The sequence below is a fragment of the Carassius auratus genome, chromosome 27 (assembly GCF_003368295.1).
Source record: "Carassius auratus strain Wakin chromosome 27, ASM336829v1, whole genome shotgun sequence".
Taxonomy (NCBI): Eukaryota; Metazoa; Chordata; class Actinopteri; order Cypriniformes; family Cyprinidae; genus Carassius; species Carassius auratus.
In genome coordinates, this window is record NC_039269.1 from 23,297,742 (window position 1) to 23,369,830 (window position 72,089).

Here is a 72,089-nt window from a genome sequence, read left to right on the forward strand (position 1 = left end):
ATTAATCATATGAGCGCCTTATGTTTACTCTCTGTATTACATCGGTCATCCGAGGCTGTCTTTGAGTTTCATTGTGTTTAACTAAATGAACACAGCTGCTAACTGGTTAAACTCTATCGGTCACGTGACGTGACGTGACGTGCCACAGACCTGGGATCGTTTTATATTCATTTCAGGTTCAAAGATGTAAGTTGTATTTGTAGTAACAATCATGGTTACCATGACACCTACAAAAGTAGGTAAAACCCAGTAAACAAGACATTTACCATGTTTTTTTTTTTTTTTTTTTTTTTTTTTTTTACCACAGTAACTGTTGCTTTACTGTAGTATAGTAATAGCACATTAATCACCAAATTAACTATAGTTGTACCACTGTAATGGTAGTGTTTTAATGTGCTTTTATATGACTTATTTCACAGTAATCACATTTACTGTACCATGCTTGTAATACCTTTTTAATGTAAAAAACAAAAACAAAAAAACATTTTTCCCATATTGCAGTTCAATTCATATTGGTTTATATCTTAAATATTTTGCTCACAGATCACTATTAACATTCTGTATATAATTCTGTTTTATTTTCTTTCCCCTTGTATTAATTTTTTAGCTGAAAAGACGTAAAGTAAGCAGTCACCCCAGTGGTGTTTGTGGAGAGGTATTCCTTCAGAAATGGAGAAGACAGAAAGCTGCAGAGGCAGGTTGGTCTGTGATAGTTTGTCCCTTTTATCAAACATTCCTGTTGTTATCATTTGCACAGCATTTTGTTGTTTCTTAAACTATTGTACAGTCCAAATACCCACACTTGCCATCTTTGCACATTTCCTTTATTTGGCCCAAGTGAGCATGAAGATCACAATGTGTGTCGATCTTAACATGACAAAGTTCGTTTCAACTTTGTATTTTAAAAGAAACTTCTAAATGTCTTTTCAATAGTCCCTATTAAAGATGACAATTTATTTTGTGGTGCTTCTTAATTAAGTGATAAAAAGAAGTTACAAATGATGTACAAAATAAATATACTTTTCTGTGCACCAAGAAAACATGCAACACTTTGTTTTACTACTAAATTAGTCTCAATTTCTAATTATTATAATTAATATTTCACAAACATTGGAAAGTTGCGTGACCTCCTGTGAGATCTCTGCAAAAAGTCTCACATTAATTCCAAAACATGATGCATGATGGGATACACTAAGCGTTGTATAGCGCTCCGGAGCAGTATTGGAGAGGTTTAGTGTGTGTTAAGGACACCGTGCTTTGGCATTATTAAGACCGGGGACAGTCTCATAGTCACGTACACACACTCTCAAGTGAATAAGACCTCAAGTGTGGGTATCTGGAAAGGGGAAAAGTCTTTAAAATGATCCCTAAATACAGTCGCACGTCAAAGTCTTAATAATTCACTAATGCTTTCATGGTCTAAAAAATAATGTATGTAAGTAATGTATAAGTTAAAGTATATAGTAATGTATAAGTTGCATGTAATGAAATAATATTTCCTTTCTTTCTGTCTTACAGGATTGTTTGCAGATAATGCTGTTCTTCTTTTTCAGAAGTTTTTGGGGAGCCAACCCTCACAAACCTTCCTAAAAACTAAAAGAGCTATTACTGAGTCTCAGCGACTCTTGCCACGATCAGCTCTTCCCAGGTACATTTGTTTACTCATCAAATGCTCTGGTCTGAATCTTACTTTAAATTAACTTAATTATATGTTTAATGAGCAATATTGCTCATTGCACACAGAGTAAGATTATCTTGTTTCACAGAAGAGAAGGAAGACCAAGGAAATGATTTGCTCAGGATGAGAAATGAAGATGGTCATCTTGTGCTCAAGCAAACAGAAGTCCTCTGGTATGTGTGTGTTATGTGTTACAGGACTTTATGATGATCTCTCACAGGACTGGTCATGTCAGCCGTAATTATTCTTTCCAATGTTTTTATATTTATTTTATTTTATTTGATACAGCTATAATAATTATAGCATGTTAGCAAAGTTTGACTGGAACATTTTTAATCTAAAGTTTTAAAAAAACACCACCTGTTATTCTTAAAAGCATACAAGTGTCATAAAAGTGGTTTAATTGATATAAACACCAATTGATATTATCTCACTGTTTTGTGAATGTTGTGTTATAAATTGTGAATTGATAGTTGATTGGTTTGAGCAAAGCCTTACACTGCACAGACTAAAACACATTTGTGAGAGAAGTCATTAGCTCTGGAGAAAGATTCTAGAGGAAGAAAACACATTTACTGCAACAATAGATGAATTCTAGAGTCTCTGAGAAGTACACATGCTAATGGAGTCTCATGAGCAAGTCCTTTGCCTCTGTAACTTTTTCTAAATTCTTGCATAATGAAATTGTTTATTGCAGTATTTTAACAATTTTACTTTGTACAGATGATCTCATCAAACCAAACGAGGGGTTTTGACCAAGTGATGCTCTTGAAAGGACTGAAAGAAGAGGATGTGGTAAATTGTCTTCAGAGAAAAAGCTTCTCAAAAGATCTTAAAACAGCTTGAAGAATGGTAAGTGTACAGTACTACAAGGGTCATAGTTACTCACCCTGCTAAAATCACACAGAACATAAGATGAGCTCTATGTCCATTAAACAACTTCATCTGGATTGTTTGTTTCACTTTGACCAGGTCTGGGATCTTAGGACTGGGAGATCTCACTGGCACCCAGTTAACCTCCATAGAGAACATTTATCAGAAGCGCTGTCTGGGCAGGGCAAGAAACATCATCAAGGATGCCTCTCACCCTAACCATGGACCTATCACCCTCCATCCATCCGGCAGGCGTTACAGGAGCCTACGCTCTCTAACTAGTAGACTCAGGAAGAGCTTCTTCCCCGAGGCTGTGACACCCCTGAACACCACACCACCAATCTATCCTGCACCTGCTCTTTTACTGCACTGGTCACAGTACTTTACATACATGTATTGCACTACTCATATTTTGCACAGACTGCACATAGTTAAATCCATTACACTATAAACTGTCTAAAGCTGTTACTGTACAAGCACAGTAAACTATTTCTACAATAAATATAATTGCACTACTATTATTTTGCATATAATAAATTGTTAAACTATACTTTTGCACACTCATTCAACTGTATTTATTACCACTGTTCTCAAGTTCCTGCTATTCATAATGTATATATAATTCTTCTTTGCTCTGTTCATAATGTACATACAATCCCTACATTAAATTCATATTTATATTCTGTATATACTCTGATCAATATTGTATATAGCAACTCCACTGTAAATTCTGTATATCATAGCTTTACTTACTCTGCACTTTTATGTATATAAAACACTATATTCTTGCACTTCTGGTTAGATGCTAACTGCATTTCATTAGCTCTGTACTTGTACTCTGCATAATGACAATAAAGTTGAATCTAATCTAATCTAATCTAATCTAATCTTCTGGCTGAGAACAAGCTACACCACATCAGTGCTGGATATCAACCAAAAGCTGTTTCCAGACACGAGAGAAGATCACGATGAAACCAGTTTTTGATGTGTTGATAAGGAATCATTATTTTCTGAAACAGTATCAAATGTCTTATATGTATCACATGATCTGTATCACAGTTGACTGGATGGGACTGTGACTTTTAAGGACATTTCATCACTCATCTGTGTGAACTGATTAATATATGAGGTTAATGTATTTTTGATTATGAATAATTATTTTCCTTGAATCTTATTTGTCTTGATGCTACTTTATCATCTTTATAGTATATGCTTCAATAAAATGAATATGACGAATATTGTGTTCTGAAGATTCTTGTTAAATACATCATTTTACTAGGTAGGCTCATATGTGTTTATTTTAGACTTGGAAAAACTACATAATCATTATTGGGATTATTTTTTACTTAAGACGTAAAAATATTTGATCAGATTAATGACATCTGGGACATCAGTACACCAGAAAGTTATTATTGTTTATATTTAGTAACCAATGCCAATTGTTTTGTGAAAGAAAGGGAGTTACGAGATTAATTATTTTGCATTACAAGATGGTGCCATGGGCTTTATAGTTACAAACACTTGAGGGATAACTGAGAATGTAGCAGGAATGATCAACGTGGATCTTGTACTCCATTCAAACCAAGAGCACGCACATTACTGATGTCCAGCACATGAGGAGCAAGATACGGGGGTGAGAGGACATTTTTACACTGATTTTTGCTAATTAGTTATTAGTAATATATATATATATATATATATATATATATATATATATATGAATGAATTTGTCCTTGTGTAATAGTGAAGTATCACAATGTGTATACATTGTCCTTGATTACTGCTTAACAGTGGGGAATAGATAATGGCATGTTGTTGCAGGTTCATCCATTATATTTATTGATGTTTACTTCAAAAATCAAATAAATAATCTATTATTTTCATTATTAAATCATTTCTTTCTAATTTTTCAATGTTTCATCAGATGGCCTCACAATGTCCTGTCAAAAGGTATAATAACAATGATGTAAGAATTAGAAAACAGAGGACTGTGAAAACTGTCAGATATAAATGTGACTCAGCTCAGTTTGTTGTCCATGATGAGGAGAATACATATATGTAGGTTTTACTGCCCTTCTACCCCCAGGGGCCCAGTAGCACCCCCCGGAAGAGCCAAAAACTGTACATTTCAAATGGCTGTAAATCAGAGTCCAATTAACATATCAAAGCGAAAATCAGCATGATTACTACTTATGCTATGCTGATAAAATAATGTTGGGCACAGTTTTCAGAAATGAATGGAAAGGTGGCATAAAGGCATTTTACATATTGCATACTCTAAAATACTAAATTTCACCATGCCTCTCAAATATATCATAGTGGTTTACACAGTGAACATATTTATATGTCTAGTTTACCATTCAATATATTATTTATTTCATTTCGTTAATAAAACTTTTTAAACTACATTACCCATAAGCCTCCATCGTTCTATCTATGGAAAGGGAATACTAGGCGCTGTTTTTTGTAGTTCATTGAAGTTATTCTTAGGGTTAGTGTTAGGATCTCGGTAAAAAGGTGATTTTTCTCAACATAGAAACACCCAATGTTGACTTAATATATTTACTAATGTGATAATAGCAGCAAAACATACTTTTGTAACATGATCCGCTGTTTAATATGGATTAAAAGATAATCCAACCACAGACAGTCCTGCGATGACAAGGGACATTCACAGCCAATGACATCAAAGCTGAGCAGCGTCATCACACTTCCTTAACCATTTATTGTCATTCATGAACGCTGTTTTCCGTTTTTCGGCTAAAGGGATAGATTGGTTAACAATAAATTAAATTTGCCACCTATTAGATAGGGTTTTATTAACGTCTACACCTTCTTCCAACAATAATGCAAATACAGAAATTATTGTTATTCAGCTTGACAACAATTTGGCAATATCGATGTGTACATGTGTGTGTACAACACGTGATGTGAACTGCACAGTCACAGTTGTATCTTATCTAACCAATAGATTCATTTCATTCAATTTAAAAGATAAATTTTTTCCTGACCAAAGACAAGAGCATTTACTAATAAAAAGTAAAGAGTTAAATTATTAAGTTATTAAATTATTTAAATTTGTTTCTGTGATTTGCCTTGCTTTACCAATTAATCTCTAGTAATAAAAACTGAAATAAAGCATAATGAACATACATAATTTTGTAAGAGTTTTCCAGTATTTACAGATATGTCAAACTCATTTAAAGACAAAGTGTGCATATTACTGCACTGTCACCAAGCTCGTTTTTAAAGAATAAAACTATGAAGAAAAAAAAGGCAGTTATGTTGTAAACGTTAACAATTTTCAGTGTGCAAATTCTTTTATTAAAAAACAAAACATTATAAATATGGTATATATCTTTCAGAGAACACCGTAAAAATATACATTTTCTTAAAAGATTCTATTGACCAAAAAGTGATACAACACTTAATGTTTCAAACTCACAAAAAAACATCATGAAGACATGCATGTCAAGTGTGCAATATCATCTATAAAACTCAATCAGCAGAGCATCACGTAAACACTGATTGTCCGAACAATGGAAGAAAGATAAAGTGTTCAGGAAAACAAACACCTGCTACATAAAAATGCAGAAATATAACTTTAACAATAACATAATTCACTTCATGACTGGAACTAGGGGATTGCTGTGCATGAATATGTCCTTTACTAAAACTCCTGATCAGAACTGAAGCTTTTTTATGATAAAAGCACCAGAAGTAAAGTTTACTGTATGAAGCTTGACAAAGAGAACACAATGCTTTATCAATATGATAAATGCTATTTTTTAACTATTGTTGTCATCACTGGTTCTGTATACAGTACAGTATATGGGTTGCTGGAAGGTCACAATGTATTCATTATAAGGTTAATTAAAACAAAGTTACATCTTCTGCAGAAATCAAACCACTGCAAAGTCTTGAGTCACTGATCCAGGAACCATTTCTGTGTGTGTGTGTGTGTGGGGGGGTTAAAGAGTTAAAGAGGTGAGTCCTTGTGCATGAGGGAGATCTAAAGTGTTATCTGGAAACAATCCTGTAAGACAGAAAGGATAGAAATATTATGTAATTAAATGCAACATTACTGTGTTTTTTTTAGACCATGAAAGCATAATCTGCAAAGATGCTGTATAATTAAATGTTAAATGCATCCATTATTAAAAGCAAGTCATTAATAGCAATATCTAGTCATGGAGATCACGTATAGTGGGAACATGAACTGATGGGGCTTATTTGAAGTAATTTAATGAGAAGCCAATGAACAATATAAACTTTCTGACTGTGTGGGGCAACTGATTTTCCAATATTGTGATAGTGTCAGATGAGATTGTCCAGGGGCTTGTACAATATCATACAAGTGTTAAATTGAATTAGTGAATTATTAAGACTTTGACGTGCGACTGTATTTAGGGATCATTTTAAAGACTTTTCCCCTTTCCAGATACCCACACTTGAGGTCTTATTCACTTGAGAGTGTGTGTACGTGACTATGAGACTGTCCCCGGTCTTAATAATGCCAAAGCACGGTGTCCTTAACACACACTAAACCTCTCCAATACTGCTCCGGAGCGCTATACAACGCTTAGTGTATCCCATCATGCATCATGTTTTGGAATTAATGTGAGACTTTTTGCAGAGATCTCACAGGAGGTCACGCAACTTTCCAATGTTTGTGAAATATTAATTATAATAATTAGAAATTGAGACTAATTTAGTAGTAAAACAAAGTGTTGCATGTTTTCTTGGTGCACAGAAAAGTATATTTATTTTGTACATCATTTGTAATTTCTTTTTATCACTTAATTAGAAGCACCACAAAATAAATTGTCATCTTTAATAGGGACTATTGAAAAGACATTTAGAAGTTTCTTTTAAAATACAAAGTTGAAACGAACTTAGTCATGTTAAGATCGACACACATTGTGATCTTCATGCTCACTTGGGCCAAATAAAGGAAATGTGCAAAGATGGCAAGTGTGGGTATTTGGACTGTACAATAGTTTAAGAAACAACAAAATGCTGTGCAAATGATAACAACAGGAATGTTTGATAAAAGGGACAAACTATCACAGACCAACCTGCCTCTGCAGTTTTCTGTCTTCTCCATTTCTGAAGGAATACCTCTCCACAAACACCACTGGGGTGACTGCTTACTTTACGTCTTTTCAGCTAAAAAATTAATACAAGGGGAAAGAAAATAAAACAGAATTATATACAGAATGTTAATAGTGATCTGTGAGCAAAATATTTAAGATATAAACCAATATGAATTGAACTGCAATATGGGAAAAATGTTTTTTAATGTAAAAAAAAAAAAAAAAAAAAGGTATTACAAGCATGGTACAGTAAATGTGATTACTGTGAAATGTCATATAAAAGCACATTAAAACACTACCATTACAGTGGTACAACTATAGTTAATTTGGTGACTAATGTGCTATTACTATACTACAGTAAAGCTACAGTTACTGTGGTAAAAAAAAACAACAAAAAAAAAACAAAAAAACATGGTAAATGTCTTGTTTACTGGGTTTTACCTACTTTTGTAGGTGTCATGGTTACCATGATTTTACTACAAATACAACTTACATCTTTGAACCTGAAATGAATATAAAACGGATCCCAGGTCTGTGGCACGTCACGTGACCGATAGAGTTTAACCAGTTAGCAGCTGTGCTCATTTAGTTAACCACAATGAAACTCAAAGACAGCCTCGGATGACCGATGTAATACAGAGAGTAAACATAAGGCGCTCATATGATTAATAAAGAAGACAGAATACGTTTTAGGACAGGCATTAAAATAGCATATTTACTACTACTCACCAGACTGTATAACTCACCCAACCTGCGGCTCTTGCAAACTGATGGAAAGTATCGCGATGTGTGCTGAATGAGACTTCTTGAACGTGATTTCAAAGCGATAAACATCTCATGTCAGTGACGCTAGAGGCGCTTGACCACGCTTCAGTTTTTGACGCTTTGGGGTTGACGCACAGCGCGTGATGCGCGTAGTGGGAGGGGCGGCGCTATTTAATAATTATGTATTATTATTATTTAGGTCTTTCTGTGTTGATTTGCTGTTTATTAATATTTTTAAAACTATAACGCTAAATCTATCAACATTTATTTAGATGTTATCATGTATTCATTCATTTCTTTATTTTAATTATATTATTTCGGTCTTATTACAGGTGAAATATTACAGTAAGCCAGAACACGGGCCGAGCGGGGCTCATTCTAAACCCATTAGCGGACATTCATATCACAGAATCTGACAGCGATCAGAGGCTCATCAGCGACAGCATTTTTAAGAAGCCTTTACAATAGCCTTTATAAAAACTTTTAACTTTAGAGTCTAAAGTAAAAAAAATAAATAAATAAATTAAAAAAAAATAAATCTGTAGGCCTATCGCTAATAAATAATTTATTTATTTATGTGTATATATTTTTTGTTCTTTTTATTTAAACTAAATTGTTTCTTAATGTGAAAATGTGTTACAGTTATGTGCCAAGGACTTGATATTGAATTATATTGAATTAAATCTAGGCCTATGAAAAAAATAAAAATCAATGAAAAAGTAAAAAAAGAACCATTGCGCATTTTACAGCTAAAAAAGTTTTAATGTGTTTTTGTCACCAGCAATACAGTATGTTGCTCAGTTTTGTACAGTAAGTTAAGCTCCGATTTTTTTTTTTCAAGTTTCAGTGAGTTTCTTCTGTTGTCCTGTGAAAAATTAAATAATAATAATAATAATTAATCAGAAAATATTGTGCTGATGCACGAAAGATGCCTCCAGTTGAAATGCATTAGTTTAAAAAACGTGCTGCAATCATGAAAATAAGGAAATAAACGTGTGCCTGCCACGAATAAATAGATTAAATTACGTGACAAAATCACGAACTGCCGTGAGACTGGGTTTCCGTGTGTGGACCACGGAAGAAGAGTGTCATTGACTTGCATTAGAGTTATCCGTGATCTCAGCACAGACTCACTCCGTGCTCGTATCACAGATTTTAGTTAGGCTAACAGAATCAAAGTGAATCTGTATGATGGCAGGACAATGCAATAGTTACAATAACAGTCAGGTTGGTCATGGTATTTGGTGTTGAAAAAAATAAATACTTCAAATGTTGCGTTTCCAGATGAGATAGCACGTCCATTGAGTGAGGTCTGTACTCCATCACTGAAACGATCCGTGTACGGACCACGGAAGATGAGTGTCATTGACTTGCGTTAGAGTTATCCGTGATCTAAGCACAGACTCACTCCGTGCTCCTATCACAGATTTTAGTTCTGACTATAGCCAAAATGTGTGTAAAACGCCATCAAACTGGATTTTATGATGACAGGACGAGAAAAAATGCCAAGTTAATTACATGCCATTGCAACAGTGTCGACGAAAAGCTTGTAAGTTCCTAAACAAGTGAGTGAGGTCAGGTTGTGGAGGTCCGTGCCATCACGGGACTTTTGTAACTGAAACAAACGTAATTTTTATGATGACAGGACAATGCAATAACTACAACAGCTGTCTGGTTAATGTCATTATGGCATTTGATATTGGAAAAGAAACAAATACTTCAAATGTTGCTGTTTCCAAATGAGAAAGCACGTCCGTTCAGCGAGTTCTGTACTCCGTCATTGAAACGGGTATCCGTGTGTGGATCACGGGAGGTCAGTGTCATTGACTTGCTTTGGAGAAATATCCGTGGCCGGGTCACGGAATTTGGGGCAATTCCGTGATGGCTTCACGGATTTTGAGTTAAGGACCCGTGGACATTTCACGGAATTCTGTGAGACCAGGTTGTTATTTCTGGTTCTGTGTAGTTAAACCCCATTGTTAAAAGAAAAACAGTGAATATTAAGTTGATTTGTTTTAGTGAAAGATTACTTAAATTGAATTGAACGTTGAATGTAGACTTGGTGCATGTGAGCAGATTCACTTGGAGTCTACAGAACTCTTGGAGTTCTACAGAACTCATGAGAAAGCTCTGCAGATTTCTTCAGTATTGCACCACCTGTCAATCACAAAGTTATTCCCACATCCCCCAATCCCTTGAACTTAGTTTATTACATATGTTTGCTAAATTAATTATGTTTTCAGATACCAATAAGGGCATGGTACACTCAGCTCATTTTAAAACACTATATTTACTATTCATTCAATTTCCTCTATAAATTCTGCATAAAATCTGCAAATTCCGCCTGGTTCTCCTCTTAAGGCACTAATCTTTCCTAAACTCTAAACCCAGTGCACTTCCAATGTCAACATCAAAACACTTTAGGATTCAATACAAAAATTACATTGCTATAGAATAGATGATATAGGAAACATGTTTTGTTTCAAATTTTGAAATTCCCTGCAAAGGAAGGATTGTTTTTTTTTTTCACTTTCAGACAGTAGATGGCACATAAATAAGTGAAAGTGAAGTGAAAAAGAGTGAAAATGACATGACAGTTGTGAGTACAGTGTCTTGCTCAAGGCTCAGTCATGGTATTGAAGGTGGAGAGAGCGCAGTACATTGACCTACAATCCCTAGGGACCTACGCACCGTAAACACACAACCAGAGCAGTGGGCAGCTATTTTTTTCCAGCCCCTGGGGAGCAATTGGGAGTTCAGTGCCATGCTCAGGGGTACTTCTGCCATGGGTATTGAGGGTAGAAGAGAGCTCTGTTCATTCACTCCCCCCACCTACACCTCCTGCTGTCAGTTTGAGATTTGAACCTGCGACCTTCAGGCTACAAGTCCAACTCTAACCATTAGGCCACAGCTGCCCCTATAAAAACAGAAATTTAGCTCTGTGTTATGGTATTTTCTTATCAAGATGCTGATATACATATCTGTATATATATATATATATATATATATATATATATATATATATATATATATATATATGTGTGTGTGTGTGTGTGTGTGTTACAATAACAAACACACAGGAGCTTGCCATGATAAAGTCAAACAGGATTTACTTGATTTTTATTCATTAAGATGTGTGTCAAACACAAAAGTACAGAAAATGAGAGCTGGTTCCTAATTAATCCTTTTCTATTGACTGTTGCTTAGCAAGTATTCTCTGTGCGTCCATAGTTTTCTGCAACAGCAGCAATGGGCACATGACCAAAGGCATTATTCTTATTGATTGGGCAGTTTTCATTTCAACATGATGGAAGAGATTAAAACAGCTCTCAGGTAAAAAAAAAAAAAAAAAAAAAAAAAAAAAAAAAAACACATTGATGGTATGAAAATGTTAATTTCGGTCTGAACAAGTGCATTAAGTCTGAACATGTATTTTCGATGCTTAAAAAATTCAAACTGACCCTCTAATGTCACATGGACTACTTTGAAGATGTTTTTATTACCTTTCTGGACATGGACAGTATACCATACATACGTTTTCAATGGAGGGACAGAAAGCTCTCAGACTAAATCTAAAATATCTTAAAATGTGTTCCGAAGATGTACGGAGGTCGGAACGACACGAGGGCGAGTCATTAATGACATAATTTTTATATTTTGGTGAACTAACCCTTTAATCTCATATAGTATATTTCAGTAATATTCAGACAAAATAAAGCAAACCCAATATTTTCAACACTAACTTTATTTTTCTGATCCAAGAGATAGATTTTTGCTCTCCCTAATAAGTGCCAGTAATGTAACTCGGTAGTCTCCATTTCTCAGAGACCTCCATACATGGTACACCATACACAATGACGGTAACAATCAGTGAACGGTGTTTGAGTATGAATGGGTCATTTTGAGTAGAAAATAAACTCCAGATGTCACAAAAAAAGTATGTTACTATACCTAACATCAAAAGCAACAAACTGTGTAAATACAACTCGAAAACATTTGAAAATTTTAAAACTTTGGTAACACTTTAGTATAGGGTCCAATTCACACTAATAACTACTTGCTTGTTAGCATGTCTATTATTAACATATTGGCTGTTTAGGGGTGCTCATAAAGTACATATAATGCATGACATCCATAATCCTACCCAATACCCTAAACCAGTGGTTCCCAACCTTTTTCAGCTCGCTGCCCACACAACCAAACACATATGTTTGCGCGGCCCACTGCATAAAAAAAAAATTAACTGACCCCGCTATTGTTGGGTTAATAACTTAGTATTCAGAAGCTAGATTGTTAATTGTATTTATTGAATGACCTAGGGCTGTGCGATATGAAAAAAAAAAAAAAAAAAAAACACTTGCGATATCTTTGAAATTTTTTCTTCAAAAAGTTGTAATGTCTCTAGAACAGACATAAGTCAAAATAATCACTATAGTAAAGGTGTAACAAAATTTATAGACTTATGGCAAAATATATATAGTTCTGATAGCATAGTACTGCGGGAGGTCAGGGCCGTGGAAAATCGTGCTGTAAAGCAATTTATAAATTGCGCACGGTCAAATTGTGATTTTATGACTATTTCTATTAATCGCACAGCCCTAGAATGAACTGGCAATGAACAGAAAATAACTCGGGCGGCACCGCTCAGCAAAACGGGAAAACCAGATCCAGGTAGAGCTCGGCAGTGGATAGACAGTTAGCAGAGCAAGCAGTCAGGAGGAAACATGTTGACAGCCATTTATTCATGTTTGAATTTGTTGTTCTGTCGCATATGCAGCAAAAATATAAACTGGTGGTTTATTCTTAAACCAATCAGCCAGCTCGAATAGTGGAAGCAAAGTTACAGTTTAATATTATTATTTTTTTTGTTATTTAATTATATATATGAAATGATGTTATTATGTTATGACATTTTTATATATGTTAACAATATTATAATTTGCAGCCCACCTGCAAGGTTGAAAACCACTGCCCTAAATTGAACAACTACCTTATAAACTATTAATAATCAGCAAATAAGGGGTTAATTGAGGCAAGAGTCATAGTTAATGGTTAGTTAATAGTGAGCATTGGACCCTAAAATAAAGTATGACCAAAACTTTTAATTATTCATGCCCCAGTGCATAATGGGAAATATGGGATCATAACTTTGATATTTACTTAAAGAATCCTTGTAAACATAACAAACTGTTCCAAGTAAAATATACTTATGAGTCCCAACTTTATCTTAACAGCATCTTAAATTGAGTACTATCATAGAATTTTTATTTTATTTTTAATTTTTGCCTTAACTAAATTATTTAATGTTGAAATTACTTTTTTTTTTATGTAACATTTACTTCACCACAAATTCTTCTAACTTGCCTTACCCACCGCCCAAGAAACTGCTCTTGAACAAATAATTAAGAAGATTAAAGATTACCCGTCCAAAACAATTTAGATCTCATGTTTAACCACATTACCAAAGGACTGGCTGTGGTAAAGCTAATGTCAGACGGAAACAGCTGATGCAGCCTGGAGCTAACATCAACAACTACAAAAAGACACTTAAGACATTTTTTAAAATAGGTGCTATCTTTATAAAAAAACGGCGTATTTTAATTTGATAAAATTAAATATTCACATTAAAAAAAAGTAATATTTGCGTTATTTGTGTGTGCGCATAGATAGATAGATAGATAGATAGATAGATAGATAGATAGATAGATAGATAGATAGATAGATAGATAGATAGATAGATAGATAGATAGATAGATAGATAGACCAGGCTTTACGGAATTAATTGCCTGGATGAAAAGTAAAATTATTCGTGGTACCTTTGGTGCATGAATAGCCCTGAAAGTCCCTGAGCCTTTAGCATTCAATCTACTGTTGTTGAGCAGTTCATGAGAGGATACTGAATTGCTCTTGATTAACACTTTATTGATCCCCCTGGGCCAACTGAGTAAAAAGGAAGATTTTTTAGTTAGCAGTGTTCTATACAGAGTAATGCTAATGGGCCATCTATTACCATACATCTTACCATCCAACTCCTAACCACTTGACCATGTCCATGACCATAGCCTTTGAAAATTAGTGAGGTCCAGGGGGTTTCTATAATAACCCCCTTTGATAGAATAAATAAAATAAACTGAAATGATTTCAAATATTTTGGGAAATTAGATAAGATAAAGTTATTGCTGACCATGAAGTTATCGCTGACCGCACCTCCTACTTTATTTCTAAAGTGTTACATTTAGTGGAAAAACAAGTTAAAAAATGCTTATAATAGCTGGATCTGGGGCTGTGTCTTGCGCTCTCACTCACAACACTCTGAAGACTCATTCACTTTGGAAGCGTCTTGCAGCGATAATTTTCAAACCACAAACGCTTAACATTGTTAATTATACATGCAGACATTCATATGAGGAGTCTATAGCAGCAAATTAGTCAATCAGAGAACACATTTTATTTTCAAACATGAAAAAATTACAGAGGTCCGGACCTCAGTGACCTCATAGCTGGCTACGGCCATCATGTCTAATTATGCTTTTCAGTCACAATGTTTGCTGTTCAAGATTTTGATGATTAAAAAATGCATGCTGTTTTTGATATTCACTAATACTACTAGCCAGTATAATATACTGTTATGCTCTGGATAATTTTCTGGATAATTTTAGATCTGTTTTACAAATATTATTTAACGGTGTTACTGATGATACATCTCCATCTATTCCTTGACTATGAAGGTCAGTGGTGTGAACACCCCAATGAGCCGCAAAAGAGAACACCGGGTTCTTCTCATGGTGATCACCATGGTGATCTTCTATCTCCTCTGCTGGCTGCCTTATGGGATCATGGCTCTGCTGGCCACTTTTGGAGCCCCAGGACTGGTGACTGTGGAGGCTAGCATAGTGCCCTCCATCTTAGCGAAGTCCAGCACGGTCATCAATCCCGTCATCTACATCTTCATGAATAAACAGGTGAGCATAAAGAACGGTGAAGTCCTCCCAAGGTTTGGCATAAATCTTGTCTATAGTGCATAGTTCATAAATTGGAAGTACACTGTATTTATTTTTTATCTAATCATGTTTTTTCACTCAAAATGTCATCTGTTCAATGTTCAGTTTCAACATTGACTACTAAGACAGTACATTTCAAGTTATATTAATTAGCATCGGTGAACATTATGCACTTGCAAATAGTGCATAACAGTTTTTACAGGTCCATTAGACACTAATTTAAGAACCTTGATGTAGTTTTTCTTCTCTAGATACAAAAAAAAAAAAAAAAAAAAAAAAACATTGTAACCTAAGATCATAAAACCTAAAATGAGCCTATAATTAGATGACTGTTTATTTATTTCATGCCAATGATTTACCAGTTAAAACAGCTGCTCAAAATGATGCTATGCCCTTTATGTTATTTCATAATAAAAAATAGTGATTTGAAGCAATAATTCTGCAAGTGCAAGAGTTCTGTTTAGATTTGAATGGAATGTTTTGATAATTGGACAGCCTGTGTTACAAATGATTTTTGATTTTTGACAAATTACATCAAGGTCCTGGAATTATCATAATGTCTTATGTCATATTATAGCTTACATGGCTGATTCCTGTTGCATATGGGGGACACATATGATCTCCAGCATAGTTGTGAGCCCCCTGGAACTGTGGACCCTATACAGTCTTACCAAATAAAATGCACCCTTATTTATTTATTTAAATTAACTTCCATTTTAATTCTGCTTTTTAAAATCAACTTACAATTCAGCATCTCATTTGCCACTTATTTAAGAAAAATCTCAATTCAAATATGAATTATGCATAATTAACCATATGTAGCACTTAACAATAGAGATAAAGATAAAAATGCTGGCTCTGGTTGAATCAGCTGTTTGTGTGTGTGTGTGTGTGTGTGTGTGTGTACATATTCCATGTGGGCCTGCTCAAAACTGACAGATTTTCCAGATTTTTGCTTTCCCACATGAACAGAAAGTAGCTCCTTCAAAGCTGAGTGTGCTGAGCCCATTCAGTTACGTTCCGAGTCTCCAGAAAGTGGGTGCCAGAGATGTTGTGGTCCAATCAATCTACATTGTCAGTTTGATAAAAGTGATGCGAATGGTTTACTGGTGTACTCTCATGTGAAACAATCCAATTCATTGTTCTTGTTGCACCATCCGTCAAAATGTCAGCTGTGCAATGTGGCACTGATGAAGAGGGTAAATAGAATCCTGTCCCCTCCACATGTGATTAGGGACCTAATACTTATACAGACAAATCAAGCTTCTGGCAACTGAGGAAAAGGTAGACTGTGTTAACAATCCCCTATCTCAAAACAATTTGACTCTGTTTGGCTCTAAGAGATGGTTTTTAGGGCAAATCTGTTTATTTTTCCTCTTGCAGAGTGTACCGATGTGTTGCCTTGATGCAGGAAAGCAGGTCTCACTGGAGAAAAATGGAATGCCATGCAAAGGTCATAACTGGGCTGTCAACTCTGCAGTTTGAAAACCACATCAGTTAGATGCTTAGCTTCCTCAAAATTCCAAATATGTTTCACTATAAGCACCAGAGTCTGGTTTGATTCATGGAGCTTGTCATTTGTCTTGTCTAGTGCTATGTACAAACCAAAGAACACAACATAAAGTTTCACATTCCATGTAGCTACAATGCTAGTACATCCACACTGTGAAAATCAGCCTGCTTTGAAAGATTTCTTCCATCAAGTCACTTGTGTAGCTATTACAATTCTGATTAACTGATTAACTGATTACATGCAGTATGTAATTTCCAACTATCATATACATTCAGTTCATTCAGCAGCTATCTCCACAACATAATTTCTTCCATCTGAGTGTCACGGTAGGGTTTAGGAGAAACACAAAGAGAGGGTAGGATCCAAATGCAGGTAAGGGTTTTATTTAAACAGAAGGGTAAATACAAAATAAACAGTCATGAGAGACAAACAAAACCAAAAGAGGGAACCGGATGAAACGGGGAACTCGGAAGAACGAGAAGGTAGAGGAAGTCCAGGCGAACGAGAGCATGAGACACATAGGGTAAGGACTCCATAATGACAACAGAGAAAGACAGCTCTATATAGGGAAACTAATGACAGAGGATTGTCAACACCTGTGCAATTTAATTGGAGTGCAATTACTGTGAAGACAGAACCAGACTAGAGGAATTAAAGTGCCTATGGTGAAGTGCCTAAAGGGAAGTGAGCTCACTAGGGAACACCCAGGAAAACAGAGACTGGCAGCGTGACATTACCCCCTCCCCTACGGAGCAGCTAACAGATGCTCCACCTAAACCCAGGAAAACCCCAACAGAAAAAGAGGCAGGAGGGAGGTGGAGCGGCGGCGGACCAGGGGGAGGGACGGAGGGACAGAAAACAGGGACAGGAGCAACCAGGAGAAATGGAAAGGTAGAGGCAGGAAAGGTGCAACACAAAACAAGGAGTCCAGGAGGGTGGTGGACCGGCGGAGGATAAAGGGGAGGGACGGAGGGCCAGGTCCAAAGGAGGAAAAAAAAACAGGAAAAATGAATGAAAACAAACACCAAAACATGGGTACAAGGAAGACATTAAGTGATGCCCACCCGGGCGAAACAGAGGGCCATCACACCCATGAGATGAAGGCAGAAATCCGCCCAGGGCGGAGCGGAAGCCCACCACGTCCTCGCGGTCGAAGCCTGAGTGCCCCAGGGCGGAGCGGAAGACCACCACATCTTTGTGGTCAGCCCGATGGGAGGACGAAGATCACCGGTGACTAGCCTTGTCTCTTGAAGTTCGACGGTGACTAACCCTGACTCTGGAGGGTCCACGAACACCGCCTCGACCTCTGGAACGGCCTTGGGCACCGCCTCGGCCTCTGGAACCGCAGTGGGCATCGCCTCGGCCTCCGGAACAGCATCGAGCATCTCCTCGGAAGCGGCCTCGGGCCCCGCCTCGTCCTCCGGAACAGCAGTGACCACCGCCTCGGCCTCCGTAACAGCATTGGGCACCGCATCGGGAACGCCCTCGGGCACCACCTCGGCCTCCGGAACAGCAGCGGGAACCGCCTCGGCCTCCGGAACAGCATCGGGCACCGCCTCGGGAACGGCCTCGGGCCCCGCCTCGTCCTCCGGAACAGCATCGGGCACCGCCTCGGGAATGGCCTCTGGCACCGCCTCAGCCTCGGGAACGTCCTCCTGGACGGCAGCGGCCCGCTCGGGAACGTCCTCCTGGACGGCAGCGGCCCGCTCGGGAACGTCCTCCTGGACGGCAGCGGGCACCGCATCGGGAACGGCCTCGGCCACCGCCTCGACCTCCGGAACAGCAGCGGGCACCGCATCGGGAACGGCCTCGGCCACCGCCTCGGCCTCCGGAACAGCAGCGGGCACCGCATCGGGAACGGCCTCGGCCACCGCCTCCGGAACAGCAGCGGGCACCGCATCGGGAACGGCCTCGGCCACCGCCTCCGGAACAGCAGCGGGCACCGCCTCGGGCTCTGGGACAGCATCGGGCACCGCCTTGACCTCCGGAACAGCAAAGGGCACTGCCTCGACCTCCGGAACAGCAGCGGGCACTGCATCGGGAATGGCCTCGGGCCCCGCCTCGTCCTCCGGAACAGCAGCGGGCACCGCATCGGGAACGGCCTCGGCCACTGCCTCGGCCTCCGGAACAGCATCGGGCACCGCCTCGGGAACGGCCTCGTGCACCGCCTCGGCCTCCGGAACAGCAGCGGGCACCGCATCGGGAACGGCCTCGGGCACCACCTCGGCCTCCGGAACAGCAGCGGGCACCGCCTCGGCCTCCGGAACAGCAACGGGCACCGCCTCGGCCTCCGGAACAGCATCGGGCACCGCCTCGGGAACGGCCTCAGGCACCGCCTCGGCCTCCGGAACAGCATAGGGCACTGCCTCGGGAACGGCCTCGGCCACCGCCTCGGCCTCCGGAACAGCAACGGGCACCGCCTCGGCCTCCGGAACAGCATCGGGCACCGCCTCGGCCTCCGGAACAGCATCGGGCACCGCCTCGGCCTCCGGAACAGCAGCGAGCACCGCATCGGGAACGGCCTTGGGCACCGCCTCGGCCTCCGGAACAGCAGCGGGCACCGCATCGGGAACGTTCTCCGGGTCCTGAGGAACAGTAGCTGCCTGTCTCCTCCTCCGCCCTCTACGATGGAGAGTCGGTGGCGTTGAGTCGGCCATCTTGTGCTGTGGTGCTGGGCTGGCGGCCATCTTGGGCTGTGGCGCTAGGCTGGCGGCCATCTTGGGCTGTGGGGCTGGGCTGGCGGCCATCTTGGGTTGTGGGGCTGGGCTGGCGGCCATCCTGTGCTGTGGGGTTGGGGTGGCGGCCATCTTGTGCTGTGGGGCTGAGCTGGCAGCCATCTTGTGCTGTGGCGCTGAGCTGGCGGCCATCTTGTGCTGTGGCGCTGAGCTGGCGGCCATTTGGTGCCGCTGCACAGGACTGGCGGCCATCTGGTACCACGGCGCTGGCTCAGCCGATCTGCATCTCCCCTCTCCTCTCGGGACATCCTGGGGAAATGGCAGCCCCCATCCGAATCCCGGTTCGATGGGAGGCCACAGTGGCGATCGCTGCCGGACCTCCTCTCGACCGCTTGCTCCGGAGCGACCTCCCCTGGTCCCCCGGAACACCACTAGGCGAGAGCCCTCAAAACCATTTCGCTTGCTGGCTGATGAAGACATGGCAGCAGACATACCGCTGGATCCTTGTTTGATGGAGTCCTTCTGTCACGGTAGGGTTTAGGAGAAACACAAAGAGAGGGTAGGATCCAAATGCAGGTAAGGGTTTTATTTAAACAGAAGGGTAAATACAAAATAAACAGTCATGAGAGACAAACAAAACCAAAAGAGGGAACCGGATGAAACGGGGAACTCGGAAGAACGAGAAGGTAGAGGAAGTCTCGGCGAACGAGAGCATGAGACACATAGGGTAAGGACTCCATAATGACAACAGAGAAAGACAGCTCTATATAGGGAAACTAATGACAGAGGATTGTCAACACCTGTGCAATTTAATTGGAGTGCAATTACTGTGAAGACAGAACCAGACTAGAGGAATTAAAGTGCCTATGGTGAAGTGCCTAAAGGGAAGTGAGCTCACTAGGGAACACCCAGGAAAACAGAGACTGGCAGCGTGACACTGAGGACTACTTACTGAAAAATATTTTTTTATGACCAATCGTTATTTTTTTATATTTTTTATTCAACACGGTTTGATTATAGTTATTCTTCTTTGAGAATAACCTGCATGTGCGTCAAGTCTGAGGAGAAGGGTCCAGGTGAAAGAAATCATCTCCTATATTTTGAATTTGGACTGCAATTCCTAGTTCAACCACTCATTGTCAATCCTACATACAGCACCTTTCATTTTAGGCTGCATCACAAGATTTTAGATTTAGATTTCCAGTCAGTGGCGAGGTCAAAAATTGAAGAGTGGATATTGATGAAATAGGCTGCACCTCAGTGCCTACTCTCAAACTACATACAATATTTTACAACACATGCTATAAAAAATACAGGCCATAAAGTTTACTTTACTTGAATGTAGGAACTGGTAGGTATTATACAGAACAGTCTTCTTGCATTGTTAAAAAAAAGGTCTCAGCCAGCAGAATACAACAAGCATAGCTCTTTCAGGTAAAGACCAACACTGCCAAGTACATTAGCTTTCACGTAACCTCACTTTGCCCTCACACACCTGGACAGTCAAAATACACATGCGAGAATGCTGTTCATTGATTTGAGTTCTGCATTCAACCCTGTAATCCCCCGCAACTGAATTCTAAATATTCTGACAAACAGACCCCAGTCATCACACACATCCATCTACATCAATGGAGCTGTTATGGAGGGTGTTTTGAGTTTCAAATTCATTGGCATCCACATCTCTGATGACCTCACCTGGTCCTTTAACACCTCCACCCTGGTCAAAAAGGCACAACAGCGCCTTTACTTGTTACAGAGCCTTAAGAAAGTTCACCTAAGTCCCAGGATCCTTGTGGAATTCTACCATTGTACCATTGAGAGCATACTCATAAACTGCATCTCAGTATGGTACAGCAATTGCTCCACATCTGCCCTCAAGCATTCCAGCGGGTAGTGAAAACTGCTCAAAGGATCACAGGCACCCAGTTAACCACCACTGAGAACATTTATCACAAGTGCTGCCTTGGCAAGGACAGGAACATCATCAAGGATGCCTCTCATCCTTAACATGGACTTTTTATCCTCTTTCCATCCTGCAGGCGTTACAGGAACCTATGCTCTAGCACTAGTAGACTCAGGAAGAGCTACTTTCCCCAGGCCGTGACCCTCCACAACCCTCCACAACTCCACAACCCTAATCTAACCTGCACCTGCTCTCTTACTGCACTGGTCACAGTTCTTTACAAACATGTATTTGCACTACTCATATTTTGCATAGACTGTAGATTGTTTAAGCTATTGCACTGTAAACTGTCTAATGTTGTTACTGTACAAAGCACAGTCAACTATTTATATAAAAATGTTAATGCACTACTGATATTTTGCATAGAACACATTGTTTAACAATACTACTGTAGACTCAACCAACAGTATTTTTTACTACTGTTCTTATATTGCTGCTGTTGATGTACATAAAATCCCACATTGCATTCCTATCTATTTTCTGTACATACTCTGCTTAATATTGCAAATAGCAACTCCACTGTACATTCTGTAAATCATAGCTTCACTTACTCTGCACTTATATGTATATAAAACACTATATTCTTGCACTTCTGGTTAGATGATAACTTCATTTCATTAGCTCTGTACTTGTACTCTGCATATTGACAATAAAGTTGAATCTAATCTAATCTAATCTACTCTAATCTAATCTAATCTAATCACATATATATTTAAAGCAGTCCAAACCCAACATAACACTCAATATATCTTAAGATATTAGATATTAGAATTAATATCATATTGTCTATTAGATATTAGAGTGCCATTACATACATACATTTTTGTTTAAATCTGAGAGTTTTCTGACCCTGCTATGCTGTGAACCTACTGACAGAAGTGAGAAGTAGTTTGTTCAACAATTTTTTCATGAGAAGTTCACATATACATTGATTAGGTGTTGGGTCATTTTGGAGGACATGTGAAATTGTTTTTGAGGACAATATTTAACCCCAAACACCCCCCCCCAAACCTAGTAAACATGAGATTATGAATATGATAACATACTGTATGTATAACACCAAATCGAACAGTACTCTCTTACATACCCTTTTCAGTCACCAGTTGAGCAGTCTCTTCACTACATTTCCCTGCATCCCTCTTGCCACTCACCTGCACACCCTTGTCAATCACTCACACCTGGAATCTATCAGTGGATCCTCCTGACCTGTCGCTGCCAAATCAAGCTACTCATAAGAACAAGCTCACTACACACTCTCATTGTCTGGTCTTGCAGTTGCTTTGCACAGCTTACCTGATGCAACTCTCTGTTTACTCACCTTAGAGTACTCCAGCAATCTGCTCCTGGTTCTCCAGCACACCACCCATCCTCTGCTTCTGGCAATCCTCCTGAAAGAGACCCAGTTAAGCTCCCTATCAATTTCAGTTATATAAATACTTACCTAGATGTCTTGTCTGCACCTGTCTCTATCTTCAGTTAACCTGCTGTTAAAATGACTTATCCCTGTGACCTGTGACATGTTGTGTTTGCTGACAGAAGAGCAGACCTTCAACCAACAACACAGCAGGATGGGCTCCATTTTGTTTAGTCCTGCTGAGATGTTCTACTCCTGTAAGATGGCCACCCTATCAAGGAGTATTCTGAGGTGTTTATCTGAATCTCTTACCTTGTGCCCTGGAATGATGAAGTATTAAAGACTCAAGTTTGGCCTAGATAGGGCCTCTGAGGGTATTGGTTCCTGGCCAGAGTCCAGTGCGGGCTCCAGCCCCTGGTCAGAGTCCAGTGCAAGCTCAGTCTTGTGCCCACACTCGCCTCAGAGCTCTGCCAGGATCCTGCTCTAATCCAGTATATTCTCCTCCAAGATGCCTCCCAGTGTCCGCTTGTCTAGAGCACACTGTAGTGTTCCCTGCTCCTCTTCCTGAGCGCAGCCTGGATCCGGTGCTCTTCACAGAGTTTGGCCAGGGGTGCTTTCCAGTTCCTGTATCTGGTACCATGCCTACCCCAGTCCAGGAATCCATCCCAAGGTTGCTGTCCCTAAACCCATTCCAGAGAGTGAAAGATCCAACAGCTTGTTTTAGCTCTGGATCTGAGTTGAGAGCTGGTTCTAATCCCTGACCAGTGTCTCTAAATTCCTACCCTGAGAATGTTCCAGGTCCTGAATCTTGCAAGGAGATGGCTTCCATTCCTGAATGCGGTTCTGGACCAGCTTTACTATCTGAGCACAATTCAGTGCAAACTTTTATATCTTTTTGTTACATCCAGCGATTTTCTGTATTTCTCCTGTTCTGTATTTCCGTGTTTTGTTGTTATCTTAGTTCAGTTCCTGTGCTTAATTGATGGGGTGTGCTGGCGCGTGAGGCGTGTCCCAGGTGATGGCATAAAGAGGGCTTGGTTGTGGCGCGTTGAAGAGGGAGAGAGCGGGAGAGAGCGGTGTTGCTTCGTGTTTGAATTGTTGCTTTAATTTGATTTTTGGTTATGTACACTTTTGAGTTAACAAATAAATCCTTAGATATTTGTTTGCCGAACTTTCTCCTGCCTCTTTTGTTACTATTTGAGAGCGTTTTGGGCAATTGCAAGTAATGTGAACAGAGGAAAAAGCTGTGCGGTCGGACAGTAGGCTAAACCTAAACGTTATATTGTGCCTTGTGCGTGTCTGGGACCTTCGAAGGTTTTGTTAAATGCATTGACAAAAGAACAATTAATAGAACTTGCTGATCATTATAAAATAGAGCTTTCAAGTAAGCGATATAAAAAAAGAGATCAAAAGTATAGTGAATGAAGCCTTGTGCGCCAAGGGTTTACTGATAGCGTCTGCCGATGCATCTAAAGATGATGATGATGAAATAGTTTCTCCGACTTCAGGTCATGCTGAAAAATTAACCTTTGCAAAAAGAATTATTACTCTTACAATTAGAAAATCATAAGTTAGAACATCAAATGCATATGGACAGTTTGCGTCAAAACGAACAAAATAAACGTGCGAAACGAACAAAAGCTTGAACTTGAAGCTGAATGTTTGGATTTAATAAGACAAGGGAGAATGTCTGGTTTAGGGGATTCAAAGTTCGATATCTCCACTAGTTTACGGCTTCTTCCCTCATTTAATGAGAAGGATGTCGACACTTTTTTTCTGTTATTTGAAAGGGTGGCAGACGTGCAGGGTTGGCCTGATATACATTGCGCTCTTATGTTGCAGTGTACTCTTACGGGGAAAGCACAGAGAGCGTTCTCCGCTCTCAGTGTGGATGATGCGAAAGACTATGAAATCATAAAGGCGTCAGTTTTAAGATCATTTGAATTAATTCCAGAAGCCTATCGGCAGTGATTCAGAGAAATGCGAAGATATTTCGATCAAACCAATGTGGAGTTTGCGAGAGATTTGCGGTTACAATACCAACGCTGGTGCGTCGCCTCTAATGTTCAATCAATTGATAACATGACAGACTTAATAATCTTAGAGCAATTTAAGAACACATTGCCAGAGCGTGTTGCGATATATATTGCTGAAAAGCAGGCATCAAACGAGGCTGATGCTGCGGTGTTGGTGGATGAATACGAACTAACACATAAAGCTCATTCTGGCGAACGCGTGTGTTCAGTAAGGGGACAAAGAGACGCATTTTCTTTTCGTAATAAAACTCCAAACGTTAATCCTCTACTAGTAAATCAGGATCTCTCAAGTGTAACATCTGATGCAGAGCAAATTTGCCGTTATTGCCAAGGGAAAGGTCATTGGAAAGGGAGCTGTCCAGTGCTGAAGTCAAAAGCTAAAGCTCGTTTTTCGTTTGTTAAACCTGCTGCTTTGGTGGTGTCGCCTGGTAATTCAGAGGTTGTGCTTAGTAAACTGAAGCCTAATTATCTTCCATTTATTTCAGATGGATTTGTTTCACTACTTGGCAACGAGGAGAAGTTTACTGTAAAAATCTTGCGGGATACAGGAGCATCAGAGTCCTTTATATTGGAGTCTGTGTTGCCGTTTTCTTCTTCCTCAAGGTCCGGGAGGTCACTTTTGGTGAGAGGTATTGATCTTAGTACTTTAGAAGTCCCTTTACATAAGGTTGTGCTCTACTCTGAGTTGGTAGAGGGTGAAGTTGAGTTGGGAGTCCGTCCGGCCTTACCTGTTGATGGGGTGTCTGTTATATTAGGAAATAGTTTAGCTGGCTGCCGTGTTTGGCAGACTAGTCCCATTCCTGTGGTGACTGATTCTCCTCAGCTGGGGAATGAATCTGATGACTGTTTTAAAGAATTTCCTCAGGTGTTTGCTGCTTGTGCGGTGACTCGTGCTGCTAGTCATGCTGACGTGGAAGACCTGGAGGTTAAGATTTTAAGGTTAAGGTCTTACACCAGCTTCATATTAGACACAACAAAGCCTTGGCTTACCATCCTCAGAGTCAAGGTGTTCTTGAACGTTTCCATCAGACACTAAAGTCCCTTCTCCGTGAATATTGTATGGAGCTGGGACGTAACTGGGAGGAAGGTTTGCCATGGCTGTTGCTTGCCTCTAGGGAAGCCGTTCTAGAGAGTACAGGATTCAGCCCTAATGATTTAGTGTTTGGCCATTCTGTACGTGGAGCTTTGGCTGTCCTAAAAAATGGTGTGGACCTCAAAGAACCACCAAAAGCCTTGTGTGATTATGTCAATGGTTTTAGGAGACGTCTTTATGAGGCGGGGAGGTTGGCCCGTGAGAAGTTAACAAACACACAGTCTAAAATGAAGGAGCAGTATGATAAGCAAACACAGTGTTGGCTCTTTTGCCGGTCGTGTCATCTCCTTTCCAGGCAAAGTTTTCTGGACCGTATACGGTTGTCAGGAAGGTTTCAGATGTTAATTATGTAATTGCCACTCCGGGCAGAAGGAAAAATACTCAGTTGTGTCACCTTAACCTGCTTAAGCCATATCACAAACGTTCAGATGCATTTAAGAGTAAAACTGCTGCATAGCCTGTGGCTCTAAGTGATGCCAATTTGTCTCCTGTTTTTTCTCTTGTTCCTCCGGTGGCAGCGCAGGAGCAGGAGGAGATCAGAACTCCTGATGATGGGGTTTTGCGTGCACGTTTGCACAATTCTGAGATATTGAAGCAACTTCCACAGTTGCTGCAGCACTTGTCTGGGAACAAGTGTACTGAGATAATTAATTTAATTAATGATTTTCCAACTCTCTTCTCAGATACTCCGACTCAGACGCATGTCTTGGAACATTATATAAATATTGGTAAGGCTTCTCCAATTAGGCAGCGGTTTTATCATGCTTCCCAAGAGAAGAGAAAGTACATCGACACAGAGGTAGAGTACCTTCTCGACAGTGGGCTGGCTGAACCTTCTGCATCGGCCTGGGCATCACCATGCCTTCTGGTTAACAAGCCAGATGGTACCTTTAGGCTTTGCACTGACTATCGGAAACTTAATGCGTTCACAAAGCTAGATAGTTTTCCCTTACATCACATAGAGGATTGTGTAGACCAAGTTGGTGCCGCGACATTTGTTAGTAAATTCAATCTCCTTAAGGGCTACTGGCAGGTGCCCTTGACTCACCGTGCAAGAGAGGTGTCTACTTTTATTACTTCACAAGGGTTGTTTTCATATAAGGTAATGAGTTTTGGGTTACGAAATTCTCCTGTCACCAAGAAGATGAACACGGTGTTGATCGTCCGGTTTCTTTTTTTCTCTCGAAATTTTCTTTCTTATCAGGCAAATTATTCTGTCATTGAGAAAGAAGCTTTGGCATTAATCTGGGCGCTTCAACATTTTGATGTATATGTAGCTGGTGCCTTTTCTCTGGTGGTATATTGTTACCATAATCCGTTAACTTTCTTGCACTCCCTTCAAAATCCAAATCAGCGCCTAATAAGATGGGCTCTTTTCCTGCAACCATACCACTTGGGTATTCGTCACATTAAAGGCACAGATAATGTGATTGCAGATGCCTTATCTCGTGCTCCCGCTGGTTAATGTTTTGCTCTTTGTTACCCTATGTGTTTTTTTTCTGTCTCTTCTGTCTTCCAGGGCCTGGATAACAGAAGTTGGACAGTTGTGAATTGTGTCTGAATAAAGGGGTTACAACATTTGTATATAGTATGATGTGTTTTTGTACATATTTTTTTAAGTGTTTTGCACATTTTTCTGCATTAAATTTTCACTCTTAACACTATGGTACTAAGTTTCCTGTAGTGTTATTCACATTATGGTTGTGGTGTAGCAAAGCCTCCAAGAACCGTTTTTTAAGTTGGTGGGAGGGGGTGTTACATCCAGCGATTGTATGTATTTCTCCTGTAGCAACAATGAGTCTTACAGAATAATTAACTCAAATGATATATAGGGAATTTGAATAATTAATCAGGAATATGATTAATTTATATCTCAGATGACAGTTACATTAAATTCGATTGATTAAGAAAAATAGCTCAATTGCCAAAACCAATAAATAATCACAGGGCACTGTAATTTACTCATTAATATGTCAATATTCCATTCTCCATATCAATTGTTATGATATGCCTTACTGTAAATTACTGCAAATCAAACAGTGGTTTGACCAGCAAACCAAATTGACTATCAATTTCCAATAAAGTTATCACTTATTATAATTCAAGGAAAAATATTCTCTGGCCATGAAAACATTATCCTATCCTTATGATAAATTTAGTTTCTAAATTTAAAGCTTGTAGCTATAGATCAGACATCTCAGTGACTCATAATGTGAGTGGGGTGGAGTCCAAGCCAATCGTCAGTATATGGGTTTTTAATAATTAAACTAGTAATACATCAAACTACAAATCACACAGAGTAAATATGCGTACGACAATACAAACAGTAAGCTTTACAAGACATAACTGAATCCAAATAAGAGAGAGAGAGAGAGAGAAAATAGAATGAGATCACATAAGGAGCTCAGGTATGGAAATCATAGTCAGTAACTTTTGGAAGCCAACAACGATCAGATCATAACAACACTTTAAAGCAGCATTTAAATCTCCATAGAGAAAGTGATACTTGCAAAGTGTCCAATGTGCATGAGCTGGACATCGGGGCGCGCTGCTTTTGAAACCGCGGGCGTGTGCCGGAGGCCATGTGACGCGCGTGCACGCTGCGCTTGATCTTGGCATGAGCGTGGAGCACGTGGTCCTTTGTTCTGTCCTCGCGCGGTATTTGAAAGGTTCAACAAACAATGTTCCAGAATTCGTCTTCCTTGCGTGGAGAGGCGAATAGTTGAATCAACTTAGTAAAGAAAAGAAAAGAAACAACAAAAACGAAAACTTCCAAAGGAGCCATTAAAATAGCTTTTTCTTTCAGCCCCTGTGCTGAGGGGGTTTGCAACGGAAGCAACGTTGGTCGCACAGGAGAGCAGCGTGTCCGAGAACGGAGACGGAGAAGAAGAGAAAGGGCGGACCTTGTTCGGTCGTTCTTATGGCTTGAAATGGTTCACGCCCCTTTTTCGCGTAAACAGCCAATGAAAGTCCGCGATCTGAAGCGGAGGGAAAAGTTCCTTTGTCTCTGTGGAGACAACCCCCCCTGGAGATCTAGGGCTTGTCCAAATTCCAGGGATTATTCTAGCAAGTTTGTAATTCAGATTACATACATTTTTCATTACTTTGCTCTAGATAAATGGGTCTGTCAGAACATGACGATCACAACAATATTAAACATAATATGTATAAGTGATCAAAACATGAAATTACATTCAAATGCAGAATTACACATATTTAAAGATTTGATTAACACATGATAACATTGCAGATAGTCTTAATTTATATGGAAACATCTAATGTACCAAAAAGGGAATACGTAAAACATGTATAAAACATAAAAACAGAAAGTTAATGAATACATTCCATAGAATGCATTGTTCAAAAGAAGCCAGTGATTTGGCTTCTCTCCTGTCCTGTGTGGTGCAAATTGTTTCCTGCCAAGCCATGTACTGCAGCAGCATCTGCACTTGGATGGAACGCATTTCATGCTGTGGGTCAGACTAGTACTGGCCTGAACACCATAGGTTCTGCAGGCGTATCAGGCTGATTCAAATAAATAAATAAATAAATAAATAAGTCTGAGTGCCAGGAGGAGACTTTTGATATGTTTCTCACTCACTGTGCTCAAGTGTCGGGGCTGTCAAAAAATAAATAAATAAACAGTCCCGACCCGATCCAGGTCCTCTGGGGTAGGAGGTTCAAACAGAGAGTGTGGCGAGTTGTGCGCCCCCTCATAAGACTGGGGAGCAGCTTGTAACACTTGGCAGCCGCAGATGGAGCTGGACTAAAGTACGGTCATCACGACCAAAGCAAGGGCCTTAAGCTGTGCCCAGGACAAAGGGTGTGTCCCCTCACGGAGGGCCCTGGAAAATTCCATCAGAAGTATAAGGCTACTTCCTGGCACCCTTAGGGGATCACTGAACAACCTCTGCCACCACCGGTGTTTCGGGGGGCAGTGGCCTCCAGTAAATTGATACATGCTCTGTTGCTTCCTGCCACGTTTCAGGACACCAGATATCTTAATCCCCCTCCCCCCCCCCACAACAAACGAAGTGTCACAATTAAGTGCTCTTTTTGGAGAAGCTGGCAGCGTGGAAGCTACTGCCAAATATCTCCCCATGAGATGTAGTGAAGGGCTACAGGATTCAGTTTGCACATCGTCTTCTGCGTTTCAACAGCGTGGTCTCCACCTCTGTGAAACCGGCACGTGCATATCTGTTGACACAGGAATCACAGATTCTGCTGTTCAAAGGGGCCATAGAATGTTTTCCCCTGCCAGACAGAAAGTCAGGCTACTACAGTCTGTATTTCTTGATTCCCAAGAAAGACGAGGGGCTGCGTCCAATCATGGATCTATGGACGTGTATTTTCATCTTGAAATATTACAACAAATCAGGAGGTTCCTGAGGTTCGCTTTCGGGGGCGAAGCTTACCAGTGTCACGTTCTTCCTTTCGGCCTAGCTTTGTTATCCCGCACTTATACGTAATTCATGGATGAAGCTCTGGCTCCTCTACGACTCCAGGGCATCCACATTTAAAATGCATGTAAACGACTGACTGAATCTGACCCAGTCTCAAGAGCTTGTGCTTTGACATCAGCATGTCGTCCTAGCTCATCTCGAATCTCTGGGGTTGAGACTCAACGCCAAGAAAAGCGCTCTCTCTCAGGCTCAGAGGACAACGTATTTGGGTGTGGTATGGGATTTGATCATAATGCAGACACGTCTGTCTCCTGCATGCATCAAATCCATTCTAAACACCCTAAAGAACATCAAGCTAGGCCAGAAAGTCACTGTTCATCACTTTCAGAAGGTTTTAGGTCTCATGGCAGCTGCATCCACGGTGATACCTTTGGGCCTCCTGCACATGAGACCATTTCAGTTGTGGCTCAGAGCCAGGGGATTTCATCCAAGGGCCAATCCCCAGTGGCAATTAAGGGCTACGCGCCAGGGGCTTCGTACCCTATCAATGTGGTCCAGACCCCGGTTTCTGACTTTGGGTCCCACTCTAGGTCCGTGTTGTCATCGCAAGATGCTAATGACAGACGCTTCCCTCATGGGCTGGGGAGCGGCCCTTAGTTGGCATGCCCAGCCCAAGGGATCTGGAGAGGTCATCTTCTCGAATTGGCACATTAATTGCCTCAAAATGAAGACTGTATTTCTGGCCCTGAAATACTTTCTCCAGCAGTTGAGAGGCTACCATGTCCTAGTGCGGGTGGACAACACATCTGTAGTCTCTTACATAAATCGCCAGAGCGGACTGCAGTCGCTCCGCTCGAACGAGTTAGCGCACCAGGTTCTGCTTTGGGCACAGGACAAGTTCCTGTCCCTCAGGGCGATTTACATTCCTGGGTATATGAATGTGGGAGCAGACTTGCTGTCCAGACAAGCTGTGAAACACGGGAAATGGAAACTACACCCCTAAGTAGTCAAATCTGGGAAAGATTTCAAGTAGCAGAAGTGGACCTCTGTGCTTCACAAGAGATGGCATAATGTCCCCTCTACATCTCTCTGACTCATCCAGTTCCCCTGGCCGACCGGAGTTTGGTTCTCAGATCTAATATCCCTCCTCGATGGCTCGCCATGGGTGATTCCAGTCAGGAGAGATCTTCTCTCAGGCACAGAGGACAGTACTTAATCCCTGGCCTGAGCTCTGGAACCTTCACGTCTGGCCACTGAGGGGGACCAACTAGAGATGCTGGCCTTCCAGCCACAGTAATAGAGACTATTCTAAGTGCTAGGACTCCCTCCACTAGAAGAGCTTATGCCCTCATATGGAGTGTTTTTGAGGGCTGGTGCATGACACACCATGCAGACCCAGCTCACTGCCAAATTGTTTCAGTACTGGAGTTCCTGCAAGAGTAATTGTCCTCAGGCACATGCCTTAGTACTCTCAGAACTTACATGGCCGCTAGTTTGGTTTGCCATGTTTTGATTGACTGGTTTTCTGTGGGGAAGCACCCTCTGGTCGCCCGCTTCATTCATGGGGCTCAGAGGTTGAGGCACCCACTAGAGCTACGTCCCCTTCAGGGGATTTTGCCGTAGTGCTCGAGGGGCTGGCTGGCACCCCTTTCGAACCATTAGAATCAGCGTCTGCCAGGCTTCTGACTCTAAAGATGTTTTTTCTTATGGGCATTACCTCTCTAAGGAGAATTTGAGATTTACAGGCTTTGTCAGTCCTGCCATCCTGTCCCGATTTTGCCCCTAGGCGAGTCAAAGCTATTTTGCATCCTCACCCTAACTATCTTCCAAAAGTTCCTTTCTCGACCATACATCCGGTCATTCTCGAAGCTTTCTGTCCTCCGCCATTTACGACATTGGAGCAGCAAAGACTTCATTTACTGTGTCCAGTACGTGCTCTTCAGACTTACGTCCACCGCACTAGCCAGTGGCATAAGTCAGAGCAACTTTTCATATGCCATGGGGGCCACAACCGGGGGGGGAGGTGGCGGCTGCCTCCAGGCAAACAGTTTCACATTGGGTTAGGGATGTTCCTGCTCAAGTGCTTTGACGCAATGTATTTTGTTTAAAGCACTATATAAATAAAGGTGATTGATGATGTGGCAGGTTGGTCCTCTCTGCACACATTTGTCAGATTCTATAGTTTGGATGTCGATGCTACTCTGGGCTCGCATGCCCTTGAGCGCACATCCACATGAGTCATGTCTGAGACCTCTTCGATGTTTGTGCACACAAACTACACAACCTTGGGGGTCCAGACACTTACAGTGTGGAGGCATTGGTATTCTCGTTCCCATTAGCGCTATTGAGCGCAGCATCGAGAGTAGCTTTTGAAAGGGAACGTCTCGGATTACTTAAGTGTGACCCTGTTCCCTGAAAAAGCGGGAACGAGATGCTGCGCCTCAATGCCGCTCTGTCGACGTGTCCGGATGTTTCTTCAGACAAAGGGGTAACCTGAGGATGTTTCCGTTTCACGTCTATTTATAACCTGGAGGTGCACGTTATCAGTATATTTTTTTACAATACGTTTTTATTACATGAAATAGCTTAAATAATGCAAATCCAAAAAAAATGGGGGGGGGGGGGGGTGGGATTTGATGGGTATTTAGGAAAACGCTGCCATATGTCAACAGTGTACCACAATGGAAAATGGCCCAAAAAGTAGTAAAAATATTGAATGGTTATAACGTCTCGGGTTACTTCACTGTAACCTTTTTCAGGAGGAGCTGCGTCGAAAACGCTATGGGGAATGCACTTAGCATGAGTGACTCTGAATATTGTGTGTAATCTGTCTCATGGAAGAGCGTGACGTCATGGGTGGGGTGACATAAGCGACCAGGAAGCTATGAAAGCATATTCAGCAAGTGCTCTCTGTGTGCATGTTATTCTGTCTTGTCAGTCTTATTTATTGTTGTTTGTCACTATTAGCTCCTCAAAGAGTAAGCAATAGTCAAAGTGCAAAGCTAAGACGAGACATCTGAAAGGCGAATCCAGATCGCATCTCATACTGTGTGCTCCTCCCTGCCCTCGCTATATCACAAGTGGGGATACACACAGTCTGTGCACGGTCTGCCTGGGATCGAAGCATGCTGTTTCAGCACTTGAGGAAGCTGACTGCCTGCACTGTGTATAGCCAGTGCAGACGCTTCGATCCCAGAGGGCTCTCCTTGCATATCTGGGGATGGGCTGGAGACGTCTTTTCCTATCTCCAACTGTGTTCCCTAGATATAGAGTTCGTTCTCGTGGCTCGGAAGCCCACGCTGCGGTTCCTTCCCCCTCTAACTGTGAACTCGCAGCTGCAGCTATTTATCTTCGAAGAGATTCATTTTGTTTGTGTGACTAAGTGGCTCGTACTCTGCCGAGGCAACACGTGTATTACATCATTTTAAGTTTTGATGTGAATCTTACCAAACCAGACTGTGTTTACTTGTCTGATTGGTTAGGTGCATTTAATTCTGAGGAATTAATTTCAGTATTTATCTGACTATGAGAAGTTAGTTATGGATTGTATCACAAGCCAGACCATGTGTACTTGTCTGCTTGTTTGACTCCATTTAATATTGAGGAATTAAATGAGGCATTAATCTGACTATCATAAGTTAGTGAGTGCTGCTCTCAGTTTCTTCCACCCACGAGCGTTGCGGTGCTGAGAATCGTCTCAGGTTACAAATGTAACCTTGGTTCCCTGAGAACAGGGAACGAGACAATACGTCAACGACGCTATGGGGAACGCCTCAGGTGTGACAGGTGTCTGAAATCAAATATCAACTCACAGCAATCATGCTGACCGGCGACAGCCGTGAATCATCAGCTTGAATGATGAGCGTGCGACCTGGATATAAAAAGGGCGCCTTGAAACCATGACAATATCCTTTCGTCTGAAGGGACTGTTTGGCAGGCAGACCCTGAGGCATGGCTGGGAGACGTATTGTCTCGTTCCCTGTTCTCAGGGAACCAAGGTTACATTTGTAACCTGAGACGTTCCCTTTCGAAGGGAACTTCGACAATACGTCAACGACGCTATGGGGAACGAAATACCCACGCCGCCATGCTAAAGGGAGTGCATGCCCAATGGCAGTGACAACTGTCAGAACCAGCAATTCAATGAACGCTAGAACCATTCACCCTCAGGTCACACAGGGCTGTCAGTGACAGCACTCCCTACGGTCATAGCCCAAGCTATATGATACCACAGAAAACCTCCATAAACATAGTTTAGTGAAAGGTCTACCTGGGCCTGCTCAAGGGCCTAGGACCACAACTTCAACTTCTTAGAAGGGGTCCCTTCTAGGGAATGTGGCTAGGGAACCCGAGGGAACCCCAGCCAGTCACTATTCAGGGGAATGTACCACCTGAAATGCCACCAGGCAGACCTGACCTGGTGTCACTACATAAGACACTACAGACTGGCCACTTCCTGTCTGTCCGAAGACAGAGCCTCTGGACACTTGCCTTTAGGAAGGCATCCAGCCCGAGGAACTGCGGAGCAGGCAGTGAACCACTCGGCCCGGATCTCAGAGACGGGATATCCTGGAGAGTATGACTCAGCATAGTGCTTTACAACCCTTGCCAGCGAGGGGAGTTTCTCTACTCGATCCACGGATCTACCCAGTGTTTGTGTTTCAAAAAACACTGAGGAGGCCTGTGAGGGCCTAAGGATTGATCTAACTGGGAGGCCTCATGAGAGGCCTACGACCGACTGACCAGACTCAGGAGACCACATACTCACATTGACCCTCAGTGAGGGGAGCATAAGATCTACCTGGTAGGCAACCAGGCTGTAGCAGGATAAAAAGGTTCCAGGAGGGAACCCGTAGCAGAGAATAAAAACTTGAGCCGAGCCAGGGCGCAAACTCACCTCCGGTAGCTGCCTGATAAGGACTGCTAAACTGAAAGTAAGTGGCCACTAGCTTACAAAACCCAGCATCACCGTGAAACTACTCCCAGGGAGACCTGGAGAGGCCTACTACCTGACCACCACAGTATGTGGGAGCTCACCTTCGGAGAGGCCTGGTGAAGCCTACTACCTAATAACCACAATATGTGGGAGTTCACCTACAGAGAGGCCTAGAGAGGCCTACTACCTGTTACCAGATAACCACCTTAAGTGGAAACTGAAAGAAATTTGGAACTCAACTCCAGGGAGGCCTGGTGAGGCCTACTACCTGACAACCACAGTATGTGGGAGCTCACCTTCAGAGAGGCCTGGTGAAGCCTACTATCTGATAACCACAATATGTGGGAGTTCACCTACAGAGAGGCCTAGAGAGGCCTACTACCTGTTACCAGATAACCACCTTAAGTGGAAACTGAAAGTCATTTGGAACTCAACTCCAGGGAGGCCTGGTGAGGCCTACTACCTGACAACCACAGTATGTGGGAGCTCAACTTCAGGGAGGCCTAGTGAGGCCTACTACCTGATAAACACAGTGCAGGAAAGCTTACTATCAGGGAGGCCTGGAGAGGCCTACTACCTGAAAACCATAGCTGATAGTGAGCCAGACTGGCAGTCCAGTTGACTGTCTTTGGGGCTTTGCCTTCAGGGAGGCCTTATGAGGCCTACTACCTGACAGTTCAAAGAAGCGGGAATTCAACTCCAGGGAGGCCTGTGGGGCCTGCCACCTAGTAACCACAGTATGTGGGATTAACCCCTCAGGGAGGCCTAGTAAAGCCTTATAACAGGGGATTCGATTCACGGCTGTCGCCGGTCAGCATGATTGCTGTGAGTTGATATTTGATTTCAGACACCTGTCACACCTGAGGCGTTCCCCATAGCGTCGTTGACGTATTGTCGAAGTTCCCTTCGAAAGGGAACTCGCTACCCCTTCGGGGGTCTCTAAAACAGTTAGACTGGTTGCTGGGTATGGTGTTCTACATAAGGAACTGATTTAGCTGTCTCAGTTACACCAGTGGTCAGTCTCGAGACTAATTCCCTTAGTAGATTATTAAGCAGCATTTGAACGATTGCCAAATGTATCTCAATGGGTCCTGTATGTGGCAATAAGGCTATCACAACGGGGTTATTCCGAAGTTGGTCGGACCCGAGCAGGCTCTGGTTATGGAACAAGAAGTAAATAGCCTATTAGCGAGGAAGGCCATTGAGATGGTCCCTTCTCAAGACAAGGATCCGGGTTTTAACAGCCGGTATTTCACAAGTTCCAAAGAAGAATGGGGGGTTGCGTCCGATCCTAAATCTATGTAAGTTCAAAATGCTCATTTTAAAACATGTTGTATCACAAATCAGGTCCGTGGAATGGTTTGTCATGACAGATCTCATAGACGCATACTTCCATGTCTCCATCCTTCCAGTTTCTGAGGTTCGCTTTTGGGGGCGGAGCATACCGATATCATGTACTTCCATTCGACCTTGCACTCTCACCCCACATACTAAATTATAACAACGATTGGTTGATTCTAGCTCAATCAGAGCACAATGTCGGTTCGACATCGAGATGTCATTCTCGCTCGCATGGGGGAGTGGGGTTTGAGACTGAATGCCAGAAAAGTGTACTCTCTCCAGTTCAGAGAACCACCTATCTAGGCGTAGTGTGGGATTCGACCACAATGCAGGTAAGTCTATCTCCTGCTCGTATTGAGTTAATTCTCACGTCAGATAAGAGAGTCAAAAAAGGCCAGTCACTCACTGTCAAATAGTTTCAGAGACTGCAGGGTCTGATGGCATCTGCGTCCAACGTGATACCTGCCTTAGACATATGGAAGAAACTTTGGTTCTTAAATCTTGAATCCGGGCCTGGTGCTGGGGGCTCCTTGTCGCCATGTAATGCTAGTGACAGACGCATCCCTCACCAGCTGCGGTGCAGTCATGAGTGGCCACCCTGCCCGCGGTCTGTGGAGCAGTCACCATCTGACATGGTATATCAGTTGTCTAGAGAAGCTAGCTGTGCATCGAGCATTAAAATATTTCCTCCCAGGCCTGAGAGGTCACCATGTATTGGAGCACATCGCTGGTCTCTTATATCAACAACCAGGGAGGTCTGTGTTCATGCCCCTTGTACAAGCTGGCACTCCAGATCCTTCTGTGGTCTGTGGTCCTCTCGCTAAGAGCAGTCCTCTCGCTCAGAGCAGACATACTGTAGAGACAGGGGCTGAGGCCGGTGGAATGGAGGTTTCACTCCGTCGGATGAAGCAGATATAGAGATTTTTGGACTTCTTTGCGATTCAAGAGACATTGCAATGTCCCCTCTGGTTCTCTCTAGTTCATCCAACTCCTCTCAGACTGGACGCTATGGTACAGACTTGGCCGAGGCTTTGTCTGTACATTTTTCCCCAATTGCCCTGCTCCAGGGAGTTCTGGCAAGGGTACGCTGGGACAGGGTCCGTCTTCTATTAGTATGGCCCTCAGATCTAATCTCCTTGACAGCTCTTCATGGGAGATTCCGATCAAGAAAGATCTACTCTCTCAGGAACAGGTGTTACATCTACTCTCTCAGGAACACGTGCTTACGTCACCCTGCCTATGATGTCACTCACGCTAAGCACTTTCCCCTTAGCGTTTTCGACGCTCCCTCGAGGAACCATGGTTTCATGCGTAACCTAGAGACACTCTATTAAATTAGGATTTTCTTTTCTATTTAAATGTTCATTTCTTTAAGATATTGATAATTTTTTTATACTTGGAACTCATGCAAACCAAAAGTAAGTAGGTTCTTATCATTTAACCTTCAAAATGTTACTTAAAAGTATTATAATAAAGCTTGCAAAAGGACAAAAAAATTCACTTTTTTTATGCATATCAAATTTTAAGTATTTTATACAAGTTAATTAAGTATATGGTAGCTTGGAACATGCACTAATACCATGTAGAACATGAAAACATAAAATACAGGTATTACGATAGGTGGCCTCCTTGAAGTGAAGTGTGTGTTTTCACAGTCCATTCATTTGCACCTGTCTCAATCCAACTCAATGTCACATTTCATAACATCCCGTGAAACTGCAAAAAGCAGTTCCTTTCAGCTGTGATGCAAAGGTACAAGTCACATTTGCTGCATTTCATGTGGATGATCCCCCTGCAGCCAGGGTATTTGCACTTCCCTTTCTTCTCCATGACAGGCCAACTCTGCACACTTCCTATTGCCCTTTCCATAAAATATTGCTATATTAATTTTCTGAAAAGAAGACATAATTTTGTTATTTATACATAAATACAACTATACTACAATAAACACTTCAAAGCAATAAATAAATGTGATAATTTTATTGATGTTACTATCTATAAAAAATCCCATTGGGGAAATACATTACTGCAATTCCACTGTGGTACAGTGTTGCCATATGGCAACACACCTATTTTTCCATAGTGGTAAAGAGTTGCCATATGGCAACCTTGACATTTTCTTAATTTACAGTATAACTATGTTAGACAACATTTATTTGTGAATGAAAATATCTAATTTACTTACCAAAGATGTTGCAAAAATGATGTTTAGAAATTAGGTTAATAGAGTAATTTCTGGAGCACTTCAACAGGTGTCTTCTGTGTGAGGGGGACAGTGGGAAAATGAGTTTTGGAGGGACATTCAGTTGTCATGTGACTTAAAAGCAGCACATCATTGGCTACCGAAAGGCCTACCCTTTTAATTCCAATAATGCAATATATCGTAGTTTTTTACAGAATAACAAGGAAATTAGTAGAAATTAATTGTTGTCATATGGCAACTCTGTACCATAGAGGTTAAAGACAGTGACATACAGCACTAATTTTAACTAAATATCAGAGTGATTGACAGAGATACAGTAGAAACACATTTATTAGCCTTAGAGTAAGGGAAGCACAACTTGGGAAATTAGATCATCCAAGGAGTGTGTGATAGCTATGGATTTATTTAAACGTTTTTGTCTCTTTAATATTATCCATTGTTTTGTGTGTCTCTTTTTTTTTTTTTTTTTTTTTAAGTATCGGTTCAGGCACCATTTAGGCACCGGTACCATTTTAAAAGTATCGAAATGGCACCAGTATCGTAAAAAACCCAATCTATACCCAACCCTCCTCTCATCCCAGAGCTCAGCCAATATCCTACTCTCAGTAATTAGTTCAGTCAATCTCCTGATCATACCCTAAAATTAAGCTAAGAATCCACTCAAGCTCATAAGCTCCTTCCAGAACTTGCTCTTGACCTTGAATCTGTTCCAGAGCCTATTCCAGTTCACAAGTTAGTTCTAATGATTACTTCTCTCCTGAAGGCCAAGGGGGCCATTTGAGAACCCCTTGAGGGTCCTGCCACGTCCAGGGAGGCCATCTGTAAACCTGGTGTGTGTCAGTTCTGCCCTGGTTGGCTTTGGCTTCCTCTGCTCCACCCTGGTGTGCTTCATCTTCATCTGCTCCGCCCTGGATGGATTACTGCCTTCCTCCCCTGCATCTCCATTGCTTGATATCTATATATCCAGCCCAGATAACGTATCCAGCCCAGATGGCAGCACCTATAAAGGACCTCTACAGCCCTGAAAGACAGCAGAGACCAGGACAACTAAATCCCCAGATACAGACCCCCTTGTCTCAGACGAACACCGGGACAAGACCACTGGAAACAGATGATTCTTATGCACAATCTGACTTTGCTGCAGCCTGGAATTGAACTGCTGGTTTAATCTTGTCAGAGGAGAATTGGCCTCCCGACTGAGCCTGTTTTCTCCCAAGGATGTTTATTCATTCTTTCACCGATGGCGTTTTGCTTCCTTGCTGTTGTTGCCTCTGGCTTGCTTAGTTGGGGACACTTCATTTACAGCAATATCGTTGACTTGATTGCAAATGATTGCACAGATACTATTTAAACTGAACTGAGATGATGACATCACTGAATTAAATGATGAACTGCCTTTAACTGCCATTTTGCATTATTGACACACTGTTTTCCTAATTAATGTTGTTCAGTTGCTTTGACACAATCTTTTTTGTTTAAAGCACTATATAAATAAAGGTGACTTGACTTGGACTATGTCGTCCTTGGACACGTTTTTGCGGTGCTCTTTTATACTGTGGTCATACAGGCAGGCTGTCGCCAGCCAATGCTATTGTTGTGTTTAGATGTATGGTTCAGACACCAGTCATGCCAAAGGCATTCCCCATAGCAACCTCTAGAGTATGCAGTGTCTCATTCCCTTCTCAGGGAACCATGGTTACATGTGTAACCTGAGACACTTTGCTGAGTTGTCCTGTTACAACCCTAATCTATTAAAGATTCTATAAAATTTATTCTAATACATGTTCATTTATAGACAAAAGACGTTTATCACTGTCTGTCACCATCAGTTTATTGTAGTGATTGTGTACATTTAAGGCACCGAATGGTTCACCACAAAACAAACAAAAAAAAGTTGTCAAGTTTTTAATTTTTTAGCTAAATGATGTCTAAATCATTTAGCCACTAGGGATACCTGCAGTGGATGGACAATTTCAAATGCATTTTGTGTATTTTCAAAATGCTAAATACTGTATTTGTATTGTAATATAAGAAATGAAGCACATGTTGACCACTGACCACTACCCAGAATACCCTAACAACCTCCTAGCAATGCTTAGTAACTATCCAAAACAGCTTAGATACTATTAACATGATAAACAGCAAACATGCTAAAATTACATTCATAAGACTTTAGAAATTGCATGGCAGTTGCCACCACCAAACCAACATGGAGGTGTGAATTTTGGAAGGACAAGCACCACTTTAAACTATGCAACTCCATGCCGTTCAAAACATACTATTATCTCTCCTGAATCTTATGGACTGAATATACTGACTGTGCATGGTTTGTTTGTACAGTTTGTTTGTACTCTTTGTACAGTTTCTTTTAACAAGTGTCATTTTGATTCTGAATCAGCAAGAAAACCATCATTTTTTGTTTGTTGAAATGGTCATCAGCAAAAATGCAGATGTATTGACTTATGTTTAGACAGTATATCAGTGCATTTTGATCAGATGAGGTTAATTATGTGTTCAGCATCCTGGTTCCATTTCTTTATAGTCGTTCAATGTCTGAGGAAAAGAGGAACATAGCATTCATTCTACTAGATAAATTACCTCTGTTTTAATATCCATATTTAATATTCTTTGTCCGATATCTGAATGTGCTGTTGTTGTTTATATAAATGATAATGCAACACTTTCGGCACGTTGCCTCCAGTGTGGACACCAAACTCAAGTTTTGGCTATGTTTGTCTATTTAGAAAGTACAGATCTACTGCAAACTGCTTTAATCCAAGTTAAGCAAACTTTAGAATATATCAGAAAATATGTCATACTAGTTGCATACAGATGGACCAAATTAAGGCTCATACAGCAAAGAAACTGCTGAGAAGCTTGTAACGTCATGTCTGTCATTGAGATCTCTCAAGGCAGTTCATAGTCACCCTTGTCAGATGTGATGTCATATCAGAACTTCTGTCTTGCTTTGTTGCACTGCTTTTATCTGGTGTCTAAAGGACTGCATATCTGCCTCACTGAGCAGTGTGCTTGTAGTGGGTTTAAAACTGACTAGACCAGTGTGCAATTGACCTATCGGTAAGCCTGATGCACCTCCCCCCATAGACATCCCTGTGTCGCCTCTCCAGACCGAGGGGGATGGTCAGACTTGAGGTAAGCGCGTATAATGGTAGAGTAGCCTACAAACTGCCTTCTGTTGCTTGTGATTGCTTTTAGATGGAAAAGCTGCCAATAACTTCTGGTCAAGGATCTGCTTTTTTCATGATAAAAGCCTAAGAAAATTGATTTGTCTAACAAATCTGTGTATCTGCTTTTTTGCTTTGGAAACCGTCAAATGATTTTACAATGCATTTTCACAGGTGAGCCAATCACAGACATGTTTGTTGATTACTACAATGCAACCGGCAATCAGAGGTGTTTAGGTTGGAATCCAACTACTCACGGCTCCATTCACTGCTTTTTTTCCAGTGCTGAGTTCTGTAATGTTCGTTAATTCTTTCTTACACAGACATACAAAAAAAAAAAAAAAAAAAAAAAAAAAAGATTAATTGTGTCAGTGTAGTCACATTCAATTAAATTCAGTTCAATTCAAGTTTATTTGTATAGCGATTTTTACAATACGAATCGTTACAAAGCAACTTTACAGAAAATTATGTTTCTACAATATTTAGTAGTAGCTTATGGTGGTGACTGTCAGTTTCTGCACGCTTGACAGGATTTTTAAAAAAAATGAATACAAGACGTAGTCAGCTAGACGATGAACATTATTAATATTATTAATTAATAATTATTATATGATTCAGTCACACTTGTAGCAATATTTGTTAGTTCTGTTCAGGGTTAGCATCATCTGAGGGTCAGCATCATCTCTTCTCAGGTGTTCTGGGTCCAGACTGGAGCTTGTGTAAATCCTAGTTACCACGGGATGTAAATCCCGTGGCAAAACATAGAAACAAAATAGAGACATCATTAGCATTGCTGCTGATCCAACAAACTAAAATTAGTTTAACCCAAGCTAATGAATAAAAATGCACATTTGATCAGATGCAACTACACTCACAATTTAAGAGATACATTATTCGAATGCTTGGCGAAAGAGATGCGTTTTTAATCTAGATTTAAACAGAGAGAGTGTGTCTGAACCCCGAACATTATCAGGAAGGCTATTCCAGAGTTTGGGAGCCAAATGTGAAAAACCTCTACCTCCTTTAGTGGACTTTGCTATCCTAGGAACTACCAAAAGTCCAGCGTTTTGTGACCTCAGGGTGCGTGATGGGTTGTAGCGTGGTCGAAGGCTAGTTAGGTAAGCAGGAGCTTAACCATTTAGGGCCTTATAGGTAAGTAATGATAATTTGTAACTGATACGGAACTTAATAGGTAGCCAGTGCAGAGACTGTAAAATTGGGGTAATATGATCATATTTTCTTGACCTGGTAAGGACTCTAGCTGCTGCATTTTGGACTACCTGTAGCTTGTTTATTGACGAAGCAGGACAACCACCTAGAAGTGCATTGCAATAGTCCAGTCTAGAGGTCATGAATGCATGAACTAGCTTTTCTGCATCAGAAACAGATAACATGTTTCGTAGCTTGGCAATGTTTCTAAGATGGAAAAATGCAGTTTTTGTAACTTTGGAAATATGATTTTCAAAAGACAAATTGCTGTCTAATATGACACCCAGATTTCTGACTGTAGAGGAAGTAACAGTACATCCGTCTAGTTGCAAATTGTAATCTACAAAATTCTGTGTTGGGGTTTTTGGGTCCAATAATTAATACCTCTGTCTTATCCGAATTTAATTGGAGAAAATTATTTGTCATCCAATCTTTTACATTTTTAACACACTCTGTTAGCTTAGATAATTGAGAAGTTTAATCTGGTCTCGTTGCGATATATAGCTGAGTATCATCAGCATAACAGTGGAAGCTAATTCCGTATTTTCTAATAATATTACCAAGGGGCAACATGTATATTGAAAATAGAAGGGACCTAGGACGGATCCTTGTGGCACTCCATATTTTACTGATGATAAATGAGATGACACCCCATTTAAGTAAACAAAATGGTAGTGTAAACATTCATTCATTGGTTAAAATTAAACTTTGTGATATTGTGATGAATAAGTGACAGTTTTTAATCAATTTAAAGAGAGCACTCTGTGCATGCTGTATACAATAATATATTTAGAATTTATCCTTAATAAGGGGCCACATACGACACAGAGATAGTTAACTACTACACTATATGGATAAAGATAATAATTAGAAGCAAAGAGTGATGTGATTCTGCAACCAAGCTTAGTCCAAACACACGATTTAGGTAAGGAAAGGTTACCAATTATTTTTGTATTGGCTACCATGCCAAATCATGCACACCTGCTTGCTTTTTGGTTTGATTTAACAGTGTTTTGTGAACAAATATGCTTTAATAACAAATACGTGTAAAACTTTACAGTAAGGTTCCGTTTGTTCATGTTAGTTAATATATTAAAAGGGTATTCAAGTGTTAGTTAATTACTGTAAAATGTTACCCAAATAATGTATTTGAAGTGTTCAGCTGAAACGAGTTCAGGTCCCTGTGCAACTGATAGTTAACTGCCATTGGCTCATCTGCGTTCGAGGGGAGGGCCTTACATCAAATTAAAGGGGGGGTGAAATGCTATTTCATGCATACTGAGTTTTTTACACTGTTAAAGAGTTGGATTCCCATGCTAAACATGGACAAAGTTTCAAAAATTAAGTTGTACGTTTGAAGGAGTATTTCTGTTCCAAAAATACTACTTCCGGTTTTTCACAAGTTTCGGAAAGTTTTTTTCGAGTATGGCTCTGTGTGACGTTAGATGGAGTGGAATTTCCTTATATGGGTCCTGAGGACACGTCTGCCGGAAGAGCGCGCACTCCCATATAGCACAGCACTGAGAGCACATCAGACTTCACTGATCAGAGCGAGAGCGTCGCGAAATGTCACAAAAGGAGTGTGCTTTTGGTTGCCAGGGCAAGACAACCCTGCACAGATTACCAAAAGAGAAACAGCATTAAGGGACCAGTGGATGGATTTATTTTTACAGAGCATCAACGGAGTTGTGCAAGTGTTTGTGTTTGTTCCCCTGCATTTCGAAGATGCTTGTTTTACAAACAAGGTCCAGTTTGACACCGGATTTGCACATCGTTTATTTCTTAAGGATAATGCAGTCCCAACGAAAAAGGGTCACGATCGTGTGTTGGAACCGCAGGCGGTGAGTAAAACTGCTTCAAATATCTCTGTGTTATTAACTTAGCTATCGGCGTGTAAGCACATCAAGTAAACAACATGCGATGTTGTCATCAAACTGCACTTTCCACATAAAAAAAAAAAAAGACGACAAAGTGGAACTTAGTCATTTTCCAAAACCGCTAAGCAAATATATACAGTTTCAGTACATACCACATAGAGACTGATTGCTGATGCTGCTCTTGTTCAATTTCAGCCTCTGCATCTGATTCTGGGCCATAAATATGTGCTGAATCTGACTGTTAGCCATGGTTTGTTTTGGTTGGTTTTGTCCTCACGGTGTCACAGCTTCCAGACGCGTTCAACGCAAAAGCTTACTCGCGCTCGTGATTCTTTAGCTCCGCCCACACGTCACGCCTCCAGTCGCTCGTGTTTTTCCGGGAAAAATCGGTACAGACTATCTTTCTCTTATGAATATAATAAAACTAAAGAGTTTTTGGAGTTATGAAGGATGCAGTACTACTCTATAGGTACTCAAGATTAACAGGATATTGAGTGAAAACGAGCATTTCACCCCCCCCCCCCAAGCAATTTGACATAAAAAAAGAAGGAAAAAAAGAGTAAGAATACTATTAAGTACCTGTACTTTATCAGAATATTTTTTACATTTCTGAAAATATAAAATAAAAAATGTATCCATTCCTTATTGTTTTGATATGAAGAAAATTTGTATTCTCTACAGCAATGCCCTGTTTGTAAACGTAATAATTTTCACCTTCTTGTCTTGTATTGTTTTGTTTAATAACACTGAATGGTTTAATTGACCGTTCAGTAAGTCCCTCCTCTCGAACACAGATGAGCCAATGGCAGTCCAGTATCAGTATTATGGGGAGCAGAACTCAGATATCTTTAGGTTTCAGAGCCATAGAAAAAAAACATTGGAAGATCTGAAGCTCTCGTCAGTTTAAGGGTGTTTATGCTTAATTGGAAAATGAAAATGAATAAAGAAAAAAGGAAAAAGTATGTGCCTAAGGTACTTGTAACACTAATTCCAGTTATCTTGAGAGGATAGGCAATGTAATTTATTTTATTCCATTTCCTAAATCCAACCAAAACAGAGCAAAATGTCCCTAAGCATTCAACCCCAATCACAATGAAGATTTTCTGGTTGATATACTCTCATTAAGTTACACTTTTCATCTGCTCAAGCAGAATGTTTATGTCATCTTGTTCTTCAACAGGGTATATCTGGCTAAAACTAGCTAATGCTAGCATTAAAGTTAATGACTCCATGCTAATGTACAAACCTAAATAGTGAACTGTTCTCACATCATGTACCGTGCAGTGAAAGTCTAAAACACATAAACAAAGATGAGAGTGCCTCTCCATACTAATCTGGTTTAATGTAAATTAATTTAACCTCAGTATATGAACAGTAGTGATCTGGGATTTTGTCATTGCAAATCTGACAACAGTCACATAATTCTCCCATTTGCATTGTGATCTGTATTTTTACATATTTATTTTAATATCCTTTATATCCCTCCCTCCATGGCATATTTAAGTCCCACTTGAAGGTCAATCCATGTCCCAGATTTATCAGAAACATCTCAGAAGAAGGTCTGACAGCTATTATTGTCAGACAGTGAGCAACTTTTGTTTGTCCGAGTGAGCAACAGTAACTAAGGGGGACGGGGCTTACCCATATAGGTAAATTGTGGATTTAACATCGGATAGGAACTCTAATTAAGTGATTCAGTCAGAGAGAGCTTCAGTCTTAAGATTGCTCTTGTCCCACTGAAAATCAGCCACAAACTGGGAGTAATATGATGCAAAGAGCTCAAAGAGTGCTGACTCATAATAATTCATAATAATGTCTGACATCCTAACCAAGTAACCAGGCCATGGTCAAATGTTTTATTGGCTCAGGGATTCCCAGTGACCTACCATACGTAGTTGAAGTTAAAATGTAATTTATTAATTTAAAAGCATATTCACCTTTGTGGTTCTCTGGTGTCAGCTAATAGTTTTCATGTAAAGAAGTAAATATGTTCTATTTTGATTTGTTTTTATTTTTAAATTATTTAATTTCAAATGTAATACATTTTTAGCTTTTCATCAACCCCACTGTGTCCTCACAAACACAGATTATAGAAACTCTTCTTTAGCCAGTCAGAAGGCTTTCAGGATGCTTTCTGTCTGTCAATCATTTTGTGCATTTTGTGAGTTCACCGCTGGCAGTCCACATATAGAATGCTGGAAGCTAGGAGTGTAACTGAAAATGTATTTAATTCAGTGGCTGGTTATATGTATGGTGTTATAGACCAGAACTAAAAGCTGAATAAAATACAATAAAAAGCTTTTAATTATTCAGCAGTTATTTATTTACAGAAAGTGTGTTGTTTTTCAGGTCACTGAAGAGTTAGAAATCTATTTTGAAATAATCTGCATATTTGAAAAGAACCAGAGACACAGTATAGATATAAACCACTTTTTTTTCTTTTTGGCATGAGTTTAGGTTAGTCATACTCTGTGTTCCATGCCACTCAAATTCTGATTGTTTCAAATCTATCAGTGTACTGCATGAAGGAATGAGTGATGTTTCCGGATATTCATCACATTCTAGTCGATGAAGAAAGATTCTCCTGTATGTCATTTTCAGTCTTCAATTCCTCCCAGCCCGTAACTATGGAAACTGTGAGTTGAGGCGAGTTGAAGACTAAAAATGCTGTACAGATTCAAGTAACCTTTCTTGGCCAGCAACGTCCTTCGGCGATTCTGGGAACAGAACATCTCCGGTGAGTCTGGCCCTGTGTTTTCTCCCATAGTGTTTGATAATTGTGACTCAAATATCTGTTAGATATCAAACTTGATCCACTGAATGTATGGGTATGACTGAAGCTATGGATTTCACATAGTTTTTACGGTTTGATAGTTTTCAACTGTTTAATTACTGTAATCTTTAGTATTAGACCAGTGAAGATGAATTTTAATAATGAAACATGCATATTACAAATGTTGATGTCTGATGTAGCCAAACTTTGCTCCTGACAAAACATTTGGATTTCCTTTATGACACTTTGAAGTGATGTGCCATCTATATTTAATATCAGTTTAGCGCAGCTGTGAAATAATTCTTAAAGCTGCAGTAGGGAACTTTTTACGCTCTAGCGGTTAATAAACAGAACTGCTTGCGTCTTGTGGAAGAACATCGTAGCCGGAGCTACTTCTCTCTGTTTATGTCTATGAAGAATCACAAAGGTACTGGGTTACTCCGCCGCGGTACCCCGAAGCAATCTAAAATAGTCCGAATATAAACACATCAGGACAAGCTAAAAACACGGTTTGGAAAATGGATTCATGGTGTACTCGCTTATTATGTTCATTTTTCTACATATTGAACACAAACAAAGTTACAGACCTCAGCTCTGATTGGTTGTTTTTTACCGGGAGCGCGTGACTTTCTGCAAATGGCAATAGGACCACTGGGAGGAGCCAGAGGAGCTTGATTTTTTCACAGATTATCTGTCTCATATTCTACTGTCAGGACATAATGACAGGTTTAATAAATATGTAAAAAATATTTTTTTTACAAAAGTTCCCTACAGCACCTTTAACATCTTAAATTTTATTAGACCAAATTAAGTAGCATTGCTATCATATTAAATGGTGGATGACAGCTGTAGCTGGAGAGGAATGTTATATCATTTCCTTTTAACTAATTTTATGAAGTAATGCTAGTGATGTTAAATCGTCAAATGAAGACGATTTAACATCACTTTAAACTTCCACTAGCTACTACTGAAGCATGATATTATTTCTACTTGAAAGTTTGTAAAAAAAAAAAAAAAAAAAAAAAAAAAAACTGTGTGTACAATATTTATTTTTTCCTTTGGGACTATTAACTAGTCTTTCCCTATCTGTAGGTCACTACGAGTTATGTCGAATGACATATGGGGTCTCACTTGGGAGGCCAATCATCTCTGAGTTTAAGAGAAAACGCCAATGAAAATTGGCTAGTGGATTTAACATACCTGAGCCACTCCCCGTGCCAACAGGTATAAATAAGGCGACAGGTGCATCCACTCATTAGGATTTTTGCTTCGGAGCCTAGTGGTTTTATGAAAGATTTTATACTCAACAAAGCCATTCATCTGCTGTGTCGGGAAGCTGTTCTGGTTGGTGGTACGGCACAAACAGCGGTGTCCCTATCAGTGATTCCCCTGGGCGCTTCAACTAAGAGAGCAAATTTCCTAAAAGAGCAAATCACGGATGATTCGCGTCTTTTTAAAGACGCCGTTTCGTCCGCGTCCTTCTGGATGTGGTCGTTTCCTGTTCTTTGACAACGGCCACGTTCGTTGTCTTCCATGTCTGGGCATTCAGCACGCTGAAGGCGCGTTCGTGGATGGTTCATGCACGCACTGCGTGTGTGACCATGGTAACGCTGCGATCATGTCTCTCCTTTCTTAAAGGGAAAGGAGCAGACCCCTCTGTCACTACCCGTTCCGGTTTCTCTGTCACGCGCAGAGGACCGCCGGCTAGTGCTCTGGGAGATTTGAAGGTGACAGTGAGAGCTTCTCCGCCGGGCCATGCCCCACGGACCTCTTACCCCTTCCACAGTGTTTGTCCTGTGTGGCTGCTGGGTGATTTTGCTGGGCTGTCTTATGGCAGTCCCAACGGGTCATTCAGTTTGCCGCCGGGGATCAGATGTTGATTGCAGCATCGGGGATGGGCTGTTGACCTCTGTGGATGAAGATTCGGCGGGGCTGCCCCCCTCCGGTGTTGTCGCCATGCCGAGTTGGACCCAGAGTTGACAGCCGTGCTTGCCCGGGCAGCTGTGAGCATCAGGATGGAGGTGAATGCACTGCCAGCCCTGAGTGCTCATGGCTGTTTGATTGGTTCTCAGTGTAGAGCGCGGCTCACAACCTCGTTTTACTCTGGTTCCTTTCTTCCCGGATGTGCATGGGGAAGTGATGTAGTCGTGGATGGCCCCTTTTTATGGCCGGAACCAGCTCATTTTGTTCCTCCGTCCTCACTACCCTTGGCAGGGAAGCTAGGGGTGCGTTGACATTCCCCGACAGGAGAATGCGATTGTGGTGCACATTTGTCCGCAAAACGCCGCCACTGGGAGGAATAGTCCGCACCTCTCACCCAAGGCCTGTAAGCTGTCGGCCGCGCTCGCTACCAAGGCTTACAGTGCTGCAGGCCAAGCTGCAGCTATCCTGCAAACTCAGCAAGCCAAGGCTTTAACAAATGCATCAGGGTAGAACCAACCCGAGTTTGATGCAGGAGCCGCTGCGCATGGCGACTGACCTCCCCCTTCCGGGTGACGGAAGTCACGATGCAGTCCCTCGGGAAGGCGATTTCCACTCGCCTCGATTCAGCCCCTGGTCGGACCTTGTCTTTCTACAGGACCGGCGTGCCCTTAGAACAAGTGTCCCGGCATGTTGTTGTCACAACAGATGCCTCCAGCACGGGCTGGGGCGTGACATGCAACAGGCAGGCAGCTTCAGGGTCCTGGAAAGGACCTCGACTGCTTTGGCACATCAACTGTCTGGAGTTGCTGGCAGTGCAGGGAGGACGAGGAACAGGTCCTGTTGGTTGCGCCTTACTGGCCCACCCGGACCTGGTTTTCGGAACTCATGCTCCTCGTGACAGCCCCTCCCAGGCACATACCTTAAGCTCTGCCCCCAGCGGTGGTAGACACTATAACTCAGGCTAGAGCCCTCTCTACGAGGCAGGCCTCTGCTCTGAAGTCTTTTCATGAATTGGTGTTCTTCTCACTGTGAAGACCCCCGGAGACGCCTGGTCAGAGCCATGCTTTCTTTCCTGCAAGAAAGGTTGGAGCATGTGCTGTCACCCTCCACCCTGAAAGTGTATGTGGCTGCCATTGCAGCCCATCAGAATGCAGTGGACGGCCGGTACTTGAGGAAGCATGACCTGATCGTTAGGTTCCTGAGGGGTGCCAGAAGGTTACATCCTCCTATGACACCCCTGATTCCCTCCTGGGACCTCTCTATTGTCCTGGTGGGACTTCAGAGGGATCCCTTTGAGCCGCTGGATTCAGTCGAGCTTAAGTTCCTGTCTCTCAAGACAGCGCTCCTGGTCGCGCTCACTTCCATCAAAAGGATTGGGGACCTCCAAGCATTTTCGGTAAGTGAAGAGTGCCTTGTGTTCGGGCCGGCCTACTCTCACATTGTCCTGAGACCCCGGCCGGGATACGTGTCCAAGGTTCCCACCTCTCCCTTCCGAGACCAGGTGGTGAACCTGCAAGCGCTGCCCCTGTAGGAGGCAGATCCAGCCTTGCCGTTGCTGTGTCCCGTAAAAGTGCTTTGCATATACGTGGACCGCACCCAGAGCTTCAGAAGCTCTGAGCAGCTCCTGGTCTGCTTTGGAGGTCAGCAGGAGGGAAAGGCTGTCTCCAAGCAGAGGTTGGCCAACTGGATAGTGGATGCCATCGCCTTGGCCTACCATTCCCAAGGCGAGCCGTGCCCTCTGGGGGTGAGGGCCCACTCCACACGGAGTATGGCCTCCTCCTATGCGCTGGCGCACGGTGCCTCTCTGGCAGATTTATGTCGAGCTGCGGGCTGGGTGACATCCAACACCTTTGCGAGGTTTTACAACCTCCGTGTAGAGCCAGTTTCTTCCCGTGTGTTGGGTAACAGGTAATTGGCGGGAAGGGCTGGCTGGGTGTCGAGCTTGCTGCGCCATTCCCCCTAAAACGGGGATGTGAGTCCCTTTCTTCTCCCAGAAGAGTTCCCTGGTTGGTGTACCCTGGTCGAGCATCCTCCAGCACCCTCAGCAGTCAGACTTGGCAAAGCAGTCTGTCGCCAGGCCCAGTACTACTGTTAGCATGCCCGTAGTTCCGGTCAGCCCCTGTACTGGGCTAGGTGTTCATATGGCTTGATTCCCTACGGGTAATCCCATATGTGTATTCTTCCACGGTAAGGTTTCCCTCTTGGCAAACCCGTGTCTTCCTTTGACGGACCCGTTCTGTCAGTCTCTTCCGCCAGCTGTTCCATCCCTACTCTAAGGTAGGACCTGCCTCAGAGACCCATTCCATATGTAGTACTGCCCCCCCGGGCCAGTCTATATCAGTATCTCCACATGTCACCTCCCTACGGGTAGGATATGGTCTCCGTAGCGACCATTTCCTAAGGCTCGCTTCCCCATCGTCTTGCCAAGCTTTAAAAACAAATAGGGAAAATTTAAAGCAATCTTTCTCCGAAGGTTGAAATCCCTTCCACTAACTTTGTGTGGGCGGAACAGCAGCGTGGTCTTCTCCAGCAGCGATGTACTCTCCCTTTGGCCCCTTCGGTACCAAGGACAGTGAATTTGCACTGGGGCTTTGGGAAGGTTACAACCTTAAGCATAGCTTTTGTGGCATGCCAGGGCTTGTCGACAATTGCAGCGCCACAGGGTTGTGATGGTGTTCAGGTTGTGGCGTTTTCCATAGGACCCCATATGTCGTTCGACATAACTCGTAGTGACCGACAGATAGGGAACGTCCTGGTTACGTACATAACCCTCATTCCCTGATGGAGGGAACTGAGACGTTATGTCCCCATGTCACAACCTTGAACCGGTCGCTGTTGCCGGGACACGTTCTCGGCTCCTCAGCGTAAAACCTAATGAGTGGATGCACCTGTCGCCCTATTTATACCCGTTGGCACAGGGAGTGACTCAGGTATGTTAAATCCACTAGCCAATTTTCATTGGCGTTTTCTCTTAAATTCAGATATGATTGGCCTCCCAAGTGAGACCCCATATGTCGTTCGACATAACGTCCCCATTCCCTCCATCAGGGAACGAGGGTTATGTACGTAACCGAGACGTTATCAGTAAAAATATGAAATGTCATGAATTAGATAAGCAAGCCATAAGTAATTTTGTGGTTTTAACTCTCAATAGCCACAGTCACAGGAAATAAAAATGGAAGTAATCAAATAACAAGTCTATTTCACACCACTTCAATAAGCAGTGAAAAATGATGCATATGTATTTCACTGACTATACTAATAGACTAAACCATTTATATTGCATGTGTAAGCTGAGCGGTGTTAGCAGTAGTTTCAGCATTAAGCTGAAAAAAATAAAAATATGTCTGTAGTTTGTGTGAAATTACAATTTAACAAATAAAAAAAATAAAAAATGTATGTTACAATTGTGCGATATAAAGTCACAATTATCTTTTTTATATGTACTTTCTGGAAGAAATAGACTTCTATACTTTTGTTCTACAGCAGAAACAGTGTCAGTGTGAAAGGACCTCACATGCCTGCTGTTGCTAACGCATGTGGTGTGAAAAGGCCTCTATGGCACAGACAGAGGGGTTATGAATCAATAATGTTCAGTCATGTCCCATTCCACTTTAAAAAATTTTGGGACAAATCCTGGGAATGTGATAAGCTCTCTGAATTTTTGTGTTGAGTATTTTCATTTGATTTTTTTGTTTGTTTGCTTGTTTTTACTTTTCACACTGTTTTGCCTTTGTACATGAAATTAAATGCATGCTCTTCTCACTAATGAATTGCAATTCTAGATGGTTATAATTTCCCATACCCCTATCACGTATCATTGTGTGTAAATGTTGGATCTTTTTCATTTCTTGAGGAAATGTAGTTGACTATAAGTATACATAGCAGATTGCGTATACTAAGTACACTACGTTTTCTTAAGGGAAGTGACATCACAAACCTGGATGTGTCTCTCATTTGAAAGATCACAATGTAGTTAAAACCACTAATAACAGAAGTTTGTACTGTGGCAGGTGCAGGGTCTTTACATGAAAAGCCCCTAGAATTTTAAATTATAATGTTTCCCTCTAGTCTGAAGAGCAATATTATTGAGAGCATTTAAAGCTTTGTTTTTCCCTTTTTGTACCACACTTCAAATTTTCTGATTTTTTAACCTTGGCCCTTTCAATGTGCAATGTTGATGAATTGTCTTTATTATAATATACTTTGTTAAAATTTTGTACAGTATGTTTGTTTTCATTTTTCTAGACCTCAACTTTGTATTACATAAAAACAGATACATTAATTGATACAGCACCATTAAATGACAAGTCACTTTGTGCTTTATTATGCCTGATTATTATGTCACTGCTTATTTCAGTCACTCACCTTTGTTACCATTATCAGTGACACCTGCTGCACCCCCCACTCACACACACACACACACACACACACACACACCCACACACACACACACACACACAACCCCCATCTCTCTTTTTTTCTACTCTGAATGGAATCGGCACAATTACTTCAGGTTACTCTCAGACATTTAAATACAGCCATGGAAATAATTGATCCAGTGATTATTCCATTTCAAATTATATAATTGTTCTGTTTAGAGGTACAAGTAAAATGAAATTAACTGATAATTCGATACCATTTAGAAATGGCACTGTTGATGAATGTGAATAGTTTTCTCTTTACAAATGGCAGAACTGATAATAGGGTTGTTTGCATAAAAGAAAAGGGTATTTTTCTAATCAGAATTCCTAAATGAGCTGTAATTGTTGTCTAAGCCCAGCCATGGCTAATGGGCTTATAGTTGCTAGCAGGGGGGGAAATTATTCATTAGTGGCATGCAGCACTTAAAAAGTGGAGGTACTGAAATTAATGTGGATATTTTCACTTGCAAGGTCATATGAAATTAAAGCACTGAGAGAAACTAATCAACCTTACTGTAGTGTTTAATGCAATTTTTCAAACTTATGATGCTTACTCTCTCTGAAGTATTGTTATTATAAAGCACAAATTGAAAAGGCTTATTTTACATTTAAATAATAAAATCATCAACACTATAAAGGCTTTGAATTTTAAGGGCTTAATTCTTACTGCATTTACAGTACTTTATCTTTAGTTTGACACATTTGATGTGCAGTCAAAAAGTAAATTAAAACGTAAAGAACCAGATGCATATTTCCTGCAAACTAATTACTGCATGTGTGGAATATCTTAGCGTTGTTGATCTAATGCCTTTTACTTGTTTGTCTGGGTTTATCTGTATTAGTTCTACAGGTGTTTCAGGGCTCTTTTCAACTGTGACAAACTCCAGCGAGGTTCCAGTCTGAAAAGTTCTTCAAAGGTAACTAAACCTGTTCGGCCTGGACGGCGCACAGACAACTTTACTTTTGTGGTTGCTTCATTGGGACCCACAGTGCTGCCCAACCAGGCAAACCCAGCGGAGGACCGCCCTCTATCAACAGAAAATGCCAAACCTGCAGTGGTTTCCCTTGTGGCCCATTATAATGGTTGAGAGTTATTCTGCTTTGAAAAATGGTGACACTTGAAGAAACTTTTCACATAAAATGAGGCAAAGGCGGTTTGAGATTTGGAGGATTTTACAAGAATATTGCGTATAAGTACTATAACAAACGGGAAAATGAAAGAATCCTGAGAGAGGCTGATTTTTTGGAGTTTATTTTTAAGCTCTACCCTACCGTATATGTTTCTGTTATCCAACAAAAGGGTGTTATATTCTTGCAGTAATATGTAGCTAGCAGTTCCAAATTTTCTTTGAATTCTGCAGATATTAAAATGACTATTTTTGTAGACCGGTCCAAATGGTCTGCTGAGAGAAAAATACTATTCTCAGTACAGTAAACCACAGCTGTCAAGTGTTTGACACTCTTTTTTTTAATAGTCCAGATGAGAAAACAATATTTATATCAATGTACAACTTGTAAGGGTTTTTCTACATCTATTCATTTTTCTTTTCATAAGAGAAGATGGGTATGACTTTTTTCAATGGGTTTCAAACATTGTAAGCACTGTTACTGTATGGACTGTGAATGTATGTTACAGCTTCTGTTTTATATAATATATAAAAATTTATATAATATAATTTGTTTTGTGAACATATAGGTTAGAAGTATTTGCTAATTCAAGCATTTTTGTTCAGATGTTTAACAAATACATGATACAAACTATAGTGATTTTGGTCCCAATTTATATTAGGTGGCCTTAACTACTATGTACTTACATAAAAAATAAGTACAATGTACTTATTGTGTTCATAGTATTGTAAAACACTTTTGCTGCTATTGAGGTGGGATGGGGTAAGGTTAGGGAGAGGGTTGGAGGTATGGGTAAGTTTAAGGGTGGGTTAAGGTGTAAAGTATGGGTCAACAGTGTAATTATAAATGTAATTACAGAAATGAAATACAGATGTAATTACATGTCGTTTTTTTAATATAAGTACAATGTAAAACATGTATGTACACAATAAGTACATTGTACTAAATTATTAATTAAAATGTAAGTACATAGTTGTTAAGGCCACTTAATAGAGAGAAGAATAAAAGGAAAAGAAAGGAAAATATTGTATTGTGATATGACAGTTAACAATTTAGATCATGTGTCTGCATTTCAATATTTGTTATACATAACTGCATTTTAAGGACAAAATACTGATGTAGGAATGTAAAATATTGATGTATATTTACATGAAAAATCTGGTATGTATTATACCATTTATTAATTCTCTATAGGATTTCAGTGACAACCACTTCTATGTTATAATTTTTTAATTTTTAATTTTTATTTGTATTGTGAGGCTGGAGATTTATGTGCTCCTGGGGAATTCCAGTTTTATCATTCAATTAACATATCAAATTAGTAACATTCTCCAACATATTCCATTTAGAAACATGTACATCTGAATTTACAGTGTTTTTTACTGTAAATTTACTAGATGAGCAGAACATAAGTTCAGGGGTCTGTAATGTTTTGAGAGTAAGATGTTTTTTTAAAAGCTCTTTTAAGCATTTTATTCAGCTTACTTCTGTGTGGGCTTCTGTAAATGAAGAATGAACTTAATTTGTTGTGCATGACCTGTGTTTATGTTCATTTACCCATGCAGAAATGCTGTCGTCATATTTGTTTGTATTTGCAAATTTTATGTGTGAATCAATAATGCAGTAAATATCAGATCAATGCAAAATGAGAACTCCACAGTTACACCAGTATTTTTGCAGGAATGCAGGCAGGTAAAGAAATGTGGAAGACCTGCAAATAATTCTGGAAATCATCTACTGTATATTTAGACTGTTACAATTTATTATTATTATTATTAAAATTCTACCATACTTTTGAGATTAATGATTATAATGATGTGAAAGAAACTAATTATGTAAAAAATGTTAACATCAGTAATGTATACACTTCTAAACATCACTTGTCCACAATATCATATAGCGGATGAAAACATACTGCTATGACCTTTGTGTGTGCAGTGAGTATGATTTAAAATGTATTATTTTACAATATTTATCTTTATAAAGTGTGAAAATCTCAAGCCAAAGTTGTTACATTTGAGATCTTAACACAGTTTGATCAATAAAGGTCTTTTGAAAGCAATGTGGCCTGTTTCACATAATATATGAGATTTCCACGACAGAAACCTCTGGTTTATATCAACAGTCAAAAGTCAAGTACGTTACATCTATCCCCTTAAATGTGGAGAAGATGATTATGTGACTTGACAAAATGGCAGTGTGTAAAGAAGTTAAACTGTCGGTCAGGCAAAAGTTTTACAGGATTTCTGTTTAAGGTTTATATGGACTTCGGAAATAAGCTTGTACTTTGCAGTTAACTTCCAAAACAGAAGACAATTCAACTCTCGTAAATTTAGTAATAAATAAATAAAAAAATAAAAAAAATGAAAGTAAACAAACAGTAAGTAGGCAAACTGGGAATTTATGGTTAACCAACTGATGTCATCGCTCTTAAGCCTTATTTTTCAAGTTCCTGTCCTGATATTCATGACGGTTCCTGCATTCAAAGCAGGAGCTTATCTTAGCATCTTGAAGCAAAAAATTGGTTAAATAAAACAAATACCATCAAAACTGTTTGGAGTCCATGTGCCCATACCAGTACTAGTGAAGTCACAGACACACTGTCCCTATAGGGCACATTTAAGAAGCACTTACAAGTCTGCTTATCAACTCCCAATTCATTACAGCCATCCACCGTCCTCCCATTATAATGAGGCATTAAACTTATTAACATTCAGTAAAATTATAAGAGGAAAATGTTGCTTTTCTCTCTGGGAAGTGCATGGAAACAAGTCATAAGTATGTTTTTACAGGTTGCATTCAAAGATGAAGTACAGTCTGTCTCAGTGACAAATGGACTCAGTGATAAAAAGCCACAATGAAACACACAGAAGAAATCCTGAGTCATTTTTCCTCGCTCAGTCCCTTCTGTGAAAGACACAGAGTCCTAATAAACTGAGCTCTCAAATTGAGAAAAGGTAAACCAGTAAAACATAAAAATATACTTATTTTACATCCCTCTCAGATACAGTGCCCTCCACAAATAAATAAGCTGGAAGTGAAGTATTCATCTACAATTAGGAGCCTATACATACATACATATATACATATAAACATATACATTAGGGCTGTCAGTCGATTACATTTTTTTAAATGTAATTAATCAGATCATGTATTGATTATCAAGCCTCTCATCAAAAAAGCACAACTTGACCCCAAAGAAAATTATAGACTGATCTCAAATCTCCCTTTTCTGTCCAAGATACTAGAAAAGGTAGTATCCTCACAATTATATTCCTTCTTAGAGAAAAATGATATCTGTGAGGATTTCCAGTCAGGATTTATACCATATCATAGTATCAATCAATCAATCACCTTTATTTATATAGTGCTTTAAACAAAATACATTGCGCCAAAGCACTGAACAACATTCATTTGGAAAACAGTGTCTCAATAATGCAAAATGATAGTTAAAGGCAGTTCATCATTGAATTCAGTTATGTGATCTCTGTTCAGTTGAAATAGTGTCTGTTTTAATTTGCAATCAAGTCAACGATATCGCTGTAGATGAAGTGACCCCAACTAAGCAAGCCAGAGGCGACAGCGGCAAGGAACCGAAACTCCATCGGTGACAGAATGGAGAAAAAAACCTTGGGAGAAACCAGGCTCAGTTGGGGGGCCAGTTCTCCTCTGACCAGACGAAACCAATAGTTCAATTCCAGGCTGCAGCAAAGTCAGATTGTGCAGAAGAATCATCTGTTTCCTGTGGTCTTGTCCTGGTGCTCCTCTGAGACAAGGTCTTTACAGGGGATCTGTATCTGGGGCTCTAGTTGTCCTGGTCTCCGCTGTCTTTCAGGGCAGTAGAGGTCCTTTCTAGGTGCTGATCCACCATCTGGTCTGGATACGTACTGGATCCGGGTGACTGCAGTGACCCTCTGATCTGGACACAGACTGGATCTGGTGGCCACGGTGACCTCGGAACAAGAGAGAAACAGACAAATATTAGCGTAGATGCCATTCTTCTAATGATGTAGAAAGTACGGTGTTATGTGAAGTGTTCCGGTTCCAGTTTACCTAATTAATGCAGCCTAAAAATCCTTTAACGGATTTGGATATTAAAAGCATATTAGTATGTTATGTGTATGCCAGGTTAAAGAGATGGGTCTTTAATCTAGATTTAAACTGCAAGAGTGTGTCTGCCTCCCGAACAATGTTAGGTAGGTTATTCCAGAGTTTAGGCGCCAAATAGGAAAAGGATCTGCCGCCCGCAGTTGATTTTGATATTCTAGGTATTATCAAATTGCCTGAGTTTTGAGAACGTAGCGGACGTAGAGGAGTATAATGTAAAAGGAGCTCATTCAAATACTGAGGTGCTAAACCATTCAGGGCTTTATAAGTAATAAGCAATATTTTAAAATCTATACGATGTTTGATAGGGAGCCAGTGCAGTGTGGACAATACCTGGCTAATATGGTCATACTTCCTGGTTCTAGTAAGAACTCTTGCTGCTGCATTTTGGACTAGCTGTAGTTTGTTTACCAAGCGTGCAGAACAACCACCCAATAAAGCATTACAATAGTCTAACCTTGAAGTCATAAATGCATGGATTAACATTTCTGCATTTGACATTGAGAGCATACTGTACTGAGAATGAGTTACATATGACCTGCTCTTATCATCTGATCGTGGTTGTATCTCTCTATTAGTGCTACTGAATCTTAGTGCTGCATACGACACTATTGACCACATTTTTCTTATTAGGGCCCGAGCACCGATGGTGTGAGGACCCTCTTGTATCTGCTTTGTTTATTATTATTATTATTATTATTAGGGCCCGAGCACCGAAGGTGTGAGGACCCTATTGTATCTGCTCTGTTTATTATTATTAGGGCCCGAGCACCGAGGTGCGAGGACCCTCTTGTATCTGCTTTGTTTTTTATTAGGGCTCAAGCCCAAAGGGCGAGAGGCCTATTGTTTTCCTTAGGATTATTTATTATTATTATTATTATTATTATTATTATTTTTTTCCAACGTCTCGGGGGCTTTTGGGGCCCTTAACGTGCTTAAAAAGTCTTGAAAATTGGCACAAAGATTGGAACCTGCGGCCATTAGGGCCGGGCAGAGACTGATACACAGGCGTGGCACAGGGGCTCTACAGCACCCCCTGGAATATGGAGGGCCATATATCATTCATTCTTGCTCGTAGACGTATGAAACTCGGTACACATATAAATCTCATCAATCCAAACAACTTTTGTATTGCATATCATAGGCTCCGCCCAACAGGAAGTTGGCTATTTAGGGTTTAGTATTCAAATTTTTCGTCAAAGTTGTGGGGGCTTTTGGGGTCCTTAACATACTCAAAAACTCTTGAAAATTTGCGCACACTTTGGAATCTGTGGCCTTTAGGAGCCTGCAGAGGCTGGGACCCGGGCGTGGCACAGGGGCTCTACGGCGCCCCCTGGAACACAGTCAGAAATGTTGATGTATAGCTCACACATACTTGCACATATTCATATGAAACTCAGTACACATATAGATCTCATCGTGCCGAACAACTTTCGTATTGCATGTCATAGGCTCCACCCAACAGGAAGTCAGCTATTTAGAGTTATGTAAAAAGCGCATGCTCTGGAATTTGAAATACTTGTCATAGGTTTTTTTCTCGATTGTCGCCAAACTCGGTCAACATGATCTCAAGACACTGGGGATGAAAAATTGCCAGGGGATTTTTGATATCTCGAACGGTTTGCTCGTGGCGAGGCGTTGAAATTATGGCGAGAAATGAGAAACAGGAAGTGTCTAATACCGTCCACATACATTTCCTGATTTTAATCAAACTTCATCAGATTATTCGTTGTATGATGTCGATCGCATATATGTGACTATTAGGAGTCAAAGTTATAGCGCCACCAACTGGCAGAAGGAAGTGTGTCATTTTCAAAATGATTTGAATTCAGCATCTTATTATTACTCGATTTGCTTCAAACTTCATCAGAATAATGTTAAAACACAGCCGATATAAATCTGCAAGGGGGATATTGATATCTAAAAAATTGTTGGCGTGGCAACATGTCAAACTGGAATACTTCTCAGGTGATTTTGAGGCAAATAACATACTTAGAATTTCACAAAACTCTGAACACACATCAGTATTTCTGATAGGAACTTAAATTGTGAATGGATTTTGGATAGCTTGAATGGTTTTGCCGTGGTGATTTTTTGAAATTACCTTACAAAGGGAATCATTATTGTATTTTTAAAATGCAGCTTCCAAACACGTCAAAGAATTTTTTCATACAGATGAAAAAGTCATTCTGAGGAAATATGCATAGTTTCAAGACTTTACAACACTGTATGGATAACAGAAAATTAAAAAACTCTCAGACATCTCATCTCACTTTGTCCCTCTGTTTTAGTATATGTGCTTCAGACTTCCATTGTCTGAGAGAAATAGCGCCCCTACAGGTTCAATTCCCGGACTTTTACTTTCACTTTTAAATCGGTTAAAAATACAAATAAATACTTAGATTTAATTCACACTGACAAGCTAAACCAACATATCTGATTATTACCGGTTCAGGGCTCATGGATAAATTATTTCTGGCCAGAGATACGTGAGAAATAGGAGAGATGAATCACCGCTGTGATCACGAGAGTCTGGAGTAAAGAGATCAGAAAAAAACTAATTTATTCCTGTTTTATAGCTTTTAAAAATAAATTATTACAGCGATATCACACAATCAACCAATTAGAACACACCAAGAGCTAAATTCAGATGTTTTTGAACTGTTTGTGTGAAAATGAAATATTCGCGGCTGCCTATCTGAAATCACCGCCTCCGATCAGCGCGCACAGTGTCACAAGTTCAAAACAAACGAATTTATTCTTGTTTAAGAGCTTTTTCAAATAAAATATTGCCATAAATGCACACAATACACCCATTATAACACAAGAGCTAAATGCAGGTGTTTGTGACCCGTTTAAGTGTGCAAGACTACTTGAAAACGCGACTGGCAGAATAACATGTATCTCTCGAGCTGCAGGATTCTGCCTTTCGTCGTACGAACGAACACACCAAGGACAAGATTATTTCAAAATACATAATAGCTTGGCGAATATAAACGAAAACAGCCACGTGAACATAAACTGTTGAGTATTAAATCTGAAGTGGATCTACTGGATTTTAATATTAAGTGACCGCATATACCAGCTGCTTCTGTCTTCAATTTTAATCTGTATAAAAAATTAAACTCATTCATCTTGGCTGCTTTTTTAATGTGTGTACGTATTTATTTATTATTTTGCTCTAACAAGACTTAATCTATATTTAATTAAATCAATTACATTTTATTTTACATTTGATTTTTCCATTTCTGCATCTAAACGCCTAAAAACCTAAAACATGCTCTATTATACTATTGTTAGCAATTTCTTTATCGTCCAATTTATCTGGTGTACACGCTTTTATTTTCATAATAAACTCGTTTGTTAGATTATACACAGTTATAGTGGTCTATAATAAATATTGACAGGTTTTATTCAAGCTGTTTCGAATGATTGCCGTAGGCAAATTTGTAAAAATGTAAATCCCCAAAAAAAAAAAAAAAAAAAAAAAATGTAAATAAATAAAAAACATTGGAAAAGAATAACTTGTACTTTTTTATACATTTTGTATAGTTTCATAGTTTATGCATTATAGTTATAAAAACAAACATATTTAGCCACTCACATAGAAATCTTAGGCCTTATCCTTTTCTGACAGTTTTAGGGATTTTTAAAAATCCTAAAAAACCTTATTTGTGCTGCAAATAATAATTTCAAACTAATTTGATACTGACCTCTGACATCCTGTGACATGATATTTATTTGAATTTACATAATCTCATGGATGTAACAGTAAATCTGTTCAGCTCACAGATCAATACTAAGCTGTAATGCAAGCAGAACTTTCACAAATGCTTGTAGGTCAATAAAATCATCACAAAACACTTACAAATCATTTAAGGGATTTGATAACACTGTAAAATAATGTCTAATTTGTTAACATTAGCAAATGCATTGATAACACTTTATAATAACTGCACTCATTAGTAAATAGTCAGTTCATGCTTCATAAAGCCTTGTCCCAATATTAATAGTCAGTAGTAAGCAGTTTATAAATACAGCTATAAATAGCTCATTTATTAAAAAGGAGAGTAAAGGGTCAGTTATCTTCCTATGAAAAATAAAAAAAATAAAAATAAACAAACAACAACACAGATTAATACAGAACTCAGAAATATTATTGTGGATTTATGATAAACTCAGCCTGTAAATGAATTCATTCTCCTCCAAGAAGACACAAGTAGTTCACACCAAACTTTTTTAACATGAAGCCATATATGGAAGATGTTAAATTGCGAATGGGTTTAGGATACCTTAAATGGTGTGGCCATAGAGATTTATTAAAGTAACATAAAAAATACAATAGTTATTTTACTATATCTTTAAAATTTTTAATTCCAACTCTTCATAATTTTTTATATAGGTAGAAGTCATCATTTGAAGGAAGCACAGTAAGTTTCATAGCTTTATCATTTTCAAGAGCCAGCATAAAATTAAAACTATCATAACTCATAAATCAAGCTTGCAATTCTTAGTACCAATAATGGCCACCAGATGGAGCTATAGGATCACTTTTAAATAATTATTGTAGAAACAAGTATGATTTAAATCATTTATAGAAATCTTTCAAAGAAAAATAATATGAATTTTATGTATTTTACTGATAAAATGACCCTCATTTAATTAGAATAACAAGCTGAAGTATTGTGAAATACTGTGTATTAAGAATAATTCTTTATAGGCTTTATGGACAGATAAGTTTGGAGTGACTCTTGAAGGATCAGCACCACATCCTCTTTTACCACTGTTTAAAGAATTTATCTTACAGTACAGGTGCGGATGAATTTTGAATGGCTTGAATGGTTTTGTCGTGGTGATTTTTTGAAATAACAGTAAAAAAGTAACCAGTAAATGTCTTTTATTTTTTTAAGTGCAGCTTCTAAACACTTCAAAAAAATGTACACATAGAAGACAAGTCATTCTGAGGAAATATGCATAGTTTCATGACTATACAACACTATATGGATGATAGAAAATTAAAAAACTATCATACATATGATGTCACTCTGTCCCTCTGTCACTGTGGGTAATGTGTGTGTGTGTGTGTGTGTGTGTGTGTGTGTGTGTTAAGTGAATTAGGTGTGAAACTATCAGGGAGCATTTAGTCTCCAGTGCCAACATTTTACAGAACTGCCACTTTCCTGGAGTCTCAGAATTACAATGTGTCAGGTTCTGAGAAATCAAAGATTCCAAAAAATGATTTAATTAGAATACCATGAAGTATTGTGAAATACTATATATTAAGACTTTATATGTAGGCTTTATGAACAGATTAGAGTGACTCGTGAAGGACCAGCACCACCTCCTCTTGTCCAATGGTTTGAGGAATATATCTTCCAGAATCCGGGATTAAGATTTAGGAGCTCATTTTTATTCCACCTCCTTTCCTGAAAGTCTGTCTTGCAGAATTGACTAAAAATTAATCTTCACATTAATTCCTAATTATTTTGCAATTATTTTTGTCAGTTCTTCTTGACCTGTTTTTTTTTTCTTCTTCTTCTTTTCTGACCTCATGACCCAGTCAGCATTTTTGTACAATGGTCAAGTCTTAACTTATCCATTTCTGTATTGCATTTGTGTTTGATATTTCTCATGGGTATTTCATAATTTTCGACTTTGAGTTAAAACAGTTTGAGTTAAAACTCTTTTTTAGCGCATTTCATCTGTAAAAGAAAACATGCCTAATAATTCTGCACATGAATATAAGGAGTTTTTCTCTTCAAGCTTTCCTGGACTATTGTATAGCACTCATAAATGATTAAATAAAAAATAATGGTAGTTATTAAGATTGATATGGTTTGGAATTGGTAAAATGTGCTTGGAAAAAAATCACAATAAAACAATGTTTTAATGTTTAAGTTTGGAATATTAACTGACATGAATGAATGCTATATAAATATTGTTCATGTTAACATAATGTTTATAAATGAAATCTTATTGTAGTGTTACTAAATATATATATTGTTCTTTGAATGTGATTTTAAAGTCTAGATGATTCGGATTAACCCTTTAACCGCCATATCCTTTAAAACCTCACTGCCAGAGGGATATTGTGAATGCATGTGCCCGCTGGACACAGTTTACCTGATGCCACTGGGGTGGCGATGGCATTGGTGGCTTGAGCCCGCCATCGCTGCTTGCAGCTATATTTATTATTCTTCTTCTTCTTCTTCTTCTTCTTCTTCTCCCGAATGAATCGCATTTTTGAGGGCTTTAACATGCTCAAAAAGTCATGAAACTTTGCACACGCGTCAAACCTGGTGAAAATTTTCGTCTGATATAGGATTCAGAAGAGGGTGTGGCAAAATGGCTCGACAGCGCCACCTATACCAAGAAAATCAACAGCCTTCCAGCTATGTTTCACGTACATGCACGAAAATTGGCACACATATGTAACACACCAATACCTACAAAAAAGACTCTTGGAGCGAAATTCTAAACCCAACAGGAAGTCGGTTATTTTTAATATTATGAGCATATTTTGTGTAATTTTGGTCATTTCCATGTGTTGTATTTTAACGAACTCCTCGTAGAGAGTTCTTCAAATAAACACCAAATTTGGTATGCCTAATCTAAAGGCCTTTGCGATGTTAAATTGCGAAGATCTTGAGTTTTCGTTTAAGGGCGTGGCCGTGGCGGCCTGGCGAATTTCGATGATTCGCCATGAAAAATGAAGTTGCTATTACTCACACATACAATGTCCAATCTGCCCCAAACTTCACATGTTTGATGAGACTCCGAACCTGAACAGATTGACATGCCCATATTCAGTTATAGTCATAGCGCCACCTATTGGCAACAGGAAGTGACATATTTTACGCTGCGACGAACTACTCCTAGAAATTTTATGACATCAATGTCTTTTTTGTGGTCAGTCTAATCTAAAGGCCTGTGCGATGTTCAGTTGTGAAGATCTTGAGTTTTCGTTAAAAGGCCTGTTCATGGCGCCGCGACGAAGTACGATGTCTCGCCATGGGAATAAAAGATGTTATAACTCAGGCATAAAATGTCCGATCTTCCCCAAACTTCACATGTGTGATAAGAGTCCTGGCCTGAACAGATCTGCAGGCCAATATTTTACCGGGTGTGGCAGAACAGCTCTTTAGCGCCACCTGTACACTTTCAACGGAGTGCGCCTCGAGCTATGTTTCACGTACATGTACCAAAATTGGTACACACATGTAACACTCCAATACCTACAAAAAAGTATCTTGGTACGAAATCCGGATCCCAACAGGAAGTCGGTTATTTAGAATTTTCCCTTCAAAATTGGTGTTGTTTTTGCCATTTTCAGGGGTTGTACTTTAACAAACTCCTCCTAGAGATTTATTCAGATCAACACCAAACTTGGTCAGTGTAATCTAAAGCCCTTTGCGATAATAAATTGCGAAGGACTTGAGGTTTCGTTAAAGGGCAGGTCCATGGCGGCCTGACAAATTTTGATGTTTCGCCATGAAAAAGGAAGTTGCTGTAACTCAGACATACAATGTCCAATCTGCCCCAAACTTCACATGTTTGATAAGACTCTTGACCTGAACAGATCTACATGCCAATATTCAGTTATAGTCATAGCGCCACCTATTGGCAACAGGAAGTTACATATTTTACACTGCGACAAACTACTCCTAGAAATTTTATGACATCAATGTCTTTTTTGTGGTCAGTCTAATCTAAAGACCTGTGTGATGTTTAGTTGTGAAGATCTTGAGTTTTTGTTAAAGGGCGTGTCCATGGCGCCATGACAAATTTTGATGTCTCGCCACAGCAAGAGAAGTTGTTGTAACTCAGGCATAATTTGTTCGATCTTCCCCAAACTTCACATGTTCGATGGGAGTCCTGCCCGGAACACATTTGAAGGGCCATATTCCATTATAATGATAGCACCACCTGCTGGCACCAGGAAGATTGGCACATGTGGAATAAATGTTGATATTTTCCACTTATATTTATGAGTTTGAATGCATATTTCTCACCGTTCACCAATTTATTAAGGCCACTCACTGCCGGTGAGCCCGGGTGCGAGGGCCCGTTCATCGCTGCTTGCAGCTTTAATTATTATTATTATTATTCTTCTTCTTCTTCTTCTCCCGAATGAATCGCATTTTTGAGGGCTTTAACATGCTCAAAAAGTCATGAAACTTTGCACACGCGTCAAACCTGGTGAAAATTTTCGTGTGATATAGGATTCAGAAGAGGGTGTGGCAAAATGGCTCGACAGCGCCACCTATACCAAGAAAATCAACAGCCTTCAAGCTATGTTTCACGTACATGCACAAAAATTGGCACACATATGTAACACACCAATACCTACAAAAAAGACTCTTGGAGCGAAATTCTAAACCCAACAGGAAGTCGGTTATTTTTAATATTATGAGCATTTTTTGTGTAATTTTGGTCATTTCCATGTGTTGTATTTTAACGAACTCCTCCTAGAGATTTCTTCAAATCAACACCAAATTTGGTATGCCTAATCTAAAGGCCTTTGCGATGTTAAATTGCGAAGATCTTGAGTTTTCGTTGAAGGGCGTGTCCGTGGCGGCCTGGCGAATTTCGATGATTCGCCATGAAAAATGAAGTTGCTATAACTCACACATACAATGTCCAATCTGCCCCAAACATCACATGTTTGATGAGACTCCGAACCTGAACAGATTGACATGCCCATATTCAGTTATAGTCATAGCGCCACCTATTGGCAACAGGAAGTGACATATTTTACGCTGCGACGAACTACTCCTAGAAATTTTATGACATCAATGTCTTTTTTGTGGTCAGTCTAATCTAAAGGCCTGTGCCATGTTCAGTTGTGAAGATCTTGAATTTTCGTTAAAAGGCTTGTTCATGGCGCCGCGACGAAGTTCGATGTCTCGCCATGGGAATAAAAGATGTTATAACTCAGGCATAAAATGTCCGATCTTGCCCAAACTTCACATGTGTGATAAGAGTCCTGGCCTGAACAGATCTGCAGGCCAATATTCCATTGGGTGTGGCAGAATGGCTCGATAGCGCCACCTATACACATTAAACGGAGTGCGCCTCGAGCTATGTTTCACGTACATGTACAAAAATTGGTACACACATGTAACACTCCAATACCTACAAAAAAGTCTCTTGGTACGAAATCCGGATCCCAACAGGAAGTCGGTTATTTAGAATTTTCCCTTCAAAATTGGTGTTGTTTTTGCCATTTTCAGGGGTTGTACTTTAACGAACTCCTCCTAGAGATTTATTCAGATCAACACCAAACTTCTTCAATGTAATCTAAAGGCCTTTGTGATGTTAAATTGCGAAGATCTTGAGGTTTCGTTAAAGGGCGTGTCCATGGCGGCCTGACAAATTTCGATGTTTCGCCATGAAAAAGGACGTTGCTGTAACTCAGACATACAATGTCCAATCTGCCCCAAACTTCACATGTTAGATAAGACTTCTGCCCTTAACAGATCTACATGCCCATTTTCAGTTATAGTCATAGCGCCACCTGCTGGCAACAGGAAGTGACATGTTTTACGCTGCGACAAACTACTCCTAGAATTTTTTTGAGATTAAAGTATTTTTTGTATTCAGTCTAATCTAAAGGCCTGTGCAATGTTAACTTGTGGAGATCTTGAGTTTTTGTTAAAGGGCGTGTACATGGAGCCATGACAAATTTTGATGTCTCGCCACAGCAAGAGAAGTTGTTGTAACTCAGGCATAAAATGTTCAATCCTCCCCAAACCTCACATGTTCGATAAAAGTCCTGCCCTGAACACATCTGAAGGCCAATATTCCATTATAATGATAGCGCCACCTGCTGGCAACAGGAAGATTGGCACATATATGGAATAAACATTGATATATTCTACTTATATTTATGAGTTTAAACGCATATTTCTCACCGTTCACCTATTAACTAAAGCCACTCGCTGCCGGTGAGCCCGGGTGCGAGGGCCCGTTCATCGCTGCTTGCAGCTTTAATTTTTTTTTATTTTTTTTTGCATAGACTAGAACACTTTGTTGGCATTAATGGAAGTGCATTAGCATGGTTTAAATCGTACTTATATGACCACCATCAATTCGTAGCAGCGAATAAAGATGTACCATATAGATCACCAGTGCAGTATGGAGAACCTCAAGGCTAAGTACTTGAGCCATTACTTTTCACGCTTTACATGTTACCCTTGGGATATATAATCAGAAAACACGGTGTTAGCTTTCATTGTTATGCTGATTATTCCCAGCTCTATATTTCTTTGCGGCCCAGCGAAACATACCAATTTGAAAAATTTACAAAATAATAACAACAATAATAATAATAATAATTCATTACATTTATATAGCACTTTTCTAGGCACTCAAAGTGCTTACATAGTCAGCGGGGTATCTCCTCATCCACCACCAATGTGCAGCATCCACCTGGATGAAGCAATGGCAGCCATAGTGTGCCAGAACGCCCACCACACACCAGCTTACTGGTGGAGAGGAGACAGAGTGATGAAGCCAATCAGCAGATATGGGGATCGTTAGGAGGCCATAATGGTCAGAGGCCAATGGGCGAATTTAGCCAGGATGCCAAGGTCACACCTCTACTCTTTTTGAAAGACATCCTGGGATTTTTACTGACCACAGAGAGTCAGGACCTCGGTTTAACGTCTCATCATTAACAGAGGTGTTAATAATAGGACCTAAAAACCTTGCATGTAATAACCTAGAATGCTGTCTGAGACTTGATGGCTTCTCTGTCAATTCATCATCATCAGTTAGGAACCTAGGTGTGCTATTTGAGAGCAATCTTTCCTCAGAAAGCTATGTTTCTAGCATTTGTAAAACTGCATTTTTCCATCTCAAAAATATATATAAATTGCAGCCTATGCTCTCAATGTCAAATGCAGAAATGTTAATCTATGCATTTATGACCTCAGGGTTAGATTATTGTAATGCTTCATTCAGTGGTTGTTCTGCACGCTTAATAAACAAACTTTTGACAGTTAGTCGAAAATGCAGCGAGTTCACTTGAACCAGGAAGCATGATCATATTAGCCCAGTTCTGTCAACACTGCACAGGCTCCCTATCAAACATGGTATATATTTTAAAATCTTGCTTATTACTTATAAAGCCCTAAATGGTTTAGCACCTCAATATTTAAACTAGCTCTTGTTAAGTTATAGTCACGTCTGCTGCGTTCTCAAAACTCTTTGGCAATTTGATAATACCTAGAATACCAAAATCAACTGCGGGTGGCAGATCCTTTTCCTATTTAGTGCCTAAACTCTGGAATAACCTACCTAATATTGTTCATTGGCAGACAAACTCTTGCAGTTCAAATCTAGATTAAAGACCCATCTCTTTAACCTGGCTTGCACATAACACACTAATACACTTCTAATATACAAATCCGTTAAAGGATTTTTAGGCTGCATTAATTAGGTAAACCGGAACCGGGAACACTTCCCATAACACCTGATGTACTTGCTACATCGTTTAAAAAATGGCATCAACACTAATATGGCAAGTCAAATTAACTTTAATTCAATCACAGGATATGTATCCTAGTTAAAATGTTTATTCTAGATATTAGGAATCAGATTTCTACTAGTAACAATTAGAATTTTTGACCTCAAATAACAATGTTAATTATTGATATCAACAGTTACATTTCCACTAGAAACAATGCTAATTCTTGATATCAGGAATTACATTTTAACTAGTAAAAATTATAATTTCTTGATATCTGTAATTGTATTTTTGATACGACTCAGGCCTCTGTGGCTCCCTCCGACAGTCACCGGAGGGCACCTTCACCGGAATACTGACATTCTTATGGACTACATTACCCAGTGGCCCCATACCTCAGACTAATCACCACCAGGTGTTCCTTATTCAATGCCCTATTTAAGCTGCAGCCAAACACACACACAGTGCGAAGTCTTGTTTTGCCTGTGTGACATTTCTGAGTGTTTATCCCTGCCTGACTTTCTGTGTATTACCTTGAACCGTTCTGATCCTGACAATTCTCTGCCGCCTGCCTTACTGACCCTTTGCTCTGCCCACGACTTGTCTACTGTCTGCCGCCTGCCCCGATTCAAGCCTGGTAATCGACCCTGTCTTTGATTGTCTCTGATATCACTGACGCTGTTGTCTGAACCCTGCCTGTTATCACTACGAGTTCACACATGGATCCGAATGTCCCTGACTCCTTGTTACAGAAGACTTCGCCACCTCAGAATCCATCGATGTTCTTCCTGTTATCATCCGAGGTTTCTGCTCAGGCCTCCGTGCTGGTCACACATCAACAACAGCTACAGAGACTCACCTCTCTCACAGAGGAACTAGTTAAGGCACTACAAACTCTACATGTGGCTGCCCCAGCAGTGAGTTCAACACCAGCCGCCGTCTTCTCCAACCTCTACCATTACCTCAACGACCCTGATCTCATATTGCTGTCGACTTACACCATACTCACCATAATTGATCGCTTCTCCAAATCCTGCCGTCTGGTTCCTCTTCCTAAACT

General features: G+C 40.3%; 1 protein-coding gene across 1 annotated transcript; it reads left to right on the plus strand.

The window, feature by feature from the left end:
• Positions 1-15,154: 15,154 nt before the first annotated feature.
• Positions 15,155-56,189, plus strand: tmtopsa (teleost multiple tissue opsin a). The gene is made up of 2 exons (XM_026206765.1): positions 15,155-15,374; positions 55,167-56,189. The coding sequence occupies exons 1-2, from the start codon at positions 15,162-15,164 to the stop codon at positions 55,410-55,412; spliced, it is 459 nt and encodes a 152-aa protein (XP_026062550.1). The 5' UTR covers positions 15,155-15,161; the 3' UTR covers positions 55,413-56,189.
• Positions 56,190-72,089: the final 15,900 nt, after the last annotated feature.

Bases quoted from the DNA above. Each gene is read 5' to 3' on its own strand.
- tmtopsa (XM_026206765.1), top strand. From the start codon at position 15,162: ATGAGCCGCAAAAGAGAACACCGGGTTCTTCTCATGGTGATCACCATG. The intron at 15,375-55,166 runs GTGAGCATAAAG...TATCTGTATTAG, and splicing joins ACATCTTCATGAATAAACAG to TTCTACAGGTGTTTCAGGGC.